Source organism: Chroicocephalus ridibundus, chromosome 3, assembly GCF_963924245.1.
Source record: "Chroicocephalus ridibundus chromosome 3, bChrRid1.1, whole genome shotgun sequence".
In the NCBI taxonomy this organism is placed as follows: Eukaryota; Metazoa; Chordata; class Aves; order Charadriiformes; family Laridae; genus Chroicocephalus; species Chroicocephalus ridibundus.
Window position 1 is genome coordinate 18,124,663 of NC_086286.1, and position 72,089 is coordinate 18,196,751.

The following is a 72,089-nucleotide window of genomic DNA, read 5'->3' on the forward strand; positions in this document are numbered from 1 at the left end:
GTACCCTGCAGTTAACAGAAATGAGCAGACCACGCTCAGTATTTTGAAGTATTTAGGAGTCTAAGTGTTCATCTACAGGGAAAGTGAATCTAAAGAGCAACAAAGGACTGAAGACTACATTAGCTATTCTGCAGTAACTTCCTCTGTGGGGACTTCCAGTGCAAACTACCTGTGAAACCGCAGACTTTTGCTTTACAAGGCTGTATAGAGTGCAAACAGTAGCACCTGGTGAGGAATAGCTACCACGTGGCAAATTCTTACTGCTTTCTCCTGCGTACTGAAGTCTTGGTATGTGCACAGGTGTTTCATCTCAAGAGGTTCTTAGGATCCTTAGCTCTAAAAAGTAAATATCCAAATTAGACTTACACTCCGAAGACATTTAGGAATTTTTGAAATTTTTATCCTTGGTGTAAAGAAGTTAATAGTTTGAAAAACAGTTTCTAATTCAATGGATGTGCTGGATTTATGGTCATTTGAGAACAGAATCTGAGTCCTTGAACAAACACAGCAATGGTCCATCTGGCTTCAGCTGCCATCTCTGATAGCAGCCACCTCCAGACATTTCAGAACAAAGTGGAAAATACTTTGTAATAGATAAACTGGTCATTGGATAAACAGTCTGCTGCACTCAAACCATTGGCAATTGGATGGCTCCTGAAAGCTGCGGGTTTCTAACTCTTCTATAATTTTACTATTTCAAATGTAACTATGTAAGTATTTGTTATCTATAGAAAGGTATAGGTTCACATGGAACAATACTGAGTATTTGGTGACCTGATACTTGTACCTTTTCTGACAATGCGTTCATTGATTAAAATGGGACACACATTTCTTTTCATGTTTCACATCTTTGCCTCTCAGTTTTCTTTCAGTGCTCCCATGGTTTTTACAGAATCATAGAATTGTCTAGGTTGGAAGGGACCTTTAAGATCAAGTCCAACCATCAACTTAACACTGCCAAAACCATCACTAAGCCATGTCTCTAAGCACCACATCTACCTGTCTTTTAAATACCTCCAGGGATGGTGATTCCACAACTTCCCTGGGCAGCCTGTGCCAATGTTTGATAACCCCTTCAGTGAAGAAATTTTTCCTAATATCCATCCTAAACCTCCCCTGGTGCAACTTCAGGCCATTTCCTCTTGTCCTAATTACAATTCATTTATATAGGTGGATGACTACTCAGCACTGAAAGAGCGGGAATGCTGAAAATCAGGCCTGAAGAGCAACATATTTCAAAGACATGGATTTAGTACGCTTTGATACGTACTAAAATGCACCCAACAAAAGGGTGGGTGGGAGGAAGGCTTACAAAACCAATGTAGTCATGCTGGTCATTAAGCATAGGAATAAATCTTCCTTTCACACACACAAAAAAAACCCACCCCAAAACAGTGAAAGCTGAAGCTCAAGAACAGGTCAGTGAAAATTGCTCTTGCCTGACGGTATTTTTCAGCCTGGAAACCAGCGTGTGCTTGTAAAGACAAGGTTGGTCAACATCATTGACAGCAAAGGGCTAAGAAGAGTTTTGGACTCTGATGTTCTTACCTTCTGAAAGGGCAAGTGATTCAAAGTGACAAAGTAGATGTCATCTGCTCTGTAGTAAATGTGGCTACATGACGAGATGTTTCTGGGCAGCTGAGAAGACATAACCAAGCTTGTATTTGCTCATATTCTTGCAGAACTGTTGTTGTTGACAATGGCAGCATTCAAGTGGGCTTCAACAGTCAAGAGACCGCAATAAATGACATCAGACCTAGAAATTACCTTTGAATAATAAGAATCTCTAGAAATTTGCTAAAGAATCTGCCATGTTTGCTATATTTTATATTTGCATTTCATTTGTGGGTTTGTGGGTTTTTTTGTAATGCATTTAAGTTTGCTACATACTGACAGTCTGGTAAAGTCTGAAAATGTGTTAAATATGTTTTAGAAAAAAACATGTATTCTTATTCCGAAAGATGTGAATGTATGTATTGCTATTATAAGCTACTATTAACATCACAATTTGTATCTCCAGTAAGTCAGAGCTGTCAATTAACTCTGTCAGAAACACTAATTATTTGAAATGTTTAGAAATTAACTATGGTCAAACTTTGCATTCCTGTTAACTGCTGCAGTCTGATTATCTTCTGTCTTATAATTTATATTGCTTTTTACACCAAGCAAAATACTGTATTACCAAAAAAAACATATTAGAGATGAAGCAGAAATTCTGGTTTGCTTGCACTATTGTACTATTATTTACTTGGTAACTCTATATTACTATGTACAGGTGAGAGCTATTCCATAAGACTGCTGTGTTACTTAAGACATTTCCATAAATCTTGGCATGGTTTGTAGGAGCTATGCTTTCCAGTCAATATTACATGCTAATGGTCAGTGGTTGCAAATCTGTTTAACAAGATTGAAACTGTCAGAACAGAGGGGCGGTCAGATTTCTTCAGATCTGTCAGGAGACTGGTAATAGTACGGATACTTCATGGGGAAAAAAGGAGCAACATCTATTCAAGCTTTGGACTGAGTAAGAGATTTTGGCTTTTTAACTCCTCACTCCATTTCCATAATATATGACCTAAACATGGGGTCTCATTATTAGAAAAAAAAAAAATTAAAAGCACTTTACATCCCTCAAAGCTTTACTGAGAGTTTTACTACCCAGAAAGTCATGAAATTGGGCCACAGAAGTACGTTTTCTCTTCCATGAGAAGCTGGCCAGCAATTTAAAGGTAAGAAAATAACTAATTTAATAGCGTAAGCACTTAAAAATATTTCTAGAATTGTGATGTATTAAATTGCAGCAGAGCATTATCTGCAGTAAACAGCTTCGTTCTTAGGCTGAGGTGTACCACTGAAATACATCATTAGAATTTTGTTACAGCATGTTCATAGGTTATCTGGGAGAAAAAAAGGGGAATGCTGTACGGTGGAGCAGCATTTACCCTCCTTCCCACCTACAACTGCATTACTGTGCAGAACAAAAATAAATCAGAGCAACGTCTTTATGAGCAATGAATGATCAAAAAACTCACCAGAGTAGGAATATGGATTCAGATCACCAATGCAAAGTTCAGTGCAGCATGAATGGCAGTCTAGTATTTGTTGCTTCCCAAATAAAAAAAAAATCTTGCTTTATTGCAACCTTTTGATCTCCCGTTTTATTTGTATCAACCCAAGCTTTATGTAGCATCCAATAACATTTTTGATTAACTAAACTTATTGGGTTTGGGTTTTTTTTCTGTTTTTAATTTCCATTGGCCACTTGGTGGAAACTGGACAATGCTAAGTAGGGCTCATAGGAAATAAGAGGCAAGATTTCCATTGATTTCCATGAAACCATATTTTTACCAAGTTGGTTTAACTTCCTTTGACAGTCTGGCATGAGCGCTGAAATGTTACACTTATCCCTCTGGAATGCCTGTTCCTCTTCAATTAATATAACTCAGTTAAATGGATGTGATATCAAGATCTAAAGGATGGGACCCCTTCCAGCAAAACTCTAGGGAATTTCCAGTGTGAAACTATTTCCCACGTAGCTCTACAGTAACGGACATTAACCAAAGTCTATTGGAAACAACAGAAAATCCCCAGTAAATTCAAAGATTTTGGACCATGTCTTGTAAAAAAAATTTTTTTACAAAAATATCTGTGTGGAAACAGAATTGAGAAAGGAAAAGTAATAGATTGTTAATACCCATACTAATGTATGAGTAATCATGACCTCAACAGCAGGGCCAGATCATAACAACCTCAATGCAGTTCCTGTAAGAAGGTGTAGGTTGAAGAACTTTTTCTTCCACTTTCAGTGTCTTAGTGCAAAAGGAAGATTATGGCCCAAGAAAACAGATGGAAAAACATTTCTGACAGCTTAAGTGCAGTTAATTATTTGTAGGCGAAGTATTCTGCTATCAGCATTGATTTGCTGTATTTGAAACTGAAACAGTCATAGCAGCAACAATTTTATTCAGCATCTCTGCAATTACCTGACTATAAATAGGACAGGCAGAACCGCAGAGCAACACCTTGCCAACAGGGCTACCTTTTCACCACTTCCAGAAACAGGCAGCTACAGGCCAGCACACTGTGTAGCTACCCCTTTGGTAAGCAGCTCATTCAGGTCTCATCTTCCCACATTTTTTTCCATCTCCTACCTTTTTCCTTTAAGCAGATTCAACAGTTATGAAAAAAAAAAAGGCATTATATGTATGGAAAGATTTCACAAGGTAGGTATCACCATTCTCACTTTACAAATGGTGCAAATGAGGAAAATTAATACACATTTAACTGTGTGCTCATTGCACACCTGTTTGAAGAAGCAGAGAGAGATGACATATTTTCTTATGACTTTTATGGGATTTATCTGTATCACCAGAGCATGTGAGAGAAGGAAACTGCTGGTCCAAAGTAATGACATTCACCCTTCCAGGAAAAGAGGCAGGAAGGGAGCAGGCTTGGGGAGGAAATCTCTAGCCTCAACCAACCAACAAGGAGGAACTGGAGACAAAAGGGACAGCATAGATTGTTTCTCCCTTAAAAGTGTGACATGGGGAAGAGACTGTCTTGTGACCAAAGATCACAGCCTTTTTTCTGTTCTTCATCAACAGCTATGCAGTTCTTTACTTCCCTTGCTTTGGTCAAAGTATGCTTAGCATGTGTTCAGCCAGATACATGGCCAGGGATTAAGAGGACAACAGATATCTTGTATCCGTCATTCTTCTTTCCTTCCTTCATGCTTCTCTTATAATATGGCTGGCACGTGTAACAGAGAAAATCACATATCTGGTCTTGAGAACAACCACTATTCATGAATAGAACTGTTCAGAGGGCAGACCATACAGCCACAACACAGAAGAATCCAGGGTAAATTTCTGGACTTTTTACAGTAATCATACACTTCCTGTTATATTACAGGCTATTTGGCTTTAGAAAAAAAAAATCTGTTTTATTTTGTACCCTTTGACAAATCCAGGGAGACAATTCTGTCATTGTAAGAAAATCACTAATTTGAATATCAATATGAAAATAGTATTGATGTCTACCTGCCACTCCAGCAGCACCACTATGTAATGGTTTAGCACTGGACTGCAGCTAAGTGGTGATAGTCTGTTGGAGTAACCCAGCAAGATACTACAACGCACCTGGGTAACAGCACGGAGTAAGGAACATGCTGAGGGCTCCTGTATCTAACTCTACTGACTGTGAGGTCCACAGATCTAGCAGCTTCTTGATACTGCCAGACACCTTAGAAGGTCTCATTACTCTTGAGGTTTGGGTTGGAGATACCTGCCTTACATTAAAACTTCCTCCAATCAATGCTTTAGCCAGTTTCATAAATTATTTCTGCTCAGGAGAAGCATCATTAAATTCAATGAAAGGGAAAGTATCCTCATATTAAACAATTTTTCCATTGACTTTAAATTAAGATTTTTCTTAAAGAGAAACAAAATGCTATAGAGAGTGGTGGGATTACTGTTTTTGAATAAGGATTATTGGAAAGAACTGAGAATGTTAGCTTTCATTGTCCATTCATAGTAAGGACTACTTAGGGTAAGATACTCTCTAGAATACTCTGAACAGTTGTGATCATCCACTCCTAAGAAAGATTAATTTTACTGGAAAGACAACAGAGAAATCCTTTAAAGACATGGAGAATGGAAAAAGCGATGGTTCACTTCAAACAGAATGGAGGCTGGAAAGGACTGCTTGCTCTATGTTTCAGGGTCTTAAGCATCACAAAATAAGGTGTACTTAGGTTAATGCTGGCTCAAAAGCAAGCGGAATAAATTATCCAAGAATAAATTTACCCTGGAAATGCAGAAAAACTTTCTAGTACCAGAGCAGTGAGATCCTGGAAACACTTGCTTATAGCAGTAGAGGGATCAAACAAACTCTTCTACTTTCAAGTGGAGTTTGATAAGTATATTGATGAAGTTGCCTGAAACACAGAACTTGTTTCAAATCATCTAGCACATCCATTCGAGCATTATGTCCTTGAAGTCACACGATGCTACATTCAGAAGATCTACGCAAGTGCCACTTGCATAAAGTCAAAGTAATGCCAGCTACAAAAACTCACAGAGCTTCTGCCCAGCCATGCAGGCAAGCAATCAACCTGCTGGCAGTCTAGCTCATGCCTAAATCTCAGGATTTGAAACTTGCGTGTTTTCCTGTAAGATGTGATCATTTTTTCACCCCTCCAGCCGCACAAAAAAATGCCAGGCCTTTTCATGAAACTGACTTTAAAGCATGCATCTGGAATATAGGATAACTGAATTAAAATTTTTACACCTTCTAAGCATCCTGGAAGATGTATGGAAAGATTCAGTCACCTGCTTAGAGTTGGGAGTTTTATGAGGTAGCAAGATGCCTAGAAGTTACCACTGTGATGATGATTTGTTCTTGTGAATCTAGTTCCTATACTTCTGTTCAACTAGATGCTTCAGTTAGGATGTAGAGAAGGAATTAAGTTACAGATAACTGTCAGTTCTTTATGGGTTGTGTGTTAACTTTACCATGGCAGCAGAGTTTTATCAGTTATCTCAGTAATGACACAGCAAAGTTTCTTAGCTCACTCACACTCCAAGAGAATACAGTAGCATCAGTATGATTCCAAGAGCAGTTTAGCCTCGTCAGTAGTGAGTGCAATCCAAACTAATGAACCATCAGAGACAAAATTAGCTTCCCAATAACCTGATTTGGCAGCTTTTTTGTGTGCTTCCAGAATTGGGAATGCTATGTTGTAAGAAGTTAAACTACACCCAGCAACACCTACTGCCTATGGCTGTACTTGTAAGTTAAAGAATGTCAGCACTTGGGACAACATGGTCATCTAAATATTGTTAGAATGACCCCTGGTATAATTTTTGCACAGGCCGGCTAGCACTCCTCCAAGCAATGGTCAGGCACAATCTGGGAGTTGGCACGGGCCAGGAACAGACAGTTTGCATGCAGCAACTGTGCTTTGCAGGCTAACAGGACCTAATTTTGTTAATGTAGCCAGATCAAACCAGAAAGAGCCATGGCACTATACACACGCAGTCACTCCAGCTCAGTTTGCACCTTGCCAGACATGAGATGACTCCATTCAGCCATTGCTTCTGCACCATGCTCTAAAACAGGGTATGTTAGCACAGAGGCAGTCCTGAATGTGAGACTGCATTTCTCCTGCTAAAGTGCCCAGACTAAAGAGTCCTCAGAGTTTGGTACAGGAAGAATCTATTGTCTCTCAACAGCCAGACCGAATTTGGCAGGGTCAGCAATGAGCTACTGCTAACAAGACCAGCTGTCACCAAGCTGCAGTACAGATAGGCCTCACGGCACTGTTCTATGCAGCATCTCTGGTATCAAGATATCTTACTAGCTCATTCCCAGTGCAAGAACCAAGTGCTCTCTGTGCATGGACTGGTGTTAGTCTTGATCTTACAGGCTTGCCTATTACCCAGAGCACTAGTGGCTGCATTGAAATACCTTAGTGATTTTGAGGGAACCAGCCCCGGTCCACTAGGTTCAGCGCTGAAATATATTTAGCAGCAGTTCTGGACACTTGATGCCTTTGACCTGTCAATCAAACAGATTAACCTAAAATATAAATAGATTGTGAGTATTTATGTAGATATGTATTTGTATATACATATATATATATAAAGATATACAGCCCATACATATGAATTCAAATGTGAATTACATGATAAAATTTAAAAACTTTTAAATTATAAAAAACTGAACATCTTTCAATACAAACCTCATACAAGACAAAACCATTTCGTGCATTCATTTCAGCTCAAATTTGACAGCAGAAATAAAGTTGCAAAACAGAATTACAGACCATGATTAGCTCGTCCAGTATTTTGTTATCCAGCATTGTGATGAATATAATACCGCCGTTACAATCCTCCTTAATATATGTAAGGTTTTACCTCTTTTTTGCAGCCAGAGGAACATTGTTCTGATAAGCACTTGGCATGATTAGGTCAAGCCCAGAGTATTTCTACATATCACTGTATGTTATTGGTGCATCACAAACGAAGTACAGAAACATACTGGCTGTGCACCTACAGGAATAGCATATCATTAGAAAACAGCAACTGCAAATTATTTGTTATTGTTATGGGTGGGGAAAAAAAACACTGAAGCAGTTCTATATGATCCAACATCCCTGTTTGATTAGTATCATGTGAATATCCCTGCAGAACAGTCACATGTTGTATCTGGACTCCAGTCGGTGCTCATTTTCAGAATGTGTTGTATAGCTGTTCTTTCCATGTGAGATGATCTTGCTGTCTGCTTCCTCAGTCCAGAACTGTCATTAACAAAAGAAAATTTGCTCCCTGGAAGACAGTAGGGGCTACAGTTTACAATGAGTCCACTTAACCAAGCAGCATTATCCCTGAAGAGGTGAATAGTTCTGTAACTTGGCCCACCTTGTTGCATTTTTTTTGCTTTGTTTGGGTTTTGAAAGTCATTTACTGTGCCACACTGAGAAATGGGAGATAAACACAGTTAACTCAGCCATTCTGCCGTGGTACTCTGCTTCTTCGTGCTGGGTCTCTCTTTCACATACTCTATTTACTTCTTGGGTTCAAAGTTTTCATCTCTTTGCTTTTTTTTTTTTAATCATGTATCACTTGGCTCACCCATCCTTGCACCTCCAGTCTTTGTTGTTTTCAGTCTTTTAATGATCATCTTTCAGTTAAGAGCTCACCAAAGTGTAGATCATGCTGAATGTAAAAGAAAGACACAATATGAAAGTATTCTTTTGAGGCATACAGAGCACTTTGATTTTTATAACCCTTTACTGTCTGTTCCTCATGTCTGACTGTAATGGCCTGTGCTTTCCTTTGCATTCTTTCCATCTCCCTAAAGCATCTTAATCATGGTGTATTCAAGACGGGTATTAAAAAGCACTCAAGAAATAACAAATTCATTATCAACATCCTACTGCACCACAAGCTGTGTTTAAGCTTATTAAAGTGCAGTCTGATGTCTGAATTTGAACAGTGAAGAAACAAAACTATTTTGCTTTAGCGTGTTTGATCTTTAAAACTTCAACTAGCAACTCCCAGCAGGGCAGCCAAGTTTTCCCTTGAAATTGCATTATTTTGTTTCCCTTAGAAAAAACTTCATGCAATAGAAGAAACATAAAATGCAGACACCAGCTGGCGTGAATCCATAAATATTAAATGCAACTCTGGAAAGCAAAGAAATCACAGTACATTGCCACAGCTCCATTTTACAGCAATTCTAATTCTGACACTACCCAGGAAACCACATCAAAAGTGAATGTAATTAATACTACTTTATTTAGCACCAGGCAGTGGATTTTGGCTCATGGCCACGTTTTAGAATGAAGGAAGCGGGGCTCAGAGGAAGCTGCACAACAGCAGAGTCCCAGCGGAAATGCTAGACCACACTACATAGCTGACTTTGGCACGGTCTTTTAGCCAACACAAAAACATGGGGTTAAAAATGTCTCTCTCTCCAGCCATGCCTGGCCATGTCTCCTTGCACTACAAACAGAGCTTGTCTAGCGTAACTGCCATGCTTTCCACTCACACCCCTGTGAAGAGGACTGGTGGGCAAAGGCACCCAGCCCAAGCCCACAAGCTACTGGATGCTAAACTCCTGCTCAGATTCTCATGTCCCATCTATCTCTGTGAGTTAGGCATCTAGAAGCTTCTTTGAGTCTGGGTCCTTCTACTTTTTTCTTCCCTCTCATGTATGCAGATGCAGGCACATATACATGCACATATGGACAGAAAACTTTGTTGTCAATACTATTTAAAAGTAATATTGAGAAACATCAACCTGCAGCAATGACTCCTCAAGATATGGGGAACAACAGAATAGATAACAGACCAGTGATCGAAGGAAAAATAACATTTATCTTTTTCCACCAGCATACAAACATGTCTTACGGAAGGATTCCTGCATGAAAAGACTGGCTCGAAGAGGCACTCCATGCAAATACATTATGGAAGAAGGAGCAGAAGAAAGGCATCATAAAATACCTCCATTTGAAGTGTGTTAACCTTCGCTGTCAAGTAGTTTTATGGTGTGATTACAGGGGCGACTAAAAGCACCTTGGATTCTGCCAAGGCCTTACCTTCAATATGATCCTCATGTATTCTTGCACTGGGCATTTGTGACTGTGCACTACGGACACCTGACAGCTGAAAGGGGCAGGGTGGACAACACACAACTGGGGTGTGTATCTTAAAGCATGTACTTAAATTAGGGGTTTGAACCACACACACGCTTACCCTGTCATGAAATGGAGATTGTAGGAATGACTACAGGCATGGTGCACCCCGTTCCTGCCCACCATCTACCTACCCATTTACTTACCATCTTGAGCATCACTACATCGGCAGCTGTAGTATTTTTCTTATGATTCTCTTGAATCACAAGAAGAAAATCAGCTGATATAGCACAGATTATAATTTGATGCTAAAGTTGTATATTATAATTTTTATTTGATTTAATGTCTTTATCATAACGTTTGCTATTTCACCCATCCTAAGGGACCATACAGACGAGCAACCATTTTTTTCCTTGGGCTGGCCCTGTGGCCTGGCTCAGGCCTCGGATAAATGCTTAATATTCTGTACTGAGGTGTCAGCAGATATAACCACATGCTGTTGTAAGTGAGCATGCTTCCCTGAATCAAGATCAGAAGCAAGTTTTGTAAGACTAAGGAAATAGGCCGGTTGGTTCCAATCATTCCTAAATACAACTTCACACATCAAATGAAAAGAAGCTCCTACTTCGTTAGCAAAAAGATCAGACTTACCAGTACAGATAGTAGAAGAAGGAAAGGAGATAGAAAGCTAGCTTGCACCAGGCCTCTTTTTGACAGTAACTCAAGGTATCAGCATTCATGACCGCAGGTGGATCATATGCTAGCTCTGAACTATCTGCTGGGCAACGAAAATACCTGAAAGAGCAGGAGAAGACATCTGGAATGACTCTGTAACATTCTGTACTAAATATGTGCAGATATACACCCTCCTCATCACCAGCTCAGAAAAAAAGCAATCTTCCATGATATCGGAGGAATTTTCCTCTCTTTTTCAAGCCTCTATTTCCAGACATTAAAATCAGGACACTAGTCTAAGCAGGCCGTTCTTACAGAACCAAGCAATTAATGAATATGGACTTTCTGTGTTCTATTAATTCTTTAGATTGAAACATTCTACCTTCCTATATTTTTTTTTCTGTCTTACTTACTAATAACTTACACATTGTGAGTGACAACATGTGGTAGCTTGTGATCAGAGTATGGAGGAAGGATTACTGGTCTTTAACTGCATCTACACAACTGATTTCAGACACTATGAAGGGTGGCAATCTCAACAGATAGCTCAGTTCCTTCAACTCTGAAAAGTCAAAAAGTCAATAGAGTGTAATATAAGAGCTGGCTGACCACACGTAGCACTGCTCAAAAAAATTTATCATCCAAATAATTTTAATTGTCAAATGTTTTTTGTCTTATGTAGAAGAAATTTCTAGTTGTTCTCAGCAATAACCAGATGTTTGAGAAAATCCTGACAAAAGAACTTTTTTTGGCAAAGGAGTTTTTGCCTCAGTTGCTTTGCAATAAAAAGCAAAAGCAAACCAAAACGGAAGTCCTCAACAAAGTTAATGAACTGCTGTTAGATAAACATAAATCAGATGAAATATTGTTACTTCTGTTGCTTTGAAATGAAATAGTAATGTAATCACTGAAGACTGCTGGGATTGCTTATAGATAGATAAACAGACAGACAGATAGATAGATATAAAAACCCAAACAAGTGACCAGCAGCACACTTTGAAAGTAAATGTTCTCATAACTTTGCCTTCCTCCCTTCCAATATTAGTCACATCCACTTACAATCTCTAATACCATTACAAATTCTTTTACAGAGACCACAGGTGAAGCCTTGCTTAATTATCTTCATTGGGATTAAGATATTACTAAGTAACTTCCCATGGTTTTGCGCAGAACTTTACACAATGAACCCAAACCTGTTTGTGGTTAAATGAGCAGAAATTATGGAGTAATTACAGCAAAGCAGATGGAGAACCATCGAAACAAAGACAATCAAAAGTTCTCTCCAAATGTTGATATCATTATTTAGAGTCTGACCATTTTCACCTTGGACATAAAATACAATTTTTTAATTCTTAAAAAACCCCAAACTTTTATAACCAGTATTATTGTCATACTTTGGTTGTTAATCCTTAGTAAAACAGCACCATAAAACATTTTTATTGCACCCAACAAAAAGGGAGAAAAGCACTCCTAGCTTCACTCCATTTAGCTTTCTGAGAACTATACTGGCACTGTAACTTCTGAATAATACACTTCATCTTATGACTCTAGAATACTACAAAGGTTTGGCAGAAAGTAGTGTAAAAAAAGCTACTACTTTTTAGTTCCTGGTTGAGATAATGGTTTTGCCTTCTTTACAGAATTATTCTTCAAGCTACTTCACAACAGAAGCTATCTGCCACCATATGTATCTTTGTAACACAAAGAGACCCTGACAGACAAAAATCATCTGTGCTTTTACAAACATTGTGGAAATGCAAAACTAGTGAAGACTCCAGACTGACAACCACAAAAACTGATATCTCTTCGTTACCTTCAGAGGCAACAGAAGGCTGATCCTCTACCAGAATGCAGAGGAAAATGCAGTAGCTGCACTGCTTGTCCAGAAAACATTAAAGCTGCTCAACAGCAGGTCTTACACGACCAATTCTGAAAGCCCCTCAGTGAATATAAACATGTAGCAGAGGTCCAGAGCAGAAACACTCCCCACGTTTTCACGTGGGCAGGGTGAAGTCAACAGCTCTTCATCTACTGCAATCCCTATTCCAAGAGTCTCTAAAAGAGACTTCTCTTGCAGAACTGAAATTCTCTACTATACAGCAAGAAATAACTTATTTTATATTGGGGGGAAAAAAAAAAAAGCATAAAGCTGCCAAAGAAGATGAGAAGCAAAATTTTGCAAACCTGACCAGTCTCTATTTCACAACTCCAATGGAAAGGTTTCCTTGCTAGGGTTGAATGAATAGGTCCGAGATCTTTCAGATATGAACTACCTTACGACTCCCTGTCTGTGAAGTATTTAGAGCCCCACCAAGTTCAGATTCCAGCCTACTTAATTTTCAAGTTTTCATTCAGTTGTGGTGAGGGCATCCTGACCCTCTTTGGAATATTTATCTAAGTTGGGAACTTAGATAAATTTAGAAAGCCACATTTATAGAATTATAAATGATGTAACAATATGTGTTTTAATAATAAAAAGATACATTTAATAATTATTCATAATTTAATATAAATAAATATTAATAATTTCACAAATATCACATTACTTTTTTTAATAATAAAATGTAAATTTAATAATACTTGTTATTAATATTACAATAATATGTGTATATAAATAATATAATGATACGTGTTTTCTTTACGTATCCTAAATGTTCATGAAAAATGTTTACTTTTTCTCTGGAAACATAAGTTTCAGCTGCTTCTAGGCAAAAGATATTCAACAATACTCCTACTACTACACTTCATAGTTCATACAATCTGCACATGCAGACATAAGACTAACAAGCAGTCAGCACATAAAAGATGGGCTTACCTCCAGAAGTGATAAAAAAGCAAAGGAACATTTAACCCCAGAGTAAGCCACTCCTGAGCACACAAAAACATTATGCAGAAAAGACTATGGATAGAGTACTCCGGCAACACCAGCTAAAAAGAAAGGAACAGAAATAACAGACGTCAGTAAAACACCTCTTTGATTTTATTCATCTAAGCAGTTTTTCAGAAAACAAACCATCTCTTCAAGTCTTCCGTGTGTCTATCCCTAGGCATACCTCAGCTGACAGACGGCTTGGCTATGAGCAATGAGCACAAAACGCAGTGCCAGGTTTGTCCAGGTTCTAACCATGGCTGTACTCCAGGGGCTTGTTGAGAGACATGGGACAAATCACTTACTGTCTTAGCTGGTGCTCCAGATTTCTGTCTACAAAACATAGATTATATTACTGCCTCCCTCACAGAAGCATTGTGAGACTAAATGAATGTCTGTAAAAGAGTTCTTAAAGAACTAAGTGTCTTTACTGATGCATTCATGAAGGAAATAATAAAGCTATTTCTGAAGCTTCACTTTGATATTGTAAGAGCATCCTTGGAAAACAAAAAGGCTCCTTCTACCATTTTGATATGTTATATACACCCTAAAGAGATTAAATCCATTACTACATCAGTATTGCGACTAAAACACACTAAGACAGGAAACTCACTTTCTCAGTAAATTCCATGGTTCCCCATACTACTTGTTTCAGACTCAAGATGATTCTTTCTATTAAAAAAGAAAGTGAGTGGGCAGCTGACAGAAGCAGAAATTTATGTGATGTTGATTCAGAGTAGTTATTTCTAAAGGTATTTTGCTTTTTTCACTGCTTTCACATTTCTTAGCTGGCTTTCTTCTCTTGTTTTCTTCCAATGCTTTTTCTCAGAAATCTCTATTTCTTTACTTCATTCAAGGCATAGAAGAAATTGATTTCCAGCAGTACATATTTCTCAAAGCTAGACAATCCCATACAGAGTTCATCTGTATCCCTTGCTGCATCTTGGAGCTACATCAACCAAAGTTAAATTACAAAAAGCATTTGAGGGGCTTCTTTTGGTGTAAATTCATTTTGATCTGTCAAATAATTAAAGTGAGCTCTATTTTTTAAAACAACATAAAACCTCCTATACAGCTACTCCCAATGCCTACCTACTCCCATATAGCAATGAATTCCATCTTCTTGGTTCTACAAGTCGTTCCACTCCACATGGAACATATTTTTTTGCTTTCATTTAACTTCACTACTTGAAGTAGTTAGTACATTTGGATATCTCTCTGTCTTTGCCTTCAACTTAAACATTCTCAAAAGCTTATCTTACGTGGATGACAAATCATGATACAATTATATAGTTCAGATTCCAGATGGTAGTTATTTATCACTGACGGATTTTTTTTTTCTTTCCATTTTTAGAATGTGATTTACAACATGACTATAACCTTTCCCCAAAGAATGATTCATCTTCATCACAAATTGCAGACAAGAAAGGTCTTCAAGATATACATCTACTCACTAAGCATCACAACACTTAAAAGCATATTACACTCATTATCACATATTTGATTTCTGGTTCCAACAGAATCCACAAACTTAGCAATAACAGAACCCTGATGCCTGATCAGTGGGCTGGCTGGTAATAACAAGGAAGGAAACCCATGGTGAAAATTTATGCAGAGCTTAAAAAAAAAAAAAACAAAACAAAAAATCTGCTGTGAAGCTAGAAAGGAAACGAAGCAGTGGACTCTCAGAAACAGACTCACTTTCCAGTCACAGTTCCTGGTGTAAATTAAATCTACCTATGCTTTTGACAGAACAACAAATGGGTCATTTATGTCTCTTCACTCTGTGGTGACATAAATAAATAAAGGATCAGTGCTGATCACAGTTTCTGAAGAGGACACATGCAAAGAAGCAAACAAAGCCCAGCTTGCAAAGCCAATCACAGTTTATATTCAGGCGATTTACCTACAAGACTACATCTAAAAGGAGTCGAGAGAACTGAAAGCTTATAGTGTAGAAAGGCACTAACAACAAGGCTTGTGAGGAAAAGTAAACTGAATAGCTGAATAACTAAACAACTAAAAAATAACACTGCCTCAGTTCTTGACTGTAAGAATCATCCTGCATTTTGACACAACGTCCTCTGAAACCAATGAAACTTTCAATCAGCTTTAGCAAACACAGGATTCGGCTCCTGGAGAGAAGAAAGATGATTGAGAAACAAAAACATTCAATCCTTATTGCTCCTGCTGAGGTAGTCAACTGCAATAGCAACTTCTGTGATACAGATAGCTGTGCAATAGGAATTAAACTAAGGTCTTTAATTCATTTCTAGGAGAGCATATGCAGCCGTCAGATGGTAAACACGTTAGGATAGAAACAGTATACTTCTGCTTTGAACCAGGAACACCCTGATTCAGCTAACAACCGCTGCTGACACAGTTCAAGATGAAGTCTCAAGATGGTTATGGAACACAGACTTGAAGGAGAAACTGGCAAAGCAGCACAGTTCTTAAGGGCTGCAACTTGGTCACTTTGAGTCCCACACTAATGAATGTCTTTAGGAATTTATCACCAGAAATTCCGCTGGCTGACATTTACCTGTGGAAAAACATAGGAAAGACTGAAGAGGAAGCCAATTTCTAGACCAAAATGCTGCTAATCAGAAACACCTTTTGCTATAACATAAGCAACGGAAAGAAATGGCTATACCTTTCTAAGTTTTGTTCTGATATGTATATTTAACTAAATATCCATATTAGTAAATATTCAAAATACTTACTCACAATCCATCATTTGCATTTAAAATGTAAAATCTCAGGTAGGTATCATACTCTTATCATTACCATCTGACCATAAATATTTAGTACATCCTCATACAAAGTAGTACACAGATACACGCACATGTAGATAGATTGTTCCCCTCTAATTACAGAGAAAATAAGGCAGGCTTTGCTGTGTGTGTGTTCACCTAGGCTTGGCTGAACTAAAGCATGGGAAAACAAGCGCTGAAGCTAAGCAACCTGTCAGCAGCTTCTTTGTGTTTATAGGAATAAAGGCCTCTGTAGATTGCAACTGCAGAAGGGTATCTCTTGGAAAGCTCAGTCCTAAATAATTTTATTCAGTTTCCTATTTCCTAAATATATTCTGTTCTTACACAAAAGATAAACCCATCTTTTTCTGTCAGTGCTTTTCCTCCTTATTCTGTTTATTACATATGGATACCTCTTTCTCAAATGTAATTTTGCTTTTACAGAACATTATATCATTTTGACAGGGAATGACTCTTGCATTTTGTCTCACCAGTGAACAGGGCACATAAAATACCTCACAGGAATCAAAACTGGGAAGATATTATAGCAGGAATAGTAATCGTCCTTCATCAGTGCTATTAAATTCTTATGCTCAGAAAATCAACTGTAACAAGCGACTCAAACTGTTTTCCCAGTCACAGTTAAGCCACTGAAGTGTCCAGACCTCCTGCTTCTGTCCAGCACTTTGCTTAGGACCAATATTCCCAAGTGCTACATAATAATAGTAATTCTCGCAGAATTGCTGTTTCTTCCCCAGAAAGACTCTGAGTCTACATCAGTCTCTATGTGTGCATGCCACACTCCATACTGTAACCACAGATTTCACACCGTACCCAGAAATTGTCAGCCATTATGCACTCTACCCTTCCCAGGGTTTCTGAGAGTCTTCATTACACTGATAGAGGCTGAGACAATTTCCCTTCTTAGTGCCTGCCTTCTCCTCCCACAGATGGCAGAGGAAAAATACTGAAGAGAAGTGGAGGTTGCATTTGCTTCACCTAACAAGTTGTTCACCTTACAAACACACAAGAATCTGAAAGCACCACACATGCACTGAATCACTCCAGGGCCCCACATTAGGCCCAATCGAAGTGCATATGCTGCTTTATCACAGTGGTTAATTCTGCTGCACTTACTTCTACTAAAGGATGCCTGCAGCTTGCCACTGTGGTGCTGACTTTGCTGCTTTTTTCCACCATATCCCTTGCTAAAGCTGATATGTAGAACATTTCCTCATCGGTATCAGGGAAAGAGGGGATGGACATGTACCCAAGGTTTTCAGAACACACGAGTTATTTTAATTACACTTTAAAGGCCATCCTAACAGAGCCAGCCAGAGCTAACCTGGGTTACTGAGAAGTATCAGCTGCTGTATTGAAGGCACTGTTAGACCAAAGGGAGACGATTATTTAATGACTCTGAAATTCTGCTAATTGAACAACACAGACCACAAAAATCAGGAATGCAGTGCAAGCAAATGGAAAAAAAAGGGGGGGGGGGGGGGGGCAAAAAAAAACCATCAGAAACACAAGAAAAATAGCAGTAGCATGTGCATTAGCCCAGACCAGGCACGTATGTGGAATGTACCTACACTGAAACAAACAAATCGTATCTGCTTGCTTCTGCTATTGCACAAACCAAAGAAGCAGAGTCAACTGTGTATAACTTAAATACACAGACCATACATCTTAACATTTGCAACAGTTTTAAACATGCTGCTTTCATCGATCAAACACATTAAATTTACTGTTGAAACACAGGAAGGCTTCCCACTTATATTTTCTAGTGTATCTTTCTAATCTACTTTAAATGATTTGAGTTACTTGAGTTCCAAAACCTCCTCTGAAAGGCTGCCCTAGAGCCCAACAGAACACTGTCACAGTAAATATACTACGGTTTTGAGTCCAAATTTTCAGGTTCAATTTCTTTCAGTTCTCCTCTTAAAATCCACACTTGCTTGTGTTTCTACGAGCTCTGTTCTCTAGTCACTTGTAGCAATTACTTAGAAATTCAGTTGCGTAATTAAAATTGTTATAATACCAACCTATAACCAAAGCATTCTAAGCAATTCAAATCCATGTTATGCAAACCTCAAGGTATTTAGCAGTTTGCTACATAGATGTGTGCAACTAGCTGAAAAGAAAAAGTCTGGAAAATGGATTCCAGATCATCAAAAGAACAACCTGCAGCTGAGCCTACTAAGTTCACATATACAGCTTTACATTTTATCTGGGGGAGAGCAATGGTGCACTCATGCAGGACTCAATGTTATGGACCAAATGCAAAGCAGAAATAAAAGAAAGGATATAACATCTGTGTTTTCATCCCTCCACCTTTCTGGACCACAATGAAATAAAGCAGCACAAAGCCAATGATTTGTAAAGGAAATTTCATTATTCTAATGCACTATTAAGAGCAGTATTAAGTGGATGTGAACATTAAGTCACTCCACAGCACAAATACCAGACAATGAAATGAATAACACAAAGAACCTAATTACCATTCTCACAAAGCACTTCGTATCCATCTGTAACACAGTACCAGATCTAATATTAAAATAGAGGATTTCTGGATGCTCTTTCCATCCCGGCTACTAAACACGTCTATATTTAGGCCTATTGTTTCACTTCTCATTGTCTCATTTTTGCCTTCTGCAACATGGGGGTTATTATATTTAAAATCTATAGACTCCATTGCAGCTAGTTTATGACTAGACTATTTAAGCGTTGTCATAATACAAATAACAACTTTAACAAGAGTGACAGAGGAAGATCAGGTCTTTATGGGACATTCATCAAGAATATCTATAAATATTTCTGCATTGCAGTGCCTATGGGAGGTCATAACAGCCAACAGGTAAAGAGGTTATGAAACGGATTTAAAAAAAAAGACTTCAATATAAGGCCTGCAGGGCACCAGCACAATTCAAAAGGTGCCCTGTCCTTGGAAGGCACGTCATTGAGGCAGATGTGCTGTGATCTTACAAGGGTATCTCCTCTGCTAACTGTTCTTTTCCACTCAGCAGGGATCAGGAGATACCTTCACAACCTTTCTTTTTTTAACGTTAATTCAGAACCAGTAACGGTAGCTGGGTTAGCAACCCTGGAGTGAGAAATTCTCTAATTTTCACAACAGAGACACAAAATAGGGTGAGAAACGCTTTCTTGCCCTGCCTCACTATTGTGTTTCAGACACAACCAGCCAGGACACCCCGCAGCTGGGTTATTCTAAGAGCTCATACCGCCTTTGTCTGTTCTCCCAAAACTGGTGAGAATGACAATTACTACCACAGCTGTTCATTAGGATATCGAAAACCAGCCCCTCATTTCACAGGCAGGTCTATGAATACAGAAATCTCAGTGATCATTAAAATGAAGTTCAGCCATCTGCATGGCACAGGAAGGGCCCTCGGGCCTTCTCCCGGGGGTCTGCCTAAGATTGACAGTTTCATGAATGCTGAAAACTAAGTGTTCACTAAAGGGCTGTTTCTGTATCTGGCGTGTAAAGGCTGTCAGTCTGAGGGAGCAGATTTGGTACAGTGCAGACATGGTAAAGACAATCCCTGCCCTGCTATTCTAACAGCTTCATTGAAAACATCAGCATCTAAATGCATGGCAGGACACTTAACTCCCAGCAGAAACAATTTTCATCCATATAACAGGTATGATGTAAAATCACTGCACTCTATTTTTAGGTATTGTATTGCTTTTTGTAATGGTGTAGTGGCTTTATAGGGTCTGATCATGAAGAAAATCCATAAAGAACATTCTGCTAAACACAACAGTGACTTTTGATTTGACCCCAGTTTCCTTAGTTTTATCAAAATGCAAATATTTACTTTATTGCATATCAAATTAGAGCAAATACAGCCCATTAGCAAGTCAAATTTTGCCAATATCTTCAACACAGCTCAGAAAAACAGATGCATAAATTACATTACCCCAAGCAGCTGAGAAGTACACTGCTCTCAGGAGTATGTTACAGGCAACAGTTACTCATATACATTTTGCTGCATCTTCAGCCTTATTCTACTATTACTTGTGATGTCCTGATACTGTAAGGGCATATGTTTACATATCCTTCAGAAACTACTGGAAGAAGCTGAGTTGTAAGGCAAGAGGTCATCTATTACAGGCTGATACTTTGTTTGCCACTTTGATTATTGAATAAACATTTAAAAGATGAGATTAACAGCAAAATACAGTCGGTTATCCTGAAATAGTTTTATGCTTAAATATTTTCATGAGTAATAATATTATGAATAACCATATGTATCTCCCTTCAAAAGGTATTTCAATTTCCATCACGCATCACACTGTTGAATCTCACTTACTCCCTCGAGTAAAAGGTGGGTAAGGACCAAATAGTGACTGAGTCACAAGTTTGAACTCTTCTCTCTTGCAATAGTTTTGTAACTTTTCCCCTTATGATCTACCCCTGCTTTAAACAGCTGTGCAGGCACAGCAGGATATATTTTTTCATTATCCCTAGGTAAGCACACAGACATCTTTAGGTAACAATTGCTAAAAATAACAATTGTTATCTTCTAACTTTTGAAAAGTGCTGAATTCAGGAACTTGTAAATTTGCCTAAAAATAGTGCTGGCACAATGCACATAATAAATGAGCACCAGTAGTGAATGAACTGCCTGCCAGAAATACCCTACTTCCTCTAAGTTCTTAAGTCCTATCTTAAGGACTTTCTGTCCTGATATGGTACTGTATGCAAGGAAAGGACGAAAGGGATTATGTTCAGTATTTTTATTGCAATAGTAATCCTTTCCAGTAAATATGAACCCAATATATTTACAATAAAATAAAAAGCGTGAAGAAGAGATGGCACTATCTCTAGTCAAGCAACATTTATGGGATTATTTCTGCAGAAAGTATAAATACTGCCAGCTCTTTGGTCCCAATTCTACTGTAAGTTCTGCAAACCAGTCACTGTGCCAAGTTCCACTCTTTCTGATGAAATTAAAACTATTGGGGTGCCCAAGAGACTAACTGAATAAGGCACACCCCCATTTTATACCATTCCACACTTCATAGATAATAAGTGTAACAGAAGAGTAGGCAGAAAAGACTTAAGAAAGGGGAGGAGAGAAGCTTTTAGATGATCTGTAGTGAGTTCCCTATCAGAGTGCAAAAGAGGAAAAGCAGCAAAGGTAATGAAGGTCTAAGTTTTATCTATACTGCAAATTTATTGCAAGATTCAGGGAAAATTATTATGTCCCTCATGCAGACAAAATCTCTACCAAGTGTGAATCACTATCAGTATAGTAACTCCATCCTCTTTTAGGCAAGTTGCAGAAAACAAGCAAACCAACACAGAGCTAGTGAAAGTGTAGAACACTTCAGTTAAAAATATTTTACATGCTTTTCCCGTATCACCACTTCCTCGTCAAGCTACATTCTTCTTTCTTTCACTTGTACAACCTAAGAACAGCCCCTCTGTTTACATGAACAGCAAATTTAAAATTTATCTCATACCTCTTTTGACTAACAAGAGATGCTCTATACCAAAATTATCCAAACAGAACACATCCATAAGTCATGACTTCCATAAACTAAAATTTGTGTACCAATACATTTTTATCTAACTTCAAATTTTATCCTTAGTGTGTAAAGTTACTCATTCGTAATATAAAAATACCTTGTCAGAGCCACTCTGAAGGCCAGAAGAAAGTTGGCTTTATCATTTAATAGCAGTATCTTTCAAATAAGTACTGAAATACATGCTTACCAGTTTTATGTCTCTCACGCATGCTCAATCTAACATACTTTAAAAAGTCCTAGGTGACTTCAAACAAAAGAGAACCTAAATTAATTTAGTTTTATGAAAGATGGTATAATTAGAGTCCAAGTCCTAACTGACAGAATGTGTACAGCATGGCTAACTTACATCCTGCAAAATCTGAAGAGCCAATCAATGCTTCAGAAACAGCTGCATTATTCCAGTGCCTGCATGCAAATTCTAGAATTTCTTCGGAGGCAGCTTAGAGCTAATTATGTTTGCATATGTGTAGCAGGGGAGTGTAGCTCATACTCACTATGATGTTGACAGAGATCTACCTCATCATATTGTCTATGTTTAGTACTATTTCTGTAGAGTAAGCATCACAAGTCTCTAAGCATACGACACAATATGATTTCACTCCCAACAGTCATCAATCGGACTACAGTAGTTTGAGTCTGACTCCAGACTGGGCTGGATTTGAACAGCTGCTGTACAGATTAAAGACTACACGCAATTATTAACTCAATGAACCATCAGAGCCCTCAAAAACAGGAAATAAATTTTTAGCTTCAATTAAAAATAAAAGATCCACGCTATGCCTGCTAACCAGAAAACCAAGTAGCTCTTTGAAAACAAGATTTCTATCATCAGATCAGCTGTGCAACCTTTCCTTTCCTGTTGTGTACATGTCTTGTGAGTGTAAACAAATGTTCTTCATATTTATTACCATGTGGTTTTTGTAGCACCTGGCACAAGGCTTTGTATTTTAGCTGAGTCTGGAAGCATTGCTGTAACACAAACACTAAGAAAACACATAATAGAAAAGGAGACCCAAGTCTTGCTGAAAAAAAACTCTGGCTGAAGCACAACAGGGCCTTTAAAAGACTGAAGTATGCAACTAAGGAAATAAAAAAAGAATGCAAAATTCAGAGTGGCAAAACATAAGTCAGCGAATATCCACCTAAAGACAACAAAAGCAGATTTGCTCCTGTACTGCATTTTCTTCCAGAAAGAAGACAAAGAGACTGAAACCACTCTTTTGAATTTACTGAAGAAACCTTTAAAATGCAAAGAGTCTTCATATGATAATGTTAATTCAGAATATCACTGCTGTCCCAGTAGCAGATCATATGTTTAAACCTCTAAAAAAAAAAGGAGCACTGAGCAACTGTTTCATATTCATATGGTTTATTAGGCCAGATAATAGAAAGTTCAGATCCTGATAAAACTATCCCATGCGATCTGATCAAAAGGTACCCTGACTTCTTGGAAATATGTACCAGCCACCTTCCTTCATGACACAGACCTCTCTCAGTAATGGCCAAACCCAAAGGGAAGAAAATGATGATTTTTCCAACAAGTAAAGCATTACTAGCTCAAGTGAAGTGTTACGAAGGCAATAGCTGAATTGTCTAATCAAAAACTTGTATTTCTTCCCCTCATTCTGCTCAGAGTTTCTCATGAGTTTCACTGTGAATTTCTACACAAATTCAGACATATTTGGTCATAACCACCAACAATGCACTACGTGTTTTTTATCTAACTGGTGTTTAAATTATAATAACTTCAAATCCCAATTTAAGTCCAGGCCTATTCCACATGAGTTTATGCTTGAATATCAATCTGTTTCTCATCTCAGAGCAATAGAGACTGCTCCAAGCTGTCAATGTCAAGGAGGGACTGAGAGTGCCCACAGAGAGCTACCACAGCTGCTTTCGTTGTAATTCAGTTTTAGAGATGAATGGTAATCATGAATGTCAAACTTGAAGCTGAACCCTTCCTAAATCCAGGGATGTTCAGAAAGCTTTTTGATATAAACCAACTGTTTTGAGTCACTGAATTGCAGTGCAAAGATTGAAAAAAGGAAAAAAAAAAAAAGAAAAAAGATTTGAGATGATAGAAAATAATTTTAAAAATAAATAGTATTTACTTAAATCTTTTTATACACAGCAGTGGCTGCTTGGGTACAAGCTTTTGCATTGCACTGAGTCATAGGGAGACAAAGTATTGAACAACTACCTGCAGTATGTTTTCTATATAGATAATTCTATATTCATTCTTCAGAAGTTATTCATATTGTCTCTTGATTAGGGCTTACGCTTCCGGTCACTCAGTAGGAAGAGTCTCCTCTCCTGACAGTTTTCCCGCTGCCCAGATGATAAGTCAAAACTCAGCATTTTCATCATATTGATGAGGTAAGAAAAGAGAGAGCATTAGATACATCAAGAAATACAACAGGTACTGCGAAACCTGTAACACTGATGAACTCTTTGGTCTCTAATGAGAGTGGACAAAGCTCATGTGCTCCATCATTGTAACAATCACTGTTAACGGGAAAAATGTCACATGGTGCCATTTTTTGTTCCCTTTGTGATCTTTGTTACAGTAGCAGTTTATCAGAACTCTGGATACATACGCCTCTTTGTCCGGCAAGGCAGAATACCACTTATATTTCCACAGTTCAAAAATACCTTTTGACTAGACTAAAAAGTCTGTTTTCCTCTCAGATAACACAAGCGCCTAAACTTCAAAGATGAAACGTTGAGTACTGAATGATACATACCACAAACCTGATATGTATTTACCCTGCAGATCTATCCCTCTGGTGTGGCTATGCTGCACCATTTTCTTTTTCCGTCAAGTATAACCAAATGAGGAATTAAAATATCTTTACTGAAGTTGTAAAGAATTTACAGCACTAATAAGATAAAGATAAAACTAATGCTGCTATTCCCAGTTCTGCAACAAACTAATTGTCTTATTGCTGTAGTTTCTGCCTACGAGATTTTTCAATCCCAGGAAGAAAGTAGGATTCCTTCCTACATATGGATGGAAACACACAACTTCAAAAATTGCTTGTGATTATACATCACATTTGCTTATATAGCCTTACATTAAACGTTTTAATGAACCATGCTATAGGCTTACAGAAGTACTCTGCTAATGATTATCAGCCTGCAGACTGGCTAAAAGAATGTCACGCATCTATCAATCTCTAAATCCATGATTAAGCAATCATCTGACATATCCAGAAACACAGTTAAAATCCATCACATTATCTCAGGCTTGCCAGTGACTACAAAGCAGAACAATGGAACAAGTGATCACTGTAACAACCAGCAAATTTATTAAGAAGAATATGATCAGTCAATCGAAATCAGCTATGGCGACACCTGGCATTCTTCAAAGCGGTATGTCCACTGTAGCTGCTGCATGCAGAGAATGGTGGGAGCTACTAGTAGGTGAAGGTCTGGAACCTAACAAGGTCCAAGTACAAAAATTATTTCGTATGGCAATTACTCCAGCGCACATTGCTCAGTCTCCTTCACCCAAAATATGCAGGAAAAAAAAAAAGCTGAATCAGGATAAACATGGAGAGAGAGGGCTACTTTTTAAAAATGCTGATCTCCCATAATATTTATCTACAGGTAAAGTAGAACCACCTCCATACTCAGAAAATACTGTTTTCATCTGCTTTTAAGGAAAAGCTAAAGAGCTAACTTGTTCCCTGTTAGCTGATCAAATGAGCTCAGTAATGTTCCACTGAATATGTCGTGGTTTTCTTCCAAGCTTTGAGTATGTGCATTCAACACTGACAAACAGGCATGACACAGACACAGGATCAAGCCTTATCTTCTTCCTTGGAATGCTCCATCTACAATTGAACCTCTGGTGTTAACCCACAACCCTTCAAGCTTCTGATTACTCATGCCTCTGAATTACTGTTACTTTCATACATGTAAGTAATTTTGACTTTTTTGTTTTACAGACTATTTAAATATGGAAACACACCAAAACAAAATTGTATGCAGACACTCAGGTGTCTGGAATTATATATTATGCTCACTAGGTTTTACATTTTATTTACAGTATCTCAGTCTGAATAGAATTTCCATAATTGCTCTTTAAGCTAACATTGGTTTTGGTTATTTACCAAAACCTGTAAATACAGTAAAACATAACTGTGGTGTGTATTAGGGTATATACTATGGAACATAAATTTAAAAAATACATTTATTTTATTTTTACAGAGCAGTAAAAACCAGAACTGAATCTGGTAAACACCAGAACTATTGAGTACAGAATAAATTTCCGCCTCTACTACTGCGGATCCAGCTCCACTGGAAACCACGGTGACAGAGGTACTAGAACAGAACAAGCATTGGCAAACCCCAGCCTTCTAACTAAAATGTTAAAACTTGCTTCAAAAAAGATTAGGCGAAGAGGTTTTGTTGTTGGGTTGGTTTTTTCCCCAAACACCACACCTGCTAATGTACAATCTACTGTTGCTGTTACGACTGCTAGTACAGGAGTTCTGAAGTGGCTAAGTTTCATTATTCAAAAGTTGTCCCTGCAGGGGTTGTTGTCTGTGTATTTGTATTTTTCAAGACAGTTCAAGTTCATCTGGAACATCTTTGAGACTAATGTCACCTTGCCTGTGGTTAGATTTCTTGCTGAATTTGCTCTCTTCCAATCATTCCTTTAGGACTTGAAAAAAACCAAACCAAAACAAAAAACAACCAAAAAATCCCCACACCAAATAAAAATCAAGAAAAAGGATTGAGTTCTGGTACAATATTTTCTTACACTTGCAGTTTTACAAATTTTATGCCTAACTTAACTAAAATGCTGCACTACAGCAGGAAAATGAGTAAAAGTCTGTCTTACCTACCTCGATTCCCTCCCAGGTAAGTTCCAGTTCCAGTTCTGCTGTTCATAAATCACTCTTACTTTAGTTTAATGGAGTTCAAAAACAAATATTTGCTGATAATTTGAGAAAGGTCACTTATATTGTTCAGCAGTGTTTGGCATGAGCAAACTGAAGTCTGAAATACGTTCGCTGAGCAGGACAGCAAGTTCAATCAACTTTCCTCCTTAGTAAGGATTTCTCAAATTAATTAAAAATTACGATGCATAACTTAATTTAAATTTCCTCAAAGGTAAAGTAATAATATTACAGTGGTTGATTAATGAAATAGACTATGTTTTAATGTAGGAAATTCCTAATTGTCTTTAGTGCTAAAATAAGTAAATCCAACAGGAACCAATCAGGTAGGTATACTTCTTGAAGTATACTGCAATTACAATTATATAATATTGCCGTCATCATTAACTGAATATATTTTAATGACCCCACAAAAGTCATGGTAGATCTGTATGGCACACCTTACCTATCCCGCTCCTCAGCAGGGCTGATGAGCCCAAGAAATCTGTACTGCTGTATTCTGTACTGCTTTCACTAGGCTCGAGACAACTCAGTCACAACTAGCTTGTGTACCTCTGTACAGCACTGCAGTGTGTCGCGTAATCCTATCCTTAGAGAAACAAAGGCAGTTTAGCATTCAGCAACGCTAGTGTATGTCCTATGTGAATCATGTAACACTTGTATGACACACCAATTTCCACACAATGGAACATTCAACAGTTTACAGCACACACACACGAACACAAATCTATACTATAAAGCCCCCAAAACACACCACTGAATAAAATGAGATGCCTGTATCCTGGGAGAACTGCATTTCACGCTGGCTTCAGAAAATAAGTCCTTCCTCTCATTTACTTCGGGATAGAAGAGATTTGAGTATGGCTATACAAAGTTCTTTATACATGATCAATCGTTCTCAAGTAACCAGAAAACTTACACTGATCTAATTCTAGTTCTATAGCACCATAAAACATGGTGCATGCATACGTGCATGTACACATGCCAGCACCATATATATCTGCTTCACACGATCCCTACTTGTTTTAATGATATAGAAACATTTTCCCCAAACCAAACGTCAGAAAATGCCTGGCTGCAGAACAATTATATCCTCCGTTCTATTTCAGAAAATGTAAATAAGTTATATAATATCTGGGGACACATCACATACCTGGTCACAGCTTATTAATAATCTCCTTCAAGTAGTTTTGAAATAAAACTGAAAATCAGTCCTTAAGAAACTCTTTGCCCACTGGGATCAGATTTATATAACATATTATATGCCCATTTAATAATTCCCAAGAAACCCTTCTAAAACCAGCATATAATGAAACTGAACTTGTTTTTATAGCCCACCTATAATATCTTTAAAAAAATAGAATTACAGCAGATCTTAGTTCTAATTTCATAAATAGCAAGATATCACCATTTTTAACCCTTTAAAAGAATTATCTGACTTCAAGACATAGGAAAACAGATGTGTTGCTGTTTCATAGAAACAGACCTAAAGTCACACAATGTTTTAATGAGGGATATATTTAGTGCTTGTTGAAAACATCGTAACTGCTATTTTCCTGTATCTATATAGCTGGCACTCAACTGTACTTCCAGAATTTTCACCAACAGCAAATCCTTTATACTAAATAAACTAAAGCTTTTTTTAGTGATTGACAGATTTGAACACTACAAATCTCTGTAGTTACTGCACCTTCCTTTTCTTGCATATAATCTCTCAATTAAAACAAATGTGTCCCCAAAGAACTTTGAAGTGGCTGAATTAACAAACTATTGAAGTGAACCAGGAACAAGCCAGTCCCCTATGAATATAGAGTCTGTAATTAGCCAAAATGCTCCACTTTGCTGTTCACAGTGAGGCTGAGGCTCAATAAAAGTTAAACACTGATGCAGGTAAGGCATTCCCATGGGGCTCACATATATTAATACATTACCACTCACCGGTTGCTTTACATCAAATAAACTGGAACACAGCTTGAAATTGGCTGGCTGCCTATTTAATAAAATGGAAAGCTATTGGTGATAAGTATTTTCTCCTATTTTCATATCCCTAGTGTCATAAACAGGCTAAGTAAGTACTTAAATGTGGCTCCTAACAGTACCGTGCTCATAATGGTGCCAAACAGATACGACTCAGGTTCTGACTGAGCAGGGAATGACACTTCAGAGATTCTGCACAGAGTCAGTTACACCTTTAGATCACCCCAGACCAATAATCCCTCGCACTCACTTTCCCAAAACCTCTAAGGATGAGGCCATCGGTTTCTTAAAACTGTATCTGAAGTCAGTTCTTAGCTCGATTAGGATGCAGTCATCAGTCTACACTTCAGTGATGACCTTTTTAAGCAAAAGTGCAGCATAATTTAGGTGGCTCCATTACCACTCTGAGGAAGGTAATTTATAGAAACGAATACATAGAATAAAATAGTTTAGAACTATAATTGTTTTGGCTTCAATGGGACAGAGTCAGGAGAACAACGAGTGTTTATGAAAACCCTCTTTCAAGCTACAGATGAGTAACCCATGAATGTATCAACCCTACAATTTATCATCTCCTAATCCCTCAGAGACTGAGGCACTCAGCATCTCTCTTGTGTCAAGTTAAAATAAATACTATATCAACTTTTCTATTCATCCAGTTAAAAAACTTAAACATTAAATATGCGGCTAATAAGATATTTAGTTTATCAATTAGTAAGCCACTGTTCAAAAAAAGGTATTTCTAAAGCCTGTACTACAACAATATCATCAGTTAGTAGGGCTTTATAGCTTTTTTTTTTTTTAATAGGTGCTTTTATAAGCACCTCAAGCTGCAACTGCAAAACGATTCACCACCTTCAAAAACAATGATCCAAAATGAATGGGCTGATGTTCTTTAGTTTCAGTTCTTATTCAGAAATCCTCTATTATGTTAGCCTTTTATAATTTGTCTTACTTTGTCCTTCCAAGGTCATCATGACTTCCACACGTTGCCACTGGATGGCTTTAATTCTCATAAACTTCATAAATCCTAGGCTAGTTTATGCTCACCTTTCGCAGGAGGAAGCAAATACGCTCAATATTTCTCAGCCGCTCTCTCTGCCAAGAAAAAGTGGGAAAAAGGAAGGAGATTAGCTGGTGTTATTGGTGTTATAAATTAAAGACAATACATTACAATTAAAATGGGTCAAGATCATAATGAATGGCTGCAGAGAAGCAACACATTATTAATCTGAAACAACAGTATTCACTTCTTACCTGCTGACTGCAAGCCAAATGATTTACCCATTTCAAAGTTCCAATAAGTTATTTTTTCATCTGTTACTGGGTGTAACAATAACTGGGGATTCAAGTCTGTGTTAGCCTTGAGCCAGAGGCTGCAACTTCTTTTTAAGTCACCATTTGTGTCTCTATCCAATGGTGCCAATCTATACCACACAGACAAAATACGGGCACAAGCAACTATGCATGGGGAAAAAGGAAAATACACTTGACCAAAGATATAAGAAATACCTGCTAAAAATATTCCTTTTATGGCAATATAAAAGGCATCAACATGTATACTGTGCAGAAGAAAGCAATCTGAGATTATTGCTTGAGTTATCACAGAAAGTTTCATATAAGAGCATCAAATATGTGAACAGATCACAGAATACTTTGCTGTGTTTTACTAGAAACTCTACTATTAACTTTTTGATCACACCACTAATATGACTGAAACAGGGATGGATTAACTTCTTTTATCCTGGAGACCAATTCCATTACCATTTTAAAATAAGAGGAAGTTATGTCCATGGAACACCTTACAAGTTTTAGGAAGACAACAAATTACTGGAATTTGGTGCATATAAATACACATTTCTTGTGTGCAGTTCTCAAGCTGGCAAAAGTGAAGTCAAAATCAGATTACTTCCAGTATATTCAAAACCAGATTACTTCCACTGAAGTCCTCTATAGGGTTTCTTAATATAATTTTTCTTCTGTTCTCATTCTTTGCTTATGTGTTAGTGAACAGTAAACAAGTCTTCTTATTTGAAGATTCACATAAAGATTACACTTAAAATCATCAGTGGTCTAAGCAGTACTGCAAATCCCCTGCAGAGTTATGAAACAAGGTTAAACGGCAAAGCACTAGCTGCTGAATCTGGTTATCATTTGTAGGCAATTCAATAACTTGATACTCTGTAGAGATCAGATTCAGCACCTGTCATAATCATTGTAATTCCCAGTGAGATGACGGGGAACCAAGTTCTGCTCTCAGTTCTCGTGGTACAAATCTGATGTATGTTAAACTGTAGTCAGCTAAATCACCCTAGATTATGGCTTTAACTAACAGAGGAATTTTCATATGCTTAAATCTGGGTTGCATTTTGGTTTGTTAGGTAAAACTGAGTTTACAGTCCCAGGGTGATATTTAACCTTTTCCATAGAAGACGCAGCAGAATGTGTTATTTATTCTTAAAGTACAGGAGAATTTAGAGCCCCACCATGGGATAGAAAGGTCTAGAAATGCACCTCTTATCAAATCCCTTCAAGCTTTTGACTCATTGATACAGACAGTATGGGAGAAAGTGGTCATCCTATGCTTGAACACAGAGAAAGCAAATTATTTCAAAAAGGAAAACTTGTGCCACAGCATGAAAACATAAAAAGAAAGCATTAGCATCATATTACATATCCTTCAGTTTTTGAACTTCCCAATTATTTTCCTGCCTCCTTCAGCAAAAAGGAAAGCTATTAGCATAAAGAGTTGCCATCTGGCTTCTTAAGACTGGCCCAATAAATCAACTTTCTAAACTACAGTTGACTTCACAACAGATTCTACATTCATTTCCACACTCATACTTCCACTGACAGCTCAGTGCATCTTCCTTTCTCTCGTAGCTGTTGCTTAGCAAGGCACTGGTTGTACTTACTGCATGGACTGGGTTACACTGATCTATTGGGCTTTTGAAGTCTGTCCGAAGTTCATCAAAGGCGATTATCTGAAAAACAATTTTTTTCAAATATTGTAATGAATGCTCATTCAAACACTTATTTTTGCTTTAGGGACCAATTAGATGCATCACCTGCCTTCCTCCATTTCCCGAGAAAATACAGGAAACTAGCTCCCCTGACAAACTCCTTTCAGAACTAACTAGTTAAAACAAAACATGGGATACTCCTATATATGACACCTAGAATCCATTAATTTGTCACTCTGTAAAATCATACCTATAGCCTTTTCAGCATTGTTGCTTTCCAGATTTCCTCCCTCATATCAGCTAGAATTCTCTTCTCAAACTTCCAAATGACATGAAACTATTTCACAAACAAATACATCTCCTGACTTGATGAAAAAAGTAATTAGCTGCCTGAAACACAGAGATGCATCAGATACGCTATTCCAGGTTTAATACGTACACAACAGCTCCTTTTTATTAGTTGTTAAACCTTCTTCAGATATTAATTCTGAATTAGTATCAGCTTAATTATTATTAAGCCACCATTCACTATCAAGCAAACTCCTCAAAAGGTAAACCACTCTAGAGAAAAACATGCCGTTCCTAAATTCCAGCAGGTTTTAGAACCTTACTTCATTAATGGAGACCTCACTAATGCAGAGATGTCTTTTGCTCATGTCCTTTAGTTTCCTCCACTAACTGTTGGATTGAGACACACTGGTAATTACCACCTGCTCTTAAAGTACATCAGATAAAAGTGTCCATAAAAATAATAATGTTTGATAATGTTTTCTTGGAAAGAAAACAGCTCTAATAACTCTCAGCATATTTCATTCAAAGATCTCCAAGCACATTCTTTATGTTTGTATTCTTGTAATAGCTTTTCTTCTGCTTGCTTCACCCAAGGAATGAAAGCTCACTATGACAGGTACCACATAAATAGATGTTAAAACAATGATTCCTTTTTAGACGATTTACAACCCAGGAAAGTATTTGTTCTCAATAAAAAGATGATGGAAGTACAAGGTAGCAGTGGAATAATTAGTATATGAGTGCAACAACCATTCTATGACATGTTACAGCACGCCTGCTGCCTAGCTGTTCAAAAAGTAACCAACTGGGTGTCAACACAGACCTGCTGTATAGGTAAAACACATTCATTTTACAGATATGGAATGCAGGAGCAGAAATCCTGAAAACAGCCTATCCATGAGTCATATAATAATCTGGTGAGAGGCTTGAGAATAAAACCTAGAGCTACAGTCCACAAATCTAGGCACTACTCCACATCTCACTCTAATGCTGCATTCATCACACTGAAGCACATTTAAACTCAAAAGCATGGCATTTTACAAGAGCACTCTACAGAATTCAATTTATTCAACTATGACAGTCAAAGTGCCAGATTAAACCACAAAGGGAACTATAAAACGTGATTATAAGAAGTGAAGCATTTCTCCCCATGGATGCAGTATCTCTACAAGTTAGGAACTAGATCTGCAACAGATGTTTAGGCTAAAGTAAAAGGGCAAATAACAGAACCTGTGAGAGGGTCTGAGTACAATTGTGAAGAATAAGGCTCATGACACCTCTATATTTAACACCTCTTGAACAGATCTTCATATTCTCAAACAGGGCCAACTGTTAAGAGGGTAACAACCAGTCAGATGCACACACTTCTGTTTGTAATTGGGTATCAACATCGGCACTGACAGCATTGACAGAAAGGGGGAAGGATGACCCCATAACAGGCGAGTGAGCTGCCTCTCTTCATAGCTGTGCCACTGATTTACTTTGGGATCCTACACATCTCCTCTTTGCCTCACTGCACTGGCACTGACTTACTTTAAGATAGAAAACTGTTATAAGCTTTGAGTGACAACTGTTTTTAATAACATAACAGCTTTTCTTCTTTTGTAAATGTAGAAATGAGCTGAAATTTCCTTAAAAAAAAAAACAACAAAAAAAACCCCAAACAAAACAACAAGAACAACCAAACCAAAAAAAAACCCACAAAACCCAAAGAGTGAATGTGCTGTGCTCTTCCTTTTGGTAGTCAGTAACAGCAACCAGGAGTTTGATCATCGTGACATGACAGCCTGTCAGCTCATGCTGTGAGGAAAGACTGGTCTGAGACAACAACAGGAGGAACCTGAATACTAGAATCGTAAGACCGACCCCCTTCAAGACGTCCAGGAAAGCCTCCAAAGATTCGCTGGACACAGAGATAGGATGATAAGCCTGAAGCGTGTTTAGATGAAGAACTAGGTTGCTCTGAAAAACAGAGCCATTAAGGCAGGGCTCTGTTGAGCTGGCCTTAGCTAATGCAGCTAAGTGTTGAAGAAATCCTAAATGACAGTCTGGAAAAGAGATTACCCTAAAATATACTACACATTTAGATTTCCTCATTTTTTGCTTTCTCTTTTTTTTTTTTTTTTAACCAACATTCCCAACTCTGTAGTCAAAAACATACTCCATTTGCTGGCATTATTTTATGTCATGCTTGCATTATATCTAAGTGCAGTGAAACAAATATGACCGTATTAAGTACATTGTTTTCATGGAACTAGTAAGTGTATATACAATAGTCTCACAGACAAACCTTTTGGGATGCCTGCAAATTATGACAATGTTAAGAGACATTCCTGCTACACCTGCAAGAAACAGATTGAGGTCTAGTATCAAGCACACAAGATTGGAGGAAAGTCTCTTCGGTAAAAGTTTCAGTGTCTTTCTGGAAAGAGGCTGACAGAAATAAATCCTCCTCAATTTTTAACATTTTATTTCATAAAAGTTCCATAATAGTTCATATTTTGTTAATTCCTCAAGAACAGAAATCCAGTGATGATGCAAAGATATCTATTGTAATTTATGAAAAAGCACATTCCTGTTTCTCAGTCACAGTGAAAAGACTGAAAGCATAACATCAGGCAGGCTCACAACCAGAAGGAATATAAAGAAGCTCCCAAAGTGTGTGTGGGGGGCATTGGTTTTTTGTGTTTGGTGTTGTGAATTTTTTAAGTCTCACAATGCTACGTGTCCTAATTCTTAAACTGAAAATGAGAAATGATGGAAACAAAGCTGTAGCTTCTTCAGATTGGTGGTTACTCACAGTACACTATGTAACTGTGCAACAAATGATTTTGTATTACTGAAAATTAGAATAAGGCTGGTTTGTGCTGTAGTGTGGTTTAAACAATTAATTAAGAAACATCTTCCTTTTTCAATTATAACTAGCCTTGTGTAGCAGCTTAATGCCCTAGGGGCATGTGTTGCCATTTTTCCCTAGAAAAAAACAAATAACTAAGTATTACCTCCATTAAATACTTCACAATGCTTTCACAGGCGGAGCAGTGTTCTGGCCATACTCCAGAGAAACAATCTTCTGCCCATTTCCACTTCAGCTGGATGCAGTACAGCTACCTATTTCCCATACGTCAGCTGATGGGAGATGCAGAATTCTCTGGGATAGCATCCTGGTATTCTCAAGGTCTGTTTCACCTCCAAAAATTGTCACACTTACCAGCATCTTGACAGAGCAGTTCATTTGGAGGCAGACAATGTAATAGATCCCAATCAGGGCACCTCACTGTATGAGCTGCCGCCATTTCACCCTTGTAAATTAATGTATTTTATAAACCGTTCATTATCTTTTAGTTATCCAATCTAATTTGATCCAGGGTGGCAATTAAGATTCCAAAACATACATACACATGGACACCAGCGACCCCATCTCTCCAAAGGCCACAAATAAACAGACCATTCCAAAGAAAAATGACTAGCCTCTAGCCACAAAGCTAAACAGATAGCTATGCGGATAGCATTTTGAAAACGTGTGACAGGTACTGATCTTACGCAGAGGAGAAATTTATTTCTATTAGTAAATATTAACGGTGTACACAGCTTCATAGAAAGAGAATAAAGACCGTTTGATTGATTTTTTTTTTTTTAGGAACTCCAAGAGAAAAAAAACAAGTTATCTGTTTATTTGCAACGCTATATCAGGAAAAAAAAAAAAAAAAGCACATCATGTTTAGCAAAAATTTTTATCATTACTGCAGAAAGGGGCCAGGGACTGAATGGGCAATGAATATTGAACTACCTTCTGACTTGGCGAATTTTCCCTGCGATTCCACATTGCAAAACACTGCAGGAAATTTGTTCTGCCATTTCCCTAGCTGTGCTTTTTTTCCTGTTGATAGAAGCGTACTTGTGGGTGTTATCCACCTAATAAAAGTAAAGGTTTATAAAAATACTGGTTGCATTCTCTGGTGATTCACACCATCTGCAAATCTCATAACTCCAAGTTTAAGTCAGCAAAGAGTTTGCCCCAGTTTAAACACATACTGAACAGATGAGATTGTGACGACAACGTATGTTTCAGAACGGCTACAATTGCAATGATATTTATAAAATTTGTTTTCATTACCTGCACTCTCTGTGCTCATCTCCAGACAATAACAGCTTTGAATAATGAAGTATTCACATAAGATTGAATCTGAATTTTGTTTTCCTCTTATGCTTCTGCACCCATCAAGCTGAAAATTTCACCTATTAGTGGTAGGAATGAATTACAGTATCTCATTTTTAGGGAAGATTTTGGTTTTTTGTAATCACTGAGCTCTTACAGAAATATATATTTTAATTGAGAATGTGATGTTTTAGGGTGGCAGTGGAGTTGGTGTGGGTGTGAATTCAGTGACAGCAAAGAAGTTGGATATTATTGCTTATTGGCATCTCAGAAAAGTTAAGATAAAACAGAACTTGATGACAACCACGCTAATCACAGAACAGAACAGTAACACTGAACATATGTTTCCTTGCCACCACCCTGTCAATTTACCACAATCCCGTCTTGAAGAAACTGTCTTTAATGGTTGATTTAAACAATTTCTCTATCCCACCACTTTCATACACAGCTTTAACAGCACCCATACTGCCAGTTCATAGGCTGCCTGCAAGTCAGTAGATGGACAGAAGGTGGACAGGTTTAGGAGCATGCTGTGCTCCTAAACTTCATGCCTGCCCATCAACTGCTGTACAGACATGTTTGCTGTGTTTGGGAAATGGTGCTGAACATTTATGATGTTTGAACCATGTTGATGCAAGCTGGGTGAGTTACTTTGTTGGCTTTTGTTGAGCAGAAGCAGAAACAGACAAAACATGTGAGAGAGAGTCAGTCAGGAAAGAAGGACTTGAAATGGAATATAAGTGACTATCTTGACACAACGGAGTACAGGGAGCCCATAGAGAGATTCAGAGAACAGCTACATCGACAAAGTGACAGACTGAGAGAACAATTTTTGCTACTCAATTCTTATCATGATATGAAATGAATCTGAACAAGAAATTTATCTATGTGGTCGGTGAATATTTGTTCAAGATGCTTGTTCCTCTTCCCTCTTTCTCTTATGGTTGAATTGATGTGGTTCATGCTACCAAGCAATGTAAACACGGCAAGGAAAACCCTTCCCCCTCCATAGGGGTTCCTCTGCGTCAACACCTCCACTGTGATCTCCAATGAGAACACGTGTTTGAGCCTAAGCAGCTGTTGGTCACAATACTTTCAACATTCTTGTAATACCCTGTAAATCTGTAGAATAGTTTTATTAATATTATAGTCTCTGATATGTCCCAGAGACCATACAGGACCCATCAGGTAATGTAGATGTGAGATTTAAACTGCTTTTTAAGTACTGTCTTCCTCCCCCTCACCAGGGCCACTTTTTGTTAGATTCAGTACTCACAGCATCACAGATGACTGAAATCAGGTCTGAACCAACCTGACAATTTTAAGAACACCATAAAGTGCTGACATTAAGCTAGGAGAAAAAAATGGAACTAAATCACTGGGAAAAAAATCTGCCAGCGATATTAACAAATCCTGGTTATATGATACCAAACTATACATGAGTACAGCAGAGAGCAATTTGGCCTAGTTTGGTTCATTAGCACAAGAAAAGGATGGAATGCAGGTTGTGCTATGACAGGAAATATCTTTTTCTTTTTTTTTTTTTTTCCACTTGCCAGTTCTTGAGTGTATTGTTCATTATTTGTTTTTACTAAATATCTGATGGGCATGGGTTTTTAAGGCCCCAAAAAGAAAAGCTTATTGTATTATAATAAATCAATGTCTTCCTACAACATCTTGATTGCCACTGAGCTGCACAGCACAGCTTTCACAGCCTCTGAAGGCAGAAAAGACAGAACTTAACTTCCACTGCAAAAAAATACAGCCTACTGCAAATACTGTTCACTCTATTGTCTACCTGCAGCCCTTCAAAAAAGGGCATCAAATAAAAACGTGAAGGTACAGTGATGGGAAAACATCCAGAATGTGTGCATATGCACTTTATAAACATTCTATAATTATCACTTACATAGAAAATTAACTTCATGGAAAGGACACAGTCTCAGTTAAGAACATGCACAAAGCTTTCAGACCATACTTGCACTTCTTTGTAACAGAGGGGTTATCAGCTGGTTCACTTTTTAAAACACCTGGAGCTGGGTAGACATGCAGCAAAAGAGTAGTTCCAGATTCCCTTCACAAGTCACTTTCCGTCTTCAGAAGAGTGGACAAAGTAGGCTGTTACCGCTCAAGTCAATTCAGGAGAAATGAAACAGGCTAAACACAGAAGACAATGCTGTACAGCATCACTGTATATGCTGACAGGAAGCTGAAAAACAATCTTTGTTCTAAGTCTTGGGGTTAACTTTCAAACCCTTCAGAGAAATATCCAGATTAGTAAAATTTTCTGCTTTTTGCTTCTTAAACAGGGAACTTCTACGTTCTTATTTCGTACTTACTTAGCAAGATGAGCATCTATGGTTCTCCTCACGCATGTTCTTAACAGTAGTGCTCTGTACCCAGTACTGGATCTGTATTTAACACAGCTCATGAAGGTTTTCTGGCAAGCTCAGAGCTGCTTCAATGTTCAGGTTCACTAGTTCAATCTATGACCCACTGAAAGAGCACAAAATTATTCATTAAGGTTACAATTGTAACTATAGTAAATTCAGTATTTCAGTGAGCTATATACTAAAGAGTATTGTCTTTACAATGCTGGAGCTGTGCAATATTACAAGTTTACAAAGCTGTTCTCACTCATGTCCCTAATGACTACTTTTTGGGTGTAAAAAGACTTCCATAAAGTAATAGTTCCTCATAAAATAAACTGCTTCAATTCACCAGGGATCCAAAATGTGTTATAGTACAGATTCACTAATATTTACTTGCTCAGGGGCTGGGGGGCATATGGTTGCTCTGTACTATGTAAACAGTTCAGAGAAGGAAATGAAGAAATACATACTGAAACTGCAGTACTGAAGGATTTAGGGCAGCAAAAAGTAAAACTTAAGCTACAGTTTGATCAAGACATGGAAATCAATGCAACATACAAACTTTCAAGAAAATGTTTTAGGTCCATTTTAGCCTCATATTTCATCCAGAAAGAATAGCTACCAATGATCCTGCACACTAGCATTTTGTTAACTAGCACAGGCAATCAGATCCCCATTTTCAGTAAGAGGATTAGGCGTACATATCAGAGTTTTCAAAATAATCTATTTTCTCCAAGTTAGAAGAAAAAGTATTTCCAATATTTACAATAAACTGATTCTGAAAGAATTTCCAGATTTAAGACAAAAAGCAAAATTTTGTTCCAATGCTACATTTTTGCTTTGGAGTTTACTTTGGTTTTATGAAAATTAGATTATATGACATAGGTTTAAGACCTCATTGTATTTATTTTAAAGGAAACACACTGCTTAGTAGATATTGAAACATTTTCTCTTACTTTCTAGATCAAAGTATCTCTTGTTTGTCCTGTAATGAGACAGTAATGCTAGTAAATGTTATTAATTTATCGTCACTTAATTGTCAAAACAGAATCCAGGAAAGAGAATTGAAGGGGACCTCATGGGCTGTCAGCTTCAGCCCCCAATTTCTGCAGACACCACATCAGAAGATCCAAGTGGTAAAAACACTAAGCTTATTTTTAAAATAGAGAGGAGGCATATGATTTCCCTTTTCACTGCTCCATTTGGAACACAGCACAAACCTGCTGTGAAAGTTGGGAGCCTTCTCCTAACTTTTAAATTTGTTCAGAGATAACACAAGCCATGTATATCATTGCCAAGACTGCTTCATTACAACAGCTACTTAGTAAAATGAGAAAGTTTTATTTTGCAGGAACTTGCATCCAAATTGGCACCACTCCAAAACCATTTGTCTTCAATTCAGCAGAAACTCCATCCCAGCTCATGCTAATTGACATTCACACAAACCCACACATACACACACAAATCTTATGCATTACAGCCCTTGTATGTGAATTAATAACAGAGCTAAACGATGCTGGCACTAAATCTCTACTTCATTTTTTCTCTAAAATAGTGGATTAACTCTTGGGTGTCTGGAGCTTTTTATACTGACACCTGCCACAAGAAACTAGATGTAACCAATCCCTTTTCTGAAAGCCAAAACCTCTTTCTTGCCAAATTTGCTTAAGAGTGTTTATACATAAGTTACATGTATCAAATTATCCCTGCATTATTAACCCCTCACTTCCAACAGTAGGGAGAAGGAAAATCCTTATGAACATGAAAAAAAGGGCCATGGATAATGTGATAACACAATAATGAGTGGCAGAGAAATAAAAAATGGTGAAATAAGGTTCCTTTTTTGGGCTTCACCTGGCTATCCAGCAGGCTCAGCTCTCTGTGTCTCAGGGGACACCACACTCTCCCCTTGCAGATCAAAGCAGGGACCAAGTCCAAGAAGAACTCTGTGCCTGCTACTGCATGCCAAGGGAAGAGGTCCCCCTGACAAGGCAGTGCAGCTGGAATTTCCTCTGAAGACAACTTGGAAGGAAGTGTACCCAGTCAAGCTGTGGCCAAAGAGATAAGAAAAGCTGCTTGAAACGCTACCTATATGACTGCATCATAACAGCTTCAGTTTGATTAGGAACTGTCTGAGCAGAGAGGCCTGACACAGCTCTGCTCTCCTCTCCACCCCTGCATCAAAGCCACACGGCAGGAATTTATATATGGCAGGTGTAGGATTTGTCGCAACTCAGGAGCTTCCGCATTAGTAATGGAATTCAGCACACCATCTAGAAATTGGAAAGAGTTTTATACTGGCAGATATCACCACTGCTATTTAGGGACTTCGGTATCCCTTATTTGAAAATATAACTCAACGATGCACTAAAATCTGCTGCTTTAGAAAGCAGTTCAGACTCAGGAGAATGGTGTTAGAAAGCCCTATAGGCCAAATACCCACAGTATTTGTGTGAGTTTGTACTTCAGATAAGGAAGCTCTTAACAGAGTTAATAAATATTGCCTCCCTGGTTCACATCACAAGCTTTCAGAATACAGTCTTAGCTCCCAATGACATGCACAAATGATGCACTACCTCTGTCTCTTTGTAGCAGGCAAAATACATGCAAGTTTAAACATACATGCCCTGAAAATGTACTAGATAACATCACAAAGACAAAAACCATCATTCAGCTTAAACATTACTAATGCTGCAATTTTACATGGATATTTTATCCTAATGAGTGAAATATGCAACTCCATGTTGCATGTTAGTATCAAAAAATAAACCTTTAATCCTTGCCTATCCTTGACAAAGTTCCTCCCCTCATCCCTTTATTTGACTGTTTTTAAATTCTTATCTCTGAAACCCAGCGAGCACTCTGATATATGTAACAGCACTTCCCCATTAGCCAGATGGGTGTATCAGTCAATGTCTCAATGTTATCTCGTATGACTTAGTTCCGTGCCTTTCTCCATAAGATCTCAGCTACAAACCTGCCTGGTATTTCAAGTTGCCATATCGGGGCACGTTTGCATCCTAATTATACTTAAAGTGAGGCTTAAATCCCTCTGGAAGTTGCAGTTACATGATCAATGAAGCAAGGACAGAACATAAAGCAAAAAAATTTGGAGCAATCTTTACACTGTCAAGTATAATTCATTTGGAAATCACCCGTCCTGCCTTTCTGTTAGTATGAAGAGCTCTTCTCTATTAAGAGTGACAGACAGCAGTTGATTAGAAAGATTATTCAAAATTGCATGAATGGATGGGCAACCTGCCTCAAAAGCCAGAGAATTTTATCCTTTTTGTCAAATTTTATTCCTTTTGTTAAACATCTCCTATTAAAAAAAAGAAAAAATGGCTCAAATCTTGGTTTTCATCACACCTGCCCATGCAACTTGGTAGCTTCCCACACCAGTGTATCTGAAATATTGGTTTTTAGGAGAACCTTAACACTACAGCCAAATAAAGTGCAGAGAGGAAAGTGAGATGAAAGGTATTCCCTTTCTTCTCTTATCTCTCCCCAATGTATTTACTTTTCTGAATATTACAGTTATTAATTCATCACACATTAATAAAAGTAAACAATAATAACAATGCCTTGCAGTTATAAATCTGAAACCAGAACACCCTTCAAGGCAATGAAGGCCTTAACAAATGCAAGGAAAATATAATTTCCACTTTTTATACAAGGGGAAAAATGAAGCTCAGAGAAATTAAATGATTTGCAAAATCAGTGGCAGAAGAACCAAAGCCTCCGGATTGCTGCACCATATAAAATGTTAGGGGAAACAAAGAATACTGTCAGTAGACTAATAACATATGAGAAGTGGAACTATGCATTTCTGTCTGATTATTGTACTGTTGTTCATCTCTAGAGCAGAGCATTGCTTTAAGCAGTGCCTTTTTGGATTAAGATTGCAAATGGTTTTAAATCACTCAAGGGTAGAAAATTGTTCTATCTGTCAGATTTCACACCAACAATTGTATGGCATTTCCTTGCTCTACTTAACTTGAATTTTATATGCTGCCACTATTAAGCAACTCTCCATGAAGAAATCTGAACACATTGCGAAGGCAAACAAAGCTCTTGTGACTCCACCCAGGGCTGCACATATACCTGAGCACCTAGTCTTCATCTTTTTATTGTAAAGATATCTTTATTTATCTCTACATCTTTTGTCTGTAAAAGGATGTTACATTTAGGCCAGCACAATTTAAACTTTTTAGGCTCTAACTGAAAGCTTAAACTAACTTAACAGTCATGAAAATCTTGTAATTTCTCAAGTATTTAAACCAGATCCTAAGACTTTTCCAATAGAAACCCCAATATGCAAAATTAAAAACATATAATCTCCATTCTGCAAATATGATTCAAAAGGTTTACCTATGGAATTGTAGAGGTACAATTATAGTACTCTAACTAAATATTGATGAAAATCCACAAAGGAAGGCTCTCTTGCCAAGAGCACATGTGCACAAACATAGCAGTCTGCATTGGTATAGTTATACCACCGTATTCCCCCGCATAAATAAAAACTAGACAAATGAGAAAAAAAAAAAAACACAAAACAAAAACTATACTGATGGACAAAAGCAGTATTATTGCTTCAGCTGCACCAAATCAGATTTCCAAGTCTGCAGAGAGGTGCAGCAGAAACCACTAAGAACAATTATTTGGCAGTCACCTGAAACAGTCCACCTATTAGTAAAAGAATTAAAAACTCCATCCACACTGTGAAAAAGACAGAAATTTCTCTTCAGGAGTACAACCATACTATACAAAGCTTTGAGTGCTTTGAATGGGAAGTTACTATCTTCATGAGTTACTGGTTATTATTGCAACATTACAGACACAAATTCGAAAAGGCAACGCATTTTCCGAATGTAAGGAATTCACTTGTTCTTGTTAGTTTTGACAAAACTGCTCAACAGCTGCAAAATTCTGTTGCAAGCACAATGTTCCCAGAAGGATGATTTGATAAGTATTTATTGACAGATTTCTACAACTGCTATGAAACGGGCTCTTTAAAATAATTTCATCCAACTGCAAGGAGAAACAGTTTTACTGGCTAACAACAGGATTCTGGGCACAGATTTTACTTGCTTACCACAGACACTGAAATATGTTCCCCAGTTATCCCAAAACTGAGAGATATCAACCCTCTCCTTCAGGAGAGACACAAATGTCCCACCCATTCCCCAAACACAGAAATCAGAGACTACCTGTGCTTGTACCACAACTTTATACCCACTCACTGTCTTCCAGTCTAGACCAGCTGAAATCCAGCCAGGCAAAATCAGCTGTGCACGTATAAACTGCAGTACATTAAGAGAAGGAAGACAGGCAAGCAAGCTGTGCGGGAGGGATGATGCTAATATAGCTGCACAGAGCCTGTTTCTAAATAGGCTAATAGTTTTGCTCCCTGCAGCAAGAACACATTTCAAAACAGACCTCAAGCGGAGGACGAATTTTTAAGGTAAGTCCAGACTGCCACGCTTCCCTCCCTCCCCAAAGGATTTCATCATTTTGTTGTCACAATTTTTTTTTTTTCTTTTTTTTCAAACCTTAACATTACTGCACCCAGTACAGGGAAACAATTCAGAAAGTAGCAGTATTCTGTGAATCAAACACACCTTTCAACTTTTTTTAAAGGAACACAAACAGTTGTTACCAATATTAAGAAAAAAACCCGACATATTCAATTAGCAACAAAACTGGTGAATACACTACATTATTCTGAACAGAAAAGAAGCTTGCATGTACATGGAGATGCATTACTTAAGTTTAATTACATTCAGCGTGGTAGAAACAATTCTTCTGCCTCAGTCGACTTAACAAATCATGTCTTCTATCTCTCAACAAGAGAACCTGAATCATCAGGCTACTCTTTTTTTTTTTTTTTTTTTTTTAAATATGGATAATAATGTCAGTCCCACTGCTGGTATCATGCTACTGTGCATAAATATACATTTCACTAAAGAGATTATAGAGGCAAGAGACCTACTCTTATTTTTCTGTATAAGAATTTTATACCATGTGAGACCATTCCACTTCGCAGGATACCTGTGTCTGGAGACTCCATGGGTTACGGGTGAAGCTAATGTCAGGGTCTGAATCAAAGGTAGCAGATACAAAGTTGCAACTCCCACTCTCTCCTTCTACCAGTAAATCTTACAGAGGATTTGACAATGTTTCCCACCAGCCCAAAAGCCCAAAAATCTGTGCACCTTTGTAGGCTACGGTAAATACAGGTTGAATCCCTGCAGCAATAGGGAACTGAATATAAATCTCCCACACTCCTTGTACTTTTGTCACAAGCATGCTGCCAATATTCTGCCCTGCATATGGTCTCCTCCTCCTACATGCAATGGAGCATTTTATGTGGATTCTTTCTAAAACAAACACGTTTTTCCATTTAGATAACAAGATCAAAACTTTTTAAACATTTCAGTATCTAACCACATCTGATTTCTTCAGTTCAGCATCAAAACCCCAAGATTAGTTACTCACAGAGCACCAGTGACAACAAATTGACATGTCGTATCAGGAATGCTGTCACTTGTTAGTTAGGTACTAACTTGATCTGATAGTCAGTACTGTCTTGAAAAGCAAACAAACAATCTGTTATAGGGTGGATTCCCAGTCACAGCCACACGTTCAGCAAGCTAAGAAGGGGCATCCTAGCAAAGGTCATACAGACTCTTGCACCAGCTTTTTCTTCTGTCCTGGAAAGGAGGCAAACAAAGATGATACCTGCAGATAAACTGAACAAACAGAGGTATAAAGTTAGGCCAAAGCTTCACCCCCAGTCTCAATCTCTTCAATGGGCTAACGGCAAATTGTGGGAGTGTGGATCCAAGCTTTACAGCTGAGGTGTTGACCTCAGATTCGTGGCTCTGATTCTATACTAGCCATTCTAATGGCTAGTGCAGATGAACTGGTTTGTAGACCTCCCAACCAATCAGGGTGAGAATGAAACAGCATTATTTTCTATCCACACGCGGGAGTGGGGCGGACAGAACTCTGCTTTCAGCACAAATGAGAGCACTGTTTTGCCCTTGCTTCTCTTTATACTAAACTCCATACCAACTCAGAAAGCACAATAAGAAACGAAACAGCTACAATTTTATTTCTCACTACCTCTATATCACAGACTCATTACTACAGATCTGTACATCTTCTACTTGTATAGGCCAAATTCTTCACTACCCAGGCTTTATCCACACCAAACCGAGGACAGGCTAGACACGAGTTGGTGAAAGACCAAACACAAAAGGCTGCCTAGATGCAGAAGGTAGGAGGAAGGATGGTAGCCTGGTCACATTGGACCAATAGCAGGTTAATTCTGGATGGAGGCAATATAACTGACTACCTATAGATGTGAGAGGGTGTTTTCTTCTGTCCTTGTTTTTCCTCAAAATTACAAATAATTTCTGATTTACCCCACCTTAAATGCAATGTGCTCCCATGCAACATTTCCACTTGTCTTTTTTTCTTCTTATCAAACCTACAGTATGGGGAGTATGCAAGGAAAAAGACACAGACACATTAAAGACATGAAACTCCATCTTCATAAATTATTCTCAAAATGAACGGAAGCACTTTTTCTATTAGTTAACAGCACAAAGCTAATAATCCCAGAGCTAGGAATGAACAGGATATTTCTGCAGAATAAATTTGGGGAAAGGGTAGTATACAGATGGGAAAATGTACCAGAATAGATACAACTAGAAAAAATATTTGGTCCAAAGAAGGAGGTAAGAGAATGAGACCAAAAGAGAAGATTTTGTTTTCAGTATCAGTAAGATAAAAGTCATGGATGAGAGACTGGCCAGCTGGCTAGTGCTTTCTCTAAGCAAGTTTCCAACCTTATCACCACACCACAATTTATTCTATTCCTGAGCATTCAAAGATTCCTACATATTGTTACAAGTTATTATTTTGACATTTTTAATTTCTGTTACACGGATATAGGCTTGGGAGAAGTATTAGCCTTCCTTTCCCTCACATGTTCCTTACATTGAGTTCTCTTCCATTTCCTCACAGATTTCACATTGCTGCTGCTACTTCTTTTCCCCTCTCTTGTGTTCTCCATTCCTACCAGCAGTGATTTATGCACATTCACCAAAATTCAGGAAACACATAAGGGCATCTGGGTTCTGTTGCTAAAAAATCTGCTCCAGCATGTCAGACATTACACCATACCCACACAGAAGACTCATTATACAAGCTGTCCAAAAACGTTCACCACCTGAATTCCACCATACCTTCTGGATTCAGGCAGCCTTCTCAAATAATTGTCTCCCAAACAAGAATTCTGTGTTCCCTCTTGTTAGTCTCTTACTCATACATATATTTTCTTCCTCTCCTTTGCTCTTTCTTTCACATCTTTCTCCCTGAATTCTTCCCTACTCCAGTCCCGTTTTCCCCCTTCTCACACCTTGTTTAATCCCCTTTACCCACACAACAGTGGGGTCCACACAACAATGCTGTCTCAGAAAGGAGCCCGCTGTGGGGCAGCAGGCAGAAATGCTGCTGGATCCGTGCTTCCTGCCTCCCAGTGGCAAAACAGGAGCCCACCTGGACCAGCAAGAGGCAGGACAAGGGAGCAGCAGCTCTTCTAATGCAGGCAGCATCAGGCAGGGATAACTGGATTCAAGTTCTTCCCAAGTTTTCTTTCCTTCTCAAAAAGAAGCCAAGCAGAACTTGGAGGAAATAACTCCAAGGCCAAGACACACACACACACACACACGAAACGGCCATCAGCCACACAGCGATGTTTGCAGAGACAAGGCAAGGTGAAGCAATACAGCAGCAATGCAGCTGTGGTTGCAGAAATATGGCAAGGGATACAGCAGCCCATAAAAAATGATCAAACTTTGAGAGTAAAATAACAGCAGCCCAAAAAGCATCCTCATCTGTTCACCTATATTCTTATGAAACTTCTTAGTTTAATACAGGAGCATGGTTAAAGCTAAGGATACATTTCAGCATAGCTCCAAACAGTCCTGCCACTTAAATGATCATCAAATCAATTTTCTAAAGGATCTGATAATAGTGTTTATATAATACTGAGGGAAGTGTAACACTGAAGATCACACAATCAAATTGATCTCAGTGGAGCCTTCATTACGCTTGCTAATAAACGCCCATTCTGTGAATGTACAAAGCAGTTTATACTTAGATGGTGATACAATGTGAACTATTTAGCCAGAACTCATAACGCAATAAAATAATAGTGCAACAGAAGACTGACTAAATAATCAAACACTTGAAACAGTGACTCACAGCATGAAGATGGTTGGCATTTAAATGTATTCAAAAATCAAATGTCATTCTATTAAAAAAATGGTGCTTGTATCAACAATGCCTGGCACTTGCATGGTATCCGTTATCAGAGAATTGCAAGGACTACAGCTTATTAATTCTCACCATTTTGCTGTAGATCTCCTTAATTTTTTTAAGCTTCAGTTCCTCCAGTAACGTGCTTAGCTTAGACTTCCAGTTGTATTTAAAAAAAGAAAAAAATCTATCTCTGATAGCTAGAATATGACATGACCCACAAAAATGTAGAAATACAAAAGGACCCAAAACCAACTCAAAGGCTTTTCATGACCTATTGCATTGGTGAGGAGTTACAGGCAGTGGGACAACTCAGTGAAGGCACTATTCCTTCATCTCCCTTATGTTCTGCTTCATGTGCTCACGTTATCAAAATTGGAGCTGCAAGTTCAGCAATCCTGCAGTATCTTGCTGAGAAAACCTACTTCTATTGTAAATGTTTTGTGATTTTTTCAATACCTTCTAATGTAACTTTTCACAATGACATTCCTAAAATAACTCCTTGCTTTATATACTTTTTCAAGTGGAGAAAAATACAGACTCCTGTCCTGCCTTCACAAAATGCACTGATGATCCTCTGAATTTTCCCGGGCACATAATGAAACACTAAGAAAAAAGATGCTGTGTCCCAGTAGAAAAGTTCTGTACTCAAACTGGGGGGATAGGATGGAGAGACTACAAGGTGAAAAACTGGCTGTACCATCAGACTGAAAGTGTAGCGGTCACTGGTTTGAAGTCTGACTGATGCCCAGTTAGGAGTGGAGTTCCTCAGATACCAACACTGGAGCAAGTCTTGTTTGACATCTTCATCAATGACTTGGAAGATGAGTCAGATGGAGCAAGTTTGCAGATGACACCAGACTGGGGAGATCAGCTGACACACTGGAGGGCACAGCTGCCATTAAGAGTAGCCTTGATAAGCTGGAGGAATCGGCCAGCAAAAGCCTCCTGATGGTCAGTCAAAACAAAGGCAAAGTCCTGCACCTCGGACAGATCATCCACATGCACTACCACATGCCCGGGAGCAACTCAGCAGAAAAGGACCTGGCCATTCTGGTGGACAAAAGGAGAGATATACAAGGAGAGACTGAGGGAAGTGGGTTTGGCTATGGTGGGATATAATTATTGCATTCAGTTTCCTGGTGTGGGTTAGACAAAAGTCAGCAGAAAAGTTCTCTCAGGGGCATGCACCAAGAGGACAAGAGACAAAAGTCAGAAGTTGCACCCACAGAAATTCCAGCTGTGTGTAAGAAGACAATGTTCACAGTGAGAGGAGTAAAGTACTGGAACAGGTTCCCAGAGAGGCTGTGAACTCTCCATCCAGGGAGAGTTCATAAGTCAGGAAAAGGCCCTGAGCAGCCTGGCCTAACTTTGAAATTAGGTCTGCCCTGAAGAAGAGATTGGGCTAGATGATTTCCTAGGTCCATTCCAATTGAAATTCTGATAACCTTTTATTATTTCTTTTAACAGGAACTGGTTATTTCTGAAGTTGCAATTATCAAAGAACATAGGAACTATTCTGTCAATAAAATTGCATCTTGGTCTCCACACCGCCGTCACAAATTGAATTTTTTGATGGGAATTTCCAACTGTGAGACATTGGAAGTTGATCTAGTAAAGTAAATAGTATTTGACTTCTTCTACCTTTACCTCATCAGCTGACTCTGTCCTGTGACTTTAAGTGACTATCTCTTCAAAGGGTGGAAATAATAATAATTCTTACCTGTTTCATATGGGAGAGACATTTTGGTCCCACAGAAAGTGGAAACGTTTTCCAAACCACCAACTCCAGCAGAGTAAGTCTCTCGCTATCCCCAGCTCATGACTTAAGTGAGAATTAGTTTCATTGCCTGGTAGAACCACCTCCAGCTGGCAGCGGCAACAGTGTTTATAAGTGGTTATAAGCACTGAGGAACGAGTCAAAGAGAAGTCTAGTCTCTCTAAGGAGAAGATTCTTATTCTCTCCTGAGCTTCTTCCTCTTTCCAAAAAAATATTTTGATAAAAGGATATTTATGTTGAGATGGGGGAAATCCACTAAGCCAGAGGTCTGTGGGTTGAATTCAATGTTTTAAGTGTGATTTAATGCAGTATGTGGTGGTTGAATAAACAAATATATGTAACAAAAGCTATAACCTCCTGCCTCAGACTCAATCTGCGAGTTGTACTCAACGGTCTAATAAAATATGACAGCTATATTGCCTTGCTTATTAACAAGCACAGAAGTTTTAAAAAAAGCACTAAAAATACATTATTTACCAATTTGGACACGAAATCCCTTTAGTAAACAGATTTTCCAACTAATCTGAAGACCAAAAAAAGTATTGGATATGTGACAACTGAATAACATTTAAATAGTTCTCTGAATATTTTTGTGGACGCATGAAACTCCACAGAATAATTTATTTTACACAGATAATGGAGTCTCTGGGACTTGTAAAGCATCTGGAATTATAGCCAGTAGCAACCACTCGCAATTTAAAACCTTTCTCCAAATAAATCTCATCATGACAGTTCAAGCATACGCAGAGACCAAATTTAATCTTTCCACAGCATTTAAGTCTGTGGTAGAGCCCAAAGTCTTCTATGATTTTTTAATTATTATTTAAGCATGACAAGGTAACTAAACTGAAATATACTTATTTTCCAATATATAATACTCTGCTCCACAGCGTATGCTGCCTGGCCTAATATCTGTCTGTCAGCATTAATGTGACAAACTTCGGAAAGAAAAGTTGTAAGGGAATTGTCAAACTATGTTATAGCCAGACCAATCTGGTTTTGCTCTGTCTTTAAAAAGAGTGGAAATATCAGACTCATTCCTTAAACTGTCATGACTATGAAACCTTCAGGGACAAATGTGCTTAGCTGCTTAGAGAAGAAAAAGTGTCTTCAAGAAATACGTATAACATACAGCAACAGCATTTTGTGCAGCTGTTCAAATAAAATCAGATTAAGATTTGACGAATCACATAATTATCCAATATTCTCAGAGAACCGAATTAATGACTGATTAAAAGAAGCCCTGAACTTCAATATCTGAAAGAAAATTCAATCTTGACCACAAGTCCGTAAGGAAATTACTTTCTTTCAAAGACAGGCTCTAAAGCACTGTAAATGGGTTAAATTGAGATGACTGGCAGCCTTTACTGAAGAGAAGCACAGGTTCAAGTGAGCTCGTGGATCTCTTTCCTGGTTTCAGGTAAGAGAGATAGCTATCCTCCAAACCAAAATTACAGAAAGAATAAGACACTGATACACAAAGAATACTGATAGACTAGCACCTAGTTTGTGACCAAAGGGCTTTGCTCAACTGAATTTGCTATGAACCCAAACTTTAAATGATTCTCTTGGGCACTTTTTATGTATCCTTAAAATTAAGGTTGCATAATTTATCAAAAATTAGGCTAGGAATTTTATGAGGAAGCCTAAGTGAGTCAGATACTGAATACTCACTAAATTCCCCGTATATAACTCTTGGAGAGCTTTCAAATTTTTTTATTTAAACTACTGAAACTTGAGTACTAATAAAATACAATCCACATCACCAGGACAGTCAAAAAACAGAAGTGGCAACATCTTATACATACATAGCATCTTCTGTCAGAAAGTAAAGGCATTTTAGGGGTGACATGCAGTACTTGGGAGTTCGGTTCCGTTACACACACTTAGTAAATGAGAAAACAAGGCCTAACTGTCTGCTAAACATAACACACAAAGCCAACAGCAGGAACAGCACTAAATATAGGTTCCAAGGGCTTCTTTCACTGGCGTTTGCAAAAAAGGATGCTTTATTTTAAAACTAAAGGTCAGTCTTAGCCTATATTACTCTGTTCAGCCACTGCCTCTCATTGTTTTTAAGTATACTTGTGAACTTGTGACTGCTAAGTCAGGCCAAAGTCATATAAAGATAGCTTATCAGGACTAATACTATTCTCACACCTCAGAAGAAAAATAAGGGGGCGGGGGGGGAAGCATAAACAAAAAAAAATTCCATGCTCTGCTGCTTTATTCCTCTTCTGCTTGGTTCAAGTCTTGTCATGCCAGAGAGCTGTTCACAAATTCATTTGAATCACAATTACAACAGAATACTCCAAAAACCCATCAAAATTTGGTACAACTTCTCAGGCAGGCACCATTAATTTTTTTCACTGGCATGATGCTCCTAATACTTTCTGACAATCCTTAAGTACTACTGGTTATGAAGCAGTCGCACACACTCAAAGATACGCTGGTATGAGTTCAAATAGAGATAGTCCACCACATCAATTCTTTTTTTGAACAGTAATGTTTTTGGTATTTATGAATTGTTTTACTGCAGTATTATAAAGTGGAACCCTTTGAAAAGCTCTTTTCGTAAAGCTTTCCTTAAAATAACAAATCAAAAAGCGGGTAATTTCATTTTAAAAGATTAAAAAAGGGAAGGACTCAGATTACCCAAAACCAATGTATTTGAAGATAATAACAATGCTGCAGGACTTTACACAAGCATGTCACATTTTAAGTGATGACAAATAAACCACAATTTTGTCAACTTCGGTCAACTTCACTTCAGACCCAACTCAGTGCGGCTACACTAGAAACGAATGTGGTATGTCAGATCTTGTTGGGACTTCAAACAGACTTGGCGTAGCTCAGTTAAATGTTAACATGAAGCTAAATCTTAGTTCAAGATCGTTTAGGAATGGAGTAAAACTGCATAGTAAAAAGCTGTTTATAAAGAAGAACAAGAGCTGAGGACAGCAAAGTAAAGATTCCACAATCATTAGTAAGACAACCATATACTCTGCTCTTGAGCTTATAACATGATCAGACGAGGATATAAAATTCTGCTGTTAGTTGTATCATGCAATCCCCCATAATATGCTCAGCGACATCAGTACCGATGAGAGGACACCTTTGCCAAAACACATTTAAATGGCACCTCAGCTAGTAAAGCAACCAGAGCACTAGCGTAACTGCGTTTCTGCAGCAAGAGTCACAAGCAGCATATACTCAAATCAACTGTACCAAGGTATCTCTGTGTATTACTTTTTCCTCCCACAAGATATTCTTTCAACATTTTGACGCTCGCTAACTTCATTTGTAGACCGTCTCATTTAGCTGTTACACATTTGGCTAATATGGCTTCAAACACAACCAACTTTACCAAGCTGTAAAATTATGAGAATTCGAACTCAGGGGAAGGTTCTAGGACTCAGGTGGAAAAGTTTTCCTGAATTTTGAAAGTCATAGTGTTGCATAAAGTATACTCTAAACACTGAAAGAGTTGTTTGAAGCAGCCTATATAATTCTAGAATGGGAATGTAAGGTTCAATTAAATTCCAGAGGCTGGTTAGAAGAAAACAGGCAGAAAGGTCATCATCCTCAACTAAATTCTTTAGTACTTTTCCATAACAATGGCACAAAAACACCCACTTCTACATGATGTTTCTAATATTGTGTCATTACAGATAGAGGTAATGTGGTCATTGAGCAACCTAAATGCTTAAACAATTCCCATACCACAGAGACGGGTATTGGTACTATGTAGTACATGCAGAATTCAATTTTTCAGCCCTCTCCTTTCATTTATTACGTATGAGTGAAATTCCAGCAATAACATGTTAAGATAAATCTTGTGCATAGCTTAAACAAATGTTACTGATAGCATCTAGTGTGGTTTTTGGGGTTTTTTTATCATGACACCACTGGCAACCTATATGAAAAGATCACTCAGAGATAGGAAAAAAAATTATTACATGTTCCAGATGTCTGAAGGAGTTTCTGTCTTTTATTTACAATTCCTTTAAAATATTCCAACCAGCTTCATTCTGTCTGTCCCCAAATAGTACAGAGCACAGGAATGTATGGAGAGCATTTAACTTCTTACGACTAAAGGCATCAGAAATGCAGTTTCCAAAAATAAAAATCCTCATTTTACCCTCTTCTTTTGTTTTCATTTCACAGTTTTTGTTGAACCTATTACATCAATATTAATGAAAGTTATAATTCATCTGACTTCCCAGCAGGAAGAAAATGAGATTTTGTTTGATCCACTGTTAATTCATTCCAGATAACTGCCCAAACCTCAGCCAGCTTCAGGTTAGAGCAATATGAAGTCCAAATGCTACCATTCTTTCTTGTCCTTTAAAATAATTTACAAAACATAAGTTCTCGTTCAGTCTTAGAACCTCAGAAATCTTTCAGAGTGAATGCTCAGACTAATTAACAACTTATTCTTAGTAACAAAATGTGTTGGTTTTTTAAAAAAAAAAACAAACAAACAACAAAAAAAACCTCAACCCAAAACACTTAAAAAGCATTTTAACAGGAAAATATAATTAATAAAAACCTCCACTGCCCTTATAAAAACCTATTTAAAATATATCTACTGTCCCTTACAACTATACTACAGTGAACAAAATCAGGTCACAGGGAAGGAGTAGGAGTTTTGTTTCTTGGGAAAATTTTCACACCGAGATGTTTAAAGTAAAAGAAACTCCTGTGACTCAATACATAAGCTACATGTTAGACTATATTTTAGAAGTAAGAAACCAGATTATAACAGTTCTTATAGAAAGGATGATAAAAATCCTTGTGTTTTGTGTATGTGGATAACGGGCATGGTCAAAAGTTTATTCTGGCAGGGTGTTAAATCTATTATTCTATGACCTTTGCAAACCACGTATTTTAATAGAATTATTATCTATTTATAAGAAAAGAGGGTACCAATTCTTGCTCTATTACAATGGAACAGCATTTCCAGCCATTTTCAATTTCAATCCCTCAACAATTTTTCAACAGACATAACAAACATGCACCAGAAATATAAGAGTATTGACAAAAGGTTTCCTTTCTTAGTTGCCTCTTATGGAGCTCTAATGGATTACTCTCCATAAATGTACAGACTGAAAGCTGAAAAATGTTCCACTAAGAGTAAATTTGCAATAACTACACTGATTTATCGAAGAATAATTTTCCCGAAGTACTGTATGTCTTCAGACAACAATTTTAGTCAAGAAAAAAAGATGACTGGTAAAACACAGTAGCAGAAATAAAATATATTTTAAAATTATTAAAATTGTCGTAGTAATGAAGGAAATAACCATTTAAGTTTTTGCAAGAGATTCAGAGTAGAATACACTTTTAACTCAAAACCATTTGAAGAAGCTGTAGAATTCCCACACTTTCGGGGACCTAAAGGTTTGGGGGAAAGGAGGGAAGAAAACATAAGTCATCAATTTTACCACTCCTTTTTTGAGACAACAGGAATGCAGAAGTTGACTGCTAGAAACCCTTTTCAGCCTTGAGGTACTTGACACCACTACAGTATTTGACATTACCATCACACTTTTGTGGTTTCATTACTAGGAAAAAACCTGTAATTGCACCATTAACAGTTCAGAACAATCATATTTCAAAGAATTCTCACAACAGAGTGATCTGTTTCATACTTCCAATATGCTTACATAAAACTAGGCTAGCATCTTTTACTCTCATTTCAATAAGAATAAATTCTGTACCTCCCTTGCTTGTTAGGCAAAGGAGTTGTTTGGGTTGTTTTTTTAATGTTACTCCATCAGGTATCTGCAGTGGCATTCATGAGACTTGCTCTCTTTTTCACCTCATCCCGTTCCACCCTGAATGTTTATGGCATGAAGTTATTTGTGTGGCACACACATAGCGTAAATAACTCCAAAATACGTAACCGTGTAAGAGAACTGCAAATTAATTTCACCATGGCAGAAATAAACACCTTCTAAGTCACCCGCTTAACGCCTACCACAGTCACCCCGCGTACAGTAAGGCACAAGCACCACTACTTCTGAGCGAAATGACCGAAGGTGGACTCAAACATCCAGCTCATGCCTTAGAAACGTGAGGAAGTTCGACGTTCAGATCCGGCTGTAAAAGAAGTCACGGACCTAATAATTATTATGGGAGGAAAAACGACCTGACTGCTTCATCAGATACGGGGCGGTTTCTCCCTCACAACTCTCTGTTCTCCGTCAAGAAAAAAACCACTTGCTCCTACCTCGAAGATCTCACGTTTTAGCTCAGCCACTGCCAGAGCCAGGAGCACCTTTTACCTCGCCCGAAGCCGGCAGGTCCCCACAGGCACACGGCCGGGGTAGCACCCGGGCTGCAAGCGTTAAAGAAATAAAACAATAACCCACGCAAAGGTTTCACGGCGCGCTCTGTCTGTCCTGTCCCAGTCCGGCCGAGGGGGAGGCCTCGCCTCAGCTCCTCGGGCGAAGGGATCCCGATCCCAGCCCCGGCCCGTCCTGCCGCCCCGCTCCCCTCACGGCACGACCTCCGCCCGCTCCCCCCCCACCAACAGCGCCCAACCGTTTTTTTAACGGTCTCCGCGCGCGGCGGAGGGGCGGCGGGGGGCCGGGGTACTCACATGCCAGATGGCGAAGAAGATGAGGGCGGCGCAGAGGACCAGCGATAGCATGTAGCAGAAGGCGGCGAAGGTGAAGGCCATGGCGGGGACAGCCCTCCCCACCCCTGCCGCCGCCCGGGGAGGGGTCCCGGCGGACGACCGGGAGCTCAGGGACCCCCGGGAGCCCAGCGGGGAGAGCGGCGAAGCCACCGGTCGCCCTGACGGCGGAGCGGAGCCTCACACACACACAGGCAGGGCTGGGCAGGGCAGAGCCGGGACGGAAGGTCCCCTCAGAGCCACTCCCTCCCCTCCGCCGAGCCCGTCCCGACCCCCGCAGCGCCGTCAGACTCTGAGGGGACCCGGCCCGGCCCCTCCACCGCCGCCGCCGCCGCCGCCGCCGCCGCTCTCCCCTCCCCGCCGAGGCGCGGCGGTGGGCGGCCCCGCCGGCGGGGCGACCCCGAGGGGCGGGTCACCTCCGCGGGGGTGGTGGCGGCGGGGGGCTCCGCCGCCGCCCGGGCAGCGTCTGCCGTGAGGGCCGCCTGTTTCTGACTGAAGTCACATCACGACACCGTGAGAGGAACGAGCGTAGGCTGGGATCAGTTCAGGGCAAATCCTGACAAGGTAATTGTATGCCTAAACTTGAAGTAGTTTGGGGGGGGTTTTGTGTTGTTTTCTTTTTAATTGGTTTGGTTTTTTTGTTGTTTTTTTTTTCCTTTTAGGATCAGGTTAATCTTGGTGAGACGTGCCCCAGCGTCCAGGCGCCTCGGCCTCGCCGAGGAGGGGAGCGCGGCCAGCGGAAGGCTGAGGCAGTGGCAAGGTGTCATCCAGCATGGAGAGGCCAGTGCCAAAGTGGCCATCCTCTGATGGAGAGAGGGACAGGAACGGGGACAGAAACCGAGCCTGGGCGCTCATAAGCTGAAACAGAGTAGCTCAGCGAAGTAGGATCAGCCCGCCCTTTCCCACTAGATGAAAAAGATGTTTACTGTTAGAGTAAATAAAGACAAACCTGTCTTAAATTAAAAGGAGGTTATAGCGAGGTAGGGGTCGGTCTCTTCTCCCAAGTAACAAACAATAGGACAAGATGAAATGGCCCCAGGTTGCACCAGGGGAATTTTAGAATGGATATTAGGAAAAATTTCTTCACAGAAAGGGTGATCGAGCATTGGAACAGGCTGCCCAGGGAAGTGGTGGAATCGCCATCCCTGGAAGTATTTAAAAGACCTGTAGATGTGACGCTGAGGGCCATGGTTTAGTGGTGGACTTGGCAGTGACAGGTTAATGGACTCAATGATCTTGCAGGTCTTTTCCAACCTAAATGATTCTATGACTCTAAATGCCACAAACTGGGAGAGTGCTCTTGATGACTTTCATGTATAAGCAATATCCAAATTGCTGAAGTACATATTTAAAATAAGGAAGGAAGGGTAAGCCCCTGCCTTCTTCTGCATCCATAGTGTCTCCAGACACAAGGGTAAGCCCCTGCCTTCTAACTGCATCCATAGTGTCTCCAGAGCCATTTCTGCAGGAGATCAGTTTCAGTTTTACCATCAAAAGTTCTTCCACCTCTTTGGAGTGCATCAGCTGACACAATGGGTCTCCATCCCTGGAGGTATTTAAAAGACATGTAGATGTAGCGCTGAGGGACATGGTTTAGCAGTAACTTGTTAATGTTAGGTTAACAGTTGGACTTGATGATCTTAAAGGTCTCTTCCAACCAAAACAATTCTATGATTCTATGAATATAGCAGGTTTGTAAGCAAAAAGTGTTCAAAAGAAAATATCACAGAGCCACCAGAAGTTCCATTTAAAAATACTCTGAAAACCATGGATGAAAGCTATATATTTGAAATATACTTACAAAACTTACAAAGAATTTCAGTTCACAGAATTTTTTCTATACTTTTATTTCATGGTACAGAAGATTGTAATTCCATCAAAGCCAACTTCAGTACAAGCTTTCTTTTTAAATGTTTAAAATATATTTTTGTTTAAAAATATGGTATATTATTTTTAACATAATATCCACTTTTAACCTGAGGAAAAAGTCCTGATTTGGATCAAGAGTCAAGGCCAGTAATTAATAAACCAATCAGGAATAAACTGATTGATGTAACCTTTTATAATCGAGCTGCTCCAGACTGTACATGTGGTTTGATGCTTTAATTAAGAAGGACAGAACACGGCAAATAGTAATGAGCTTTGCTGTCATACAGGGATGCAGTAAATGCATTGTAATTCTCTGACCTTTTAATTCTTTTGTACCTGAAATCCTGCAGAGCGTATGCTTGCGAAAGTAAATGGTTTATTCATAACCACACACTTTGAAAAGAGCTGTAAATGAGGTACAGAAGTCATCTTTGGATTTACTTTTTTTTTTTGCCACAATTACTTGAATATCTGGATATATATTACATACGTTAAGATTCAACACAGAAAAAACTGATGCTTCCAAGAAAACCAAAATAAAATATTTCTTTCTGGAGTACTTATACATATGCACACACACAGAGACATATATATATACATATCTATAAAAATATACATATATTTAGGTATCATAAAAGACAGAAGTGGAAACAACCACCAAATATCAGTTTAGGACTTAGGACTACACTCTAAGGTAAATATTCTCCTCTTTTTCATTGTGTCTCATATTCATTTACATCCCAGCTATGTATTTGTAACTCTTCAATGAACACCAGGCAAAATATTTGTTTCTCATTTTGCAAGGAGACAGTTCCACAGCAAAGCACTTCCAAGAGCTCACAGTCTTTCCTGGTACTGATTTTGAAACATATGTTGCCCATTAGCTGTATTTCTAGTAATTAATCATTGCTAGCAGCTGACTAATTACAAAAGTTTCTGATATGCAGTGAAAGGAAAATCTATCGAGATGCGTTTAGGATGCTTTTGTCCTACCGACTTCTTCTTCCATTATACCATGAGGATACCTTAAGTATCCTGAGATATTTAAGTGATAGCAAGTGGTGGAAAGATTTCCCTTTCACTCAATATGTCTCTGAGATTGGTCTCAGTAATCACTAAAAAGTCTTCCTTGTCTCCATTTCGTTACAAGCTCATTACAGCGCTCTGTGGCATGAAGACCTCGCAGCACAGAGCCGTTCCTTTGTCATTTCTGAATGAGACTGCTGCAAACTGCCGCATCTGGGGCAAAAGGTGCAAATAATATGGATGTGCCTGGCCCTTTTCTCACTGGTTTAAGCCTCTGTGAGCGCAGCAGGAACATCAGCCTGACTATTAGCTCCCCATCCACTTCTAAGGTCTTGGTCTTAACCTTCAAATGAACTGATGAATCTGATTCTGGCTGCATGAGAAATTACAGTCAAGCACCCAGCTGTGCTCCTCTGAAATAATGCCTATCACAGAGGCCAGGACGGAGGGTGAGAGAGCTGAGGAGGCAGCATTATCAGCTGAAGGGATCTGGAATAGACAAACCAGACAAATACAGAGTATAACCACCTTTAGAAAAAAAGCTGGTGCTTTCAAAACTGTTATTTTAATGCTTCTTTTCCCAAAATACACAAAATTACATTCACACATTGAGACACACCTGGGTTTCTTATCTATTATTAGAAATAAAAAGCCCAGAGGTTCTGCAGCAGTCCATTAGCAAATGCACTAGTCCTTGCTCTCTGGTGTTCAGCAGCTCGTTTTAGCAGCCACAGTCTCAGATTTAGCACCTCATCTTTCATTCTGCTGTCTTCAAAATTTCACAAATGCTCGTGCTTCCTCCAGGTCGTGTATTTGCAAGCCGTTCCCAGAAGGGACCTCTGCTCTCACCCTGCAGCACACACCTGTAACCCGGGAAGGCAGCAGCAAAAAATATTCAGAAAGCTGAAGCATGGAGATGAATTTCAGACGAAGTAAAAAGACAGTAAGAAACAGAAAGTAAATTCATGTTCAGATTGATTAAAAAAAAATGGTTTGCATTCTCTCATCTTTAACCAGAAACTATTTATTTTAAATGTATTTTCTGATGGGTCACACAAGGTACTTCAAGCCTGACAATACTTCATAGCACAGGTTTTTACATGAACTGGTTTTGTAGGCTGTATCCCACAATGCACACAAACAGATCATGACAATGTGTTTGTAAAACCTTTGGAGAAAAGGTTTTTACAAAAGACTGTAAGGGTCCTTGCTTTACTTGAGCATATTAAGTTTTTGCATGATACAGTTAGCACTGAAGCATATTTTGTGGCTTGGGTTTGTTGTTTGTAAACAGGAAGTATTTGTCTTTACCACGCATATTTATTGGAAAATATGATTGCAGGTTCCTGAAGGAACTAGAGAATCAAGCAGACCTTCTTTTTTGCAATATAGTCTGATCCCAATTCCATACAGAGTCATCACAAGAGGACAGACGGTGGTGCTGCTTTTGTACAACCGGTACTGAGATGCTGATTTTCAAAGCTATCACTCTGCAAATATCATCGTAGGTCGAAGCACAAACAGAGAGGGTTTGGGATTTTTTTACTTAAGGATGGATTTTTACTTTGTGAGGACCTTTATGAAGGGACCATAAAAATTCAGTCACTAGATAAATAATAACAAAGGAGTACATCTGGTGAGCAACAGACATCCCTTGAAACCAAATGACATCCAATGTTACTATAGATGTTGTGAAAATAGATTTAGTAGATTTATGAATTCAGGATGTCCTTACGTTAGCAGGTCTTGGAGCACTTGATTTTATATGAAATGACCTTTTGTGCTAGATAATGAAAGAATCTGAAGGTACTGAAAGAAATTTCCAGTGGCTAATTTATAGAACAGCATCAGAGATGAGAAGAGACTGCTAACGAGTCCTTTCAACTCCCAAATAAGTACCACAACTGTATAAACCTAAAGGACAAGCCTTTATAAGACCAGTAGTCCCTGAAGTGCGAGGCTAAAATCACCATAAATCCACCAACAAGGTGGTATACCCTCAGACAAGGTGGTTCATAGTTTTAAGATTCATATATTATTGTTACATTGTAGAGTTTTAAGTGTAACATATTACTGAATGCCTGCTAGAGTAAAAGCCATTATATTAATTATAGTAGAGAATTGTCATTCATTAGATTGAGTATGTTTAAATAGTACATCTGACTCTCTCGGTTGTGAACTTCAAGTAATACTAAATTATTAACAATGCTAATATACAAATTGCCATCTTTGGTCTTACAGCTAATATCCCATAGAGATTAATAGAAGCATTTCATACCCTTACACATTATTATTTCAGATTATCTGCAGATTCCAAATGAAACGACTGCATTACTTCATGGTCAGTTCATTTTTGAAAGGTTACTTTTGCAATAATAAAGGCAAGTGACATTTTGTTAATGAAGTCTTATTCTCAGACACCAGGAATATGGTAGTTCACAAATCCACTGACGAGAATCTCATTTTACCGCCAGGTGAATAAATATGCTATTTCACCAGAAGTTAGCAAGAATACTGTTTCCACCCTCTTATATAGGAACTGGATGAATAAATTTTAACTACATTATCATAGGATTATAGGAAAGTTCAGGTCGGAAGGGACCTCCAGAGGTCTCTAGTCCAACCTCCTGCTCCAAGCAGGGCCAAATGCAAGGTCAGACCAGGTTGCTCAGGGATTCATCTGGTCAAGCCTTGAAAACCTCCAAGGACAGAGATGGCCCAACCTGTCTGGGCAACCTGTTCCACCGCCTGTCTCAGGTTGTCTTCAGCAGACTTGTCAGTTCCCAGCCTGTATCACTGCCAGGGCTTATTCCTTCCCTAGTGCAGGACTTTACATTTGTCCTAGTTGAATTTCATAAAGTTCCTGTCAGGCTATGATCCCCATGTTTAATTATTGAAATCCACTTTAAAAGCATAGATTAATATGCAATAATGTTCCTAAATAGCAAAATAATACTGTTCGGAGCATGACACTAAACTGCTTTGCTTCTACTATTCACTTGCCAGCCGGTATCAGAATCATTCACTATCACACTCATTCCCATAATGGTCACTGGCAAAACTGGGGCTTCAGGTTTGCAACTTAGATCACTCACCTGAAGTAACTGCTCCCAGTAACTGTTCTGTCCCATGCTTTGATAACCAGCACCACAGAGGCATGATACACATTTTGACTGTGCACCTCACTGACAATTTGCTGACAAATAGAAGAGTATTTGAGAACAGGGAATGTGGGACTTTTTCCATTATCTGCAGGGTTAGTGGAGCAATACTGTGAGCATAGATATCACTGCACCTCTTAATTCCTAAGCTATGCTTTTCTGCCCTATTTCTCCAGCCTCCTCTCCCCATTATAGCACAGTTCTTGCCCACTACCCTGTTTTTTCTTTATCTTGCTAGTTCACAGTCTCAGCCTCGTCCTTCCACTGCCTCCCAATTCCTTGCCTCCTCCAAATTCAGCTTTTGTCTCCTGCGAGTTCATTAAGACTTCTTCCTCACCAGTGATGAATGATCCAACAGGATACTAAGCACTCCAGGAAGACAGGATCTCTGCTCTTGGTTCCAGGACAGAGTACCAAAAGCAAGTGGAAATAGCAATTGCTGGGGAGGCTTTGCTTTAAAGCATAATCAGTGAAATGGAATAGAGAAAGAATTTGCTTAAGTCCAACAGATTTCTAGTAACTATGCATGAAATTTTCAGGATTAAAATTAGCCAAAGACGATAACGACTTTTGGCCACAGCCAAAAGCATGTTCATCTTACAAAAGCTTCTTCCTTCCACATGTGGAGTCCTTCCAATACATAGACAATCCAGGGGCCTTCCATAAATTACTAATAAGATTTTCAGCATTGGCAAAATAACGTCTACTTTTTTTCTCATGAAATTTTTCTGAACTCTTCAAGAACCTTAGCCTGGGAAGGAAGCCCAACATAAAAATGGGAGCCCAGGTAGGGAATAGAAAGTAGGATCTTAACATGGAATATCTGAAACAGTCTTAATTGCCTTTGACATTACCTGATTTGCTTCTCGTCAGTACATGGAAATTTTACACAAGTAATTCTTACTAACATTGGTTAATCCTGCTAAGAAGGAAGTTAATTTGGGTCTGTGCTGGGGAGAGAGTGGGCTCCAACTTTATCAATTCTGAATAATTGAATTCCATCAAAGGAACAAAAATGGAATAACAAATCTTCTGATTAAGTAACCTATAAGAAATCCTTCATCAGTCATTGAAGATCCCGCAGAGTTAGCTATGCTAATAAGACAATTTGCATAAAATATGCATTTGTCCAAACACAGAAATAACATTCTGGGCTAAATTCCTCTAATTTTTATGGCGTTTCATTTTTTCCCACCCTGGAGCCTGAAATATTCTGCTAATGTACAAGCCCTGCTGTTGCTCCCACCCATTGCAGACTGTATCAGATCACACCTCATGGCTCCATGATTCTGAACAGAGAAGCCAGAACAAAGTCAAATATGTGATGCCCTTCAACAGTTCTCCTTCTCGGAGGAAGATTAAACTCTCTCATATTGAACCAAATGCTCTTCCTCTTCATCTCTTTATACTGAGACTGCTGCTGAATGCTCATCCCTGCTGTCCAGAAAACAACAATCTGGTGCAGTAAACCAAGGCCTGGTGTCTTCGCTATAGTTTAGAAAAAATTCAGTATTTCACCAAATCAACATATGTGTTCTAACGGAATTAATGGTCTTAGTCATTTTTAACTTGCATGCATAAATGAATAGTTACAATATGGTCTGCATAAATGAAAATGTTGGCTAATTAATATGTAAACATTAAATTACGGCTGCACTTATTCAGAAAAAGTGTTTTCCCTTTTGATGCAGTTTTATGAGAGGTGAGAACATCTGTGACGTGAAAGGAAGGCGAGGTTGTACAGACATACAGCAGCGTGCACTGCTCTGACAGTACAAACGGACTGGTTGCCATCAGCTCGGGACCCTTCTAACCCTGCCTCCTTGTCCTCTGCCTCTGCTAAATTAGTATCAGGTTTTACTGATCTCTGTTCAAAGGGAAAAAAATAAATTGCCCAAAAAACACGAGTTGTATTATTAGCATATCCGTTACAGAATTCTTTATCAAATGCTGAATTTAATTAAAGATTGTCCAAACCGATCCCCTAAGCTTTTGTAACTTTGAAACGTATTTCTCGTGTTATACCAGAGAGAAAACTAAAAAAGCATAAATAGGGATATTTATGACTGTAGGAATTAAACTATTGATTGTAGCACTCTGTATCCACTTAGAATTTCTAGTCAGTTCAGCTAAAGTCCCTTATAAAAACTATTTTAGCGTTTGACAACAAGAACTGAAGAATTTATCTGCAAATTGGAAAAATACCAGAAGAAAAGGTTGGAGGTGGCAATGGAGGAGTGGGAACATGTTTAGCAAGAAGTCTCATGAGAATGCTGTGCTGAAAGATCATTCCTGTTCTAAATATAAACCTTTAATACATTAGCCACCCTGTTTTTAACATCGTATAAAAAATATCTCGTCTGAAGCAGAACCAGCAAGACAAGGCGATTCTCTGCAATTTACCCATCTCTTATGAATTAGAGAACAGGAAAGGTTTGACACCCTGGTTGGAGGTTCTAGCGCATTTTGTACCACAAATATGTTATCTTCATTTGGGTTCTGTCGTTGTCTTCTTTCTGTTATCTTGAAAAGTCTAAATAAACTTGCCTAGACCACAAGAATCACATAATGAAAATTTGGGTCTAGATCTTAAGTAAATATTCAGAATGCCGTCTGAAATGCTCAATTTAACTCTAGGAACAGCTAGGAGCAACAGTGATTGTGATGTAGTAAATAAAAATTCTGCCCTTGTTTGGCTTATTTTTGGAAGTTAATATAAAATCTATCATTCAGAGCTGTCTTTTTCCAAGTCCTATATATTTTGTACCTCCATTAATCGGTAAGGACAAGGTATGCTTTCTTTTGTTAAACTGTCACTTTTCCTTCTGAGACCAAAGTGGTCGAGCAGTAACAGGCGCCAGCTCTAGTCATCCATGGTCTCCAAATGGAGCTCTCTCATGTTATTTCTTAAAGCCTTTACTTGTCACTCAGAACTCTGAAGCAGTTGTTCACTGGAAGATCAATGAAATACAAGTCTCAGAGATTACTTGAGAAATGGAAGAGCTAAATGTGATCTCAACTAGTCATTACCTGGGAAGAGAACAATGACTCGGGTCAACTTCAGCCTGTTAAACAGCCTTTAAGAAACTATTGTGACTCACGGTACTGCGCACACACACACACACAAATTCTGTTTCTCAGTTCAAGGCATTTAGTTCTTCTCTAGAGAAAATAAGCTCTCTTCTCCTTTAACCTGCAACTGCCTTATCGGAATGTAAGTGCCGTTGACATCAGCCAGCTAATTGATTCAGAGGCCTAGGTGCTATATGTGTGTTTCTTGCTGGCTGGGTTACATAAACTAATGACCTATAAACTAATGTGAAAAAACACATAATGGGAATGAACATTTTTTTTTCCCACCCCCTAACAGATATTGTAAGACTTTTTTTGGATTTCAATTTAAGTAGCTCTCAAAATCAAACTGCCTCGAGGCAGGTGTTTTCTTTGTGGACGTCGTTATCTAAAAGAAAAATATTTTCCAGCAAGTATTTAGGTGGCGGGATTATTTTGGCTTCTGAAGTATTCATTTTAATGACAACAATTATGTATTGAAACAATCAACATAAGCAAAACTATTCAGATAAGCAAAGCTAATCAAGTTGGCAGAATCAGGCTTGAAAGGGAAGTAAAGATGACACTTTAGCAGTACTGCTATTTACAACCTATATTAATGATCTATCAGTTACTGTTGTCACTAATGTGTGTATATGTGAGATACCTTCTGAGAGGTACTTTGTACATGCAGATAACTGAAAATCAGAAAGTGCTTTTGCTGAGCTGAGCTGTGGAACAGTTTCTTGTGGTAATCTGAATGTGACCAGACAAATCTCAGTGGAGATCATACTGCAGGAAAAGGTAACACACTGGACAACCCCCTGAGTATTCTTCATATATTCATTCTGGCCCAGATAGAGAAGCTAATTTGTGATAATTAGGGTGTAAATTTCCAAGCACTGCAGCTTAGCTGCCCTAATTCCCACTAAGGCCGCTTTGTCTTGCCAGGAGAAAGTAATCTTGCTTTGCAAGTACAGTAAGCTATTTTGCCTTTAGCACTAAGGAGTCTCCGGCAAGAATAGTGTGAATTAGTGAACTGTAAGTTCACACACGATGTGGAATCCTATTAATTTCCTTCTGTAAAAATGCCCATAAATAGGGGAGGCGGCTTGGAGCTGACTAGCAGGCTAATAGATGCCCAGAAAGAAAAAAAAGTCTATCACAAAAGTCACTGGGAAGATGAATTCAGACGATCAATGTCCACAAAGGGCCATTACTGAGTTCGTTCTTGCCTTGAAGAGGTGGGACTAGTGCCTCCCAAGGAAGAAGGTAGAATTATTGCACAGGAGCTTAAGTAGCTGAGTAAACAGTTTGATCTGCCAAACATCTAACTGTTCTGAGTAAGATGAGTACCTGCGTGTGGCAAGGTGTGCCCAGGCTGCATCGAGCCTGACACAGCGGCCGATGGAAGCTGTCCTCTGGTGGCTGTTCACCAGCCTGTCTGAAATAAGCAAATCCAATTCCTATCAGAAAAGCGTCTGCCTTGCAAAACTCCGAAGCATACCAAGCACAATGAGATTTCCCTGCTAATCATCTCGGTGCAAGCGAAGAGGAACAAAGACTTAATTACTCTTCTGCTCCAACAAATGGTACCTCCACACTAATATCCAGAAACTGCGCTGGGGAGCGTGTGCACCTTTACCCGTTCCAAAATTATCCTACGTGGATTGTTTCATCCTGCAGGGCTGCCAGGTTTGAATTAAACCCAAGTGCATTATGCAGTTTCCAATCCTTTGATTGTACGTATCAATATTCTTTCTGTGGGACTTTCTTTGAACTTAATAAAATTATGCTCATAAAACACTGACCATCTGCCCGAAGGGTCGTACTGTGTTTTCTTAAGATGTAATTTAACAGTGTTCTGTAAAAGGCACAGAGGGCTGAGAGTTGCTTCAAGTCAAGTAAATTTGCTTACTTGTTTAGCAACATATTCTCACTTTCATTTCTTAGAAACCAGAGGGAGCGGTTAAAATGAATGAAATTTACTTGTTGACTTGTAAGAAGCAAAAATAAAAATGTCGCTCCTGTTAGATACAGAAGTGCATGAATACTGCCTGACATCTTCCATTTTTGACACCACACAGCCAGGGTCTTCTTTGAGAACACGACTTTCAGCTTAGAAACTTGAGTCATAGAAACATTAATTTAACTGTGCTGCAAGGCAAAGATATATTCAGTTTGCTTGAATTCCTAGGCAAGGTGGGAAATCCAACTGGAAGGAGTCTCCAGATAAACTAAGTGCAATCATCTGACTGCATTTCAGTCCAAAGCCACACCAACCATAGTCATATAAACTCTTTTCATTCAGTCTGTTAACTTTAGGGTCTTCTGTCCCTGAACATCGGATGTGAATTCCAAACCCTGCAATTTTGGGCCCCAAATCTGAGGCATCTGAATTTACTGCCATATTATATTGTGAAAGTAGATCACCACATGACTTCACATCTGAATATCTGTCAGATTCGTAGGGGCTAACAGCAGATGTTCAACCTTCTGTATATACAACTTTTAAAATGAGCTTTTGTTTCAATACGCAAGTTTTATGGTATCTATATGTACTGTGAAAATGTGCTTCACCTGGATAATTAATATTTGACTATCTTTGACAGCGATAAAAATGTTCATTAAATACTACAGAACATTATGAGACAGTCTGAGATATGCACGAAATGTCCCTACAGGAAAGCCAGTATACCTAAGAAGACTGGCACACATTTCCAGTGTGGTTTATATTTTAAAAGTTGCTATAATCTCAGATCAACTACATATTTGAAAAATCCTGAAAGACAGATGAGGTTCCAGAAGACTGGTAAAGATCAAATGCCATCTTCAGAGAGGGCAAAGGGAAAAACCAGGGATTAATTAACATTTCGGCATATTTAATTATTTATTCCATAAATTTTATGTTAATTTAAGTTAAACAAATACCTAGAGAAGAACAAGGGGGGAAAAAAGAACAAAGAGCAATGTTTAATCAAGGTAGAATTGTATCACATGAAAAAAAAAATCTTTCTATAACAAAGTAACAGGCCTTGGGAAAAAGAGGAGCAATTAAAACTGCATATCCTAACTCCTAGATTTTAACACTGTTTCACACAACATTTTCAAATGTAGGTAAAGGAAGCATGGTTTGGTTGACCTTTTTATGTGATTATTAACATCGTGTTGGGAAAATGCAGCTGGTTTTGCTATTTGTGATTCACTGTCAAAGTGGAAGGATTTTGCACATGGGATTGTGTAGGATTCTATCTCAGGTCTAGCACCAGTCAAAACTTCCGTTAATATTTTAGATAATCCAGTAGAGAGGATTATTAAATACCTTTTAGCCATCAGCTGCAGAGGATCCCTTAACTACCTGTGAAAGGGTAGGATGCAAATCGAAAATCATCACAAGTTAAGAAATCAGTGTGAAAAGTATGCGCAACTCAACAAAGAAAAGGAGAAATACTGCATTTAGGTAGCAATAATTAAATGCCCAATATTAAGAGTGGGAACAATCAGCCAGCAGTCCTCACAAAAAGAGCTGCTTGTTTTATCAGAAACTGAACGTGACTCAATAGAATCAATCTGGAATGAAAACAGAAAACATTGTACTGGGATATGTAATCAAAAATGTAGCACTAAAGATGTGAAGTAATGAAATTTTGGGACGTTACGCTTGTGAAAACTACATGCACGAGTTGGAGATAGTTCAGGCGATATTCAAGATGTAAAACACATGGCCTCTGAGATAAGGCAGAAAGAATTGAGCTCATTTAACTTAAAGAAAACTCTGAAAACCTGCACTAAAACAGTCTTCAAATACGCAAAGGGGTAGTGAGTGTGAAAATGGAAGATAAGATCTTTGCCCACTACAGATAGAATAAAATGCAATGGCCTTAAATTACAAAAAGTTATTTAAATTAGAAATCAGAAAGACTTTTCTATTGGTAAAGGCAATCAATTAAAGGAACAGGTTTGCTCACGGAGACCAATTCCATGAATTGCAATGTTTTAAGAGCTGTTTACACAAACCTATGTCAAGAAATATTTGATCTGGCTTTTTGACAGGTAGTTAACTCAATGGCATTTTGCTGTGCCTTCCAGCCCTATTACCTGTGATTTTAAAATATTTTAAATCAGAGAGAGAATGCTCTAATTTGTTTGAATAAAGTTAAATGAGTAAGGGAGAAACCTATTGGCTTATCCTAGGGAGGGGGTCAAAGCCCCATGCTTGTCAGTGTTTAAGAGGCATTTGGACAATGCCCTTAATAACAGGCTTTAATTTTTGGTCAGCCCTGAAGTGGTCAGGCAGTTGGACTAGATGATCGTTGTAGGTTCTTTCCAAGTCAAGTCTTGTCTTGTCTTGTCTTGTCTTCTCTTCTCTTCTCTTCTCTTCTCTTCTCTTTTCTCTCCTCTCCTCTCCTCTCCTCTCCTCATTCTCATTCTCATTCTGTTTCACACATCTCCAGCAAAAGAAGGCACAGTACCATTAACCAATGAAATATGCAGCAATTCCCACATTACAGTGGGAATCATTCTCAGGTTGAACAGCAGGCCAGGAGTATTCTATGAAGCAATTTTTGAAAAGCTATTTTCAAAATGGATTTATGGATGCTTAGAAATATTTTTCAGTTCTCAGTGAATATAAGTTTCTCATATTCAGATTGGAGAACAAATATTTTTCTCCCAAATGAAAGAAGTAGCTGTTAAAAGAGATGGGCATATGATCATAATATTATAATAGATTCAGATTATTGTGTAGGTTTCAAGCCAGAATGTGCTTAGAAAAACCAAAACTCTTTGTCTGCATCTGCAAAATAAAAGCAGGAATAGGAGGAGAATACACTATATCACTTTTGTTTAAGAATTCTGCAATCCCCAAAATTACATTCAGTATTATCTCTTTAATGCCCAATTGTGACAACAAATGTAACAAAGGATATTCAGGTTCTATATGTGACGTAGTGTCCTGGTTTGAGGTAAAACAGAACAAATTTTCTGTCCAGTAATTTTTCTTTTCAGCTAAGTTTCTTCCAACTAACTGAACCCTGTGAAATTAACAGTGTATTTTTAAGACAGCAGTCCACTTCCAGAGTGGTAAAACCTGATTGTTTATAATTTATACCAAGGAATGGTATGCAGGGAGGCTCTTGCTTATACTTATTGCTATAACAACCAAGGTCAGCTAACTTCATTACTTGCCCCGCTGGAGGGTCAGAAGTGGGAAAGCGTAGAGGGGTCTTTGAGAATGGATAGAGCTGTAAACCTTTGAGGGCTTACTCAGTGTATGCGATGTCTTTACGTAAGTCTGCAACAAAAGCCTGGATAAAAATCCTGTTCAGAGCAGTCTGGCTCCATCTTTGCTCTGTTTACAGTCATCTTTTATTCTGCTATTTTATGACTGCTAGATATTACAGTATGAATGAACTAGAGAGAGAGAAGTGGGAGAGACGTGGGAAAGACTGAAGAAGATGAAATATGTCTGGGATAAGAGAGGATTAGGACAGGGATTGACCTTTCAGCACTATAAGCAGTGCAGGGTATGGACCTGTATGGTGAAGAAGTACCTAAGGAAATCCTCAGATCTCTTGTCCATGTCTGCTTGAAGTTTTGACACATCTACACCCACCAACCACCAGGTTTTGTACCAGGGGAAAATCCCAGCAAAGAATGACCTGGTTGTGAAAATTAGACTTGTTATCGCCGTGTAGGACAAGTGAATTAGCACCCAGAAGGCAGGTTGCAACGGAAAGGTGGGGAATAAAGAATTGTCTCAAATCATTAAAAAAGGAAAGGTCCACTTATCTTATGAGTTGCATTTTGTGTCCAGCTCCAGGCTCCTCAGTACAAGAGAGAGATGGGCATACTGGAGAGAGTCCAGCAAAGGGCCATGAAGATGGTATGGGACTGGAGCATCTCTGGCATGAGGAAAGGCTGAGAGAACAGGGACTATCTAGCGTGGAGAAGAGCAGGCTCAAGGGCATCACATCAAATACCTGTATATAAATATCTGAAGGGAGGGTGCAAAGAAGATGAAGCCAAGCTCTTTTCAGAGGTGTCCGAACACAGGACAAGAGGCAACGGGCACAAACTGAAATACAGGAGGTTCCCTCTGAACATCAGAAAACACTTTTTTACTATGAGGGTGACTGAGCACTGGCACAGGTTGCCCAGAGAAGTTGTGGAGTCTCCATTCTTTGAGATATTCAAGGACATGGTCCTGGGCAACCTGCTTTAGGTGACCCTGCTTGAGCAGGGGGTTGGACCAGGTGACCTCCCACTGTCCCTTCCAACCTCAACCATTCTGCAACTCTGTGATTCTGTGATCTACTGCTACTGAGCATGGGGAGCAGTCGGTTTGTTTTGCAGGTTTCCTAACTTTGTTTAGCAGTCATGCCACAGAAATCAATGATGTAGATCACAGGTGAGAAAGGCCCCAGTTTCTTGAACTCCAAGCTGATACAGTTTGAGCTAGAGAGACAGAAGAAACACAGCAACTCTGCAGATGATAAAGCAGCAACTCAGGTCTGTTATCAAGAGTCTGACAGAGTTCTTGCCAGGTGACTGTAAAATACGGGTTTGAA

General features: G+C 38.6%; 1 protein-coding gene across 1 annotated transcript; it reads right to left on the reverse strand.

Annotated features, from left to right (window-relative positions):
- Nucleotides 1-7,659: 7,659 nt before the first annotated feature.
- CNIH3 (cornichon family AMPA receptor auxiliary protein 3) lies at nucleotides 7,660-56,739 on the reverse strand. The gene is made up of 6 exons (XM_063328210.1): nucleotides 56,378-56,739; nucleotides 31,791-31,859; nucleotides 29,926-29,973; nucleotides 13,629-13,741; nucleotides 10,790-10,933; nucleotides 7,660-8,717 (listed from the first exon to the last, which is right to left on the reverse strand). The coding sequence occupies exons 1-6, from the start codon at nucleotides 56,456-56,458 to the stop codon at nucleotides 8,690-8,692; spliced, it is 483 nt and encodes a 160-aa protein (XP_063184280.1). The 5' UTR covers nucleotides 56,459-56,739; the 3' UTR covers nucleotides 7,660-8,689.
- Between the last annotated feature and the right edge of the window lie 15,350 nt (nucleotides 56,740-72,089).

What these genes read in the sequence shown, in the direction of transcription:
- CNIH3 (XM_063328210.1), bottom strand. Translation starts at nt 56,458, where the DNA reads ATGGCCTTCACCTTCGCCGCCTTCTGCTACATGCTATCGCTGGTCCTC. An exon ending in AGTGTAACCCAGTCCATGCA is followed by an intron (nt 29,974 to 31,790) that starts GTAAGTACAACC and finishes TTTTCTTGGCAG; the next exon opens with AGAGAGCGGCTGAGAAATAT. An exon ending in TTTGCTTCCTCCTGCGAAAG is followed by an intron (nt 13,742 to 29,925) that starts GTGAGCATAAAC and finishes CTTTCTTTTTAG; the next exon opens with CTGGTGTTGCCGGAGTACTC.